At 34.3% G+C, this 57,098-nt stretch overlaps 4 protein-coding genes across 5 annotated transcripts; 3 read left to right on the top strand and 1 right to left on the bottom strand.

The window, feature by feature from the left end:
- Positions 1-5,669: 5,669 nt before the first annotated feature.
- LOC136824045 (plexin domain-containing protein 2-like) lies at positions 5,670-8,783 on the top strand. The gene has a single exon (XM_067080199.1). The coding sequence runs from the start codon at positions 5,774-5,776 to the stop codon at positions 7,094-7,096; it is 1,323 nt and encodes a 440-aa protein (XP_066936300.1). The 5' UTR covers positions 5,670-5,773; the 3' UTR covers positions 7,097-8,783.
- A 773-nt stretch (positions 8,784-9,556) lies between these two features.
- On the top strand, positions 9,557-10,666 carry LOC136824057 (RWD domain-containing protein 2B-like). Its single transcript, XM_067080210.1, has one exon. It carries the CDS (start codon positions 9,604-9,606, stop codon positions 10,495-10,497), a length of 894 nt encoding a protein of 297 aa, XP_066936311.1. The 5' UTR covers positions 9,557-9,603; the 3' UTR covers positions 10,498-10,666.
- Positions 10,667-12,753: 2,087 nt separating this feature from the next.
- On the top strand, positions 12,754-40,734 carry LOC136824063 (anoctamin-7-like). 2 transcript variants are annotated; one of them, XM_067080219.1, is made up of 26 exons: positions 12,754-13,036; positions 14,315-14,452; positions 16,082-16,229; positions 16,656-16,777; positions 18,282-18,464; positions 26,255-26,311; positions 26,507-26,573; positions 27,263-27,375; positions 27,494-27,601; positions 27,868-28,004; positions 28,552-28,664; positions 29,153-29,208; positions 29,486-29,622; positions 29,925-29,968; positions 30,326-30,422; positions 30,882-31,048; positions 32,339-32,559; positions 33,203-33,398; positions 33,867-33,978; positions 36,261-36,315; positions 36,582-36,679; positions 36,937-37,061; positions 37,797-38,002; positions 38,422-38,561; positions 38,857-38,947; positions 39,772-40,126. In XM_067080219.1, the coding sequence occupies exons 1-26, from the start codon at positions 12,884-12,886 to the stop codon at positions 39,955-39,957; spliced, it is 3,270 nt and encodes a 1,089-aa protein (XP_066936320.1). In that variant the 5' UTR covers positions 12,754-12,883; the 3' UTR covers positions 39,958-40,126. The 2 variants fall into 2 exon arrangements, with proteins under 2 accessions (XP_066936320.1, XP_066936321.1); XM_067080220.1 differs by lacking the exons at positions 12,754-13,036; positions 14,315-14,452; positions 16,082-16,229; positions 16,656-16,777; positions 18,282-18,464 and adding an exon at positions 20,625-20,905 and having other exon boundaries at positions 39,772-40,734.
- A 4,284-nt stretch (positions 40,735-45,018) lies between these two features.
- On the bottom strand, positions 45,019-46,287 carry LOC136824076 (uncharacterized). Its single transcript, XM_067080239.1, has one exon. The coding sequence runs from the start codon at positions 46,285-46,287 to the stop codon at positions 45,244-45,246; it is 1,044 nt and encodes a 347-aa protein (XP_066936340.1). The 3' UTR covers positions 45,019-45,243.
- Positions 46,288-57,098: the final 10,811 nt, after the last annotated feature.

Raw genomic sequence — 57,098 nt, 5'->3', positions numbered from 1 at the left:
TGCAAAATATCCGGTCAAATGAGAAACATTTTACCACAGGACAATATACCTTTTTTCAAAGAGGATGTCCTGTTGAATAATTATGTAGTCCATCCATAAAAACAATGATAGAGCCATGAATAATTACTGTATCATGCATATTGTAATAATTATGCATGGTTTTATCATTGTTTTTCTGCTGGACTACATAATTATTCAACAGGGTGGCCTCTTTGAAAAAAGGTCTATATTCAGTCAGGACCTCATTTCACTTTATTGATATTACGCAAACGGTAGTGTGCGCTAAATAATCTTGGTTTCGCTTTCAATTTCAAGCAAAGGTCTTAGCAACAGGGCGCGCGGACATAGCAACGGGGCTGGGTAGAAAAATCTAAACATAGAATTCAAAAAAATTACCGATCATCGTGTAGAGCACTAAAAAATACCCCCTTTCTATGTTTAGTTTGTTCTACCTTGGATTATAACTGAAAAACATCTTCAAAAAACCTTCGTCCGCTATCAGCCCGCGCGGTAATCTTTGCCCGCTTCAATTCTTAGATAATGAATAAGAGAGGTGCCCTTAGCTAAGCCGTGCTCGCGGGCGATAAATTTATGTTTACTGATCTTGTATATTTTAGTGGTATTTATCCAATAAAAAGGATGTTGACAAAATATGCACAGCGCTGACAAAATATGCACCGCATTGATTATGACATCATTAAATATGTCAATGTCGATTCAACGCCCGTTAAAATAATTCATAGATAGTTCTTTTTATCTTGAATTTTAAAAATACGATCTACTTTTAAAAATACTATCTAGATTATATTAGCGTTAGAGAATCGGTAATAATTCCTTAGATAGTTCTTTTTATCTTGAATTTTAAAAATACGATCTACTTTTAAAAATACTATCTAGATTATATTAGCGTTAGAGAATCGGTAAATATTCACAAAAAATATTTTGCGAAGGCGGTACGCCCAATCGCGTCCACGGGAAAGTTCCAATTTTTAATTATCGGGAAATCGGGGAAACCGGTTCACCACGTGGATAAAAAACGTACAAAATGAAACCTGACAGAAGGTTTTCAACCAGATTTATTCAGATAAAGCTATAAGAGGTTCATTACTTGTGGATTTTAAAACCTACATAAGCAAAAACAAAAGTTGTTGGGAAGGAAAGAGTAAACGCAAGACAGAAGGTTTGGTTGTGTTGATCAGGTATGTTTTTATTCTATCCGAACTAATGTTAAAAAAGACCAAAGAGGTCCTGACTGATATTTGTTTACAGTAAGAGAAAATGGCAATTATACTTGTTTCTAATAATGACTTTTTAGCTAGATTATAAGGGTTTGAATATTTTCTTGCACTTGATTTGCATGTTTTGAAAGTTTGGTGTATGCACTCCCTCTTCGTTGAATTCTTAAATTCTTTAGATCTTAATTTTTAGAACTGAGAATGCTACCGTGAGATCAGGTAACTTGCATCAGTGGAGGCTAACATGAAGATTCTTCTAACCTAATCCAAGGAATCATTTGTTTCACCTTGATTCTTTGTTCAAGATTCTGGTCTTTTTTGCGTTCCTTTGACATGAGCAAAAGTACAATGGGTGTTGAAGCATGTACCGATTTTAATTGAAGAGGAGCACATTCTTGGGTGGAATTCGGAGCATTTAGTTCCAGTATTACAGTACTCCCTGGCCCTTGTTTCCATATTTCATGAAGTTTGGTGCAAGTTTTTGGGTGGTTGTACCTGATAGTTTTTTCCTCAAATACTGTGCTTGCGTTTACTTTTAACATAAAATCAGCAGGTTTGAGATGTTTTCAGTGTCTGGTTTGGATCTTTAGATTTGTCAGAGGCTTGAGGGGCTGCAGATTCTGATGTGAGCTTTGTACTGTTCTCAAGCTCTCTAAGAAACCTTTTCTTCATGAAATCTGTTTTTCCTGGATGAAGATCATTGAGTTTTCTGCTTGATTTTGGGTTGTTGTTGAGAATAACATTTGGTGTAAGTGGGATTCGTGACATTGAGCAGTCCCTTGGCATTTTAGGGAGGAACCTTGATTGTCGCCGTTGAGAGGGTATTGAAGTGGCTGATGAGAGGTCAGTACTGTAATACTTTTGGTAGGTAAAGCGTACGGTGTTTATTTAGGAGATAATAACAATTGTGGTGTCAGCTGTTGTGATTGTTTGTTCAGATGTTTTGGAGCTACTTTTGACATAATTGACGCTGGTATTTGAAGCTTTGGTTCTTTTGTGTGGAAAGTGGATTGTATTTTCCTGACACTGTTGACAAAGGAAACCCAGGACAGGCCAAACAAAAGTTAATGAAAAGGAGCTTTACAAAGATCTAAAACATCTAAAGATTTATTACCATACCTTTTAACCCGATTTGGTGTTTGGATTGTAAGATGATTCATTTTAATGGGGGATGAATATACTGAAAAACTGCTGACTGAGAAATATCGATAATTTTAAATATTTGAATCAAAGTATCTTGAAATCTAGACACCGAAACTCAACAAACAATATTACTTTTGGATACTACTGATAAGTAAGGGCTATCCAGTTATGAGGTTGATTTTTTTTAATGTTCCCAAAAAAATGCTGAAGTCATCATCATCAGAACACACCATTTCTTGCTGTTTTTTGGTGGTTGAAATTCAACAAATAATCCCACTTTCTTTATCTAGATTTTACACTCAATCCATTGGTTGTATCAAATATTTGATCTTCAAACTTGAAATAAAATTGTGTTAATAAAGTCCCCTTTAACTAACTTACTAATATTAACTGAAAAACAATTCACTCAAAAATTGCAGAAAATTTGAGAAGCAAAATATTTTGTCAATTCTTCACCCTATAATGGGAGCATAAAAATTATTAAAAAAACAAACGCTAGGTCCTCCTTAATGTTTTTTATTATTTGTATTTCATGCTAGAGGGGAAAATTCTATATTTTACTAAGGGAACAAGTATTGAAATGGTAACACTTGATTATAATGCCATTTTTTTCCAAGTTGCTCAAGGTTTGATACTGTCTGATCACACCCAAGAATTTATCATTCAAAAAGATCAAAGCTGCTTTTTGATTATAAACATAGCTAAGCACTCTTCCTAAATGACAGTGAAGTTTGAGTAAACAAAATCTCTTGTTAGGTATTAAGTATACTGAGAAAATATATTTTTATTAGATATACTGAATCTTGTTATGTTTGGAAGTTAGAAAATATTTTCCAAAAAGATTTTCGAAAGCTTCCAACAGTATTTGATTTTGTTTTTTAATTTATATAAGAGTTGTGTCTGTTTCCTTTGCTGGTCACTCACATCGAAAGCCTTTCTTTTATTCTTCGTCATTTATTGGCCCAGCCGCGCAGCGCAAGTGGGCCTTTAAAAAGCAACTGAACGAAAAGATTTTGGCTTTGTCGGAGCCTGTGTGCGCAATAGATTAACAAGTCCAGTAGTCCAGGCTAAACCAGCGGCTGATTTAGAATTTTTGCCTCGCCTACCCGCACGATGTTTGACCTACTCTTATATTGGATTGAATTGGTAGTAAAGTCAAATTTCATTCTCTTTATGGCAAAGTATTTTTTAGGTCAGGGAGCAAGTGGGAGCATTTGGATGTTGGAGTTTTATATTTCAAGCTTGACAGAGACTTTTTTCAAGTAAACTTATGTTGTAATTCGTTAAATTATAATAAAATGCAGCTCATGTGTAAATTTGAATAAGTTTGGAATGTTTTTCATGATGCTACCCGTGAAGATGGTCAGTTTGGATTTTATCGCTCTAAACGGTCGGTAGCTGGATTTTTTAAACCTGACAGAGAATCTTTCAAGTAAATTTATGCTGTAACTCATTAAAGGATACTAAAATGCAGCTAAAGTGTAAATTTGAATAAGTTTGGAATGTTTTTCATGATGCTACGGGTTAAATCGATATTTCTGAACTTTGACGGTCAACATTTGACATTTGAAGTTTGTGAATTTATTTAAACCGATTTTTTCTTTCATACCAGTAACAAAAACATAACGCAAATCTATTATATACATATATTGCGTATCATTTATCATTGCTGATCTTCCCCTGACCTTCCAGCGCAGCTGGTTTCTTTCTTTTCATTTTTCACTTTTTTAACTTTTTGAATGTTCAATGTTCCGTATTTCAATCTCTGCCGAAAATGTGCATTAGGATTCTAAGACTCGATGTTTCCTTTAAACCCTAAAATTGCAAAAATACGATTCCGCAAACATTGATTCTCTCAAGGTACCCGTTACAAACGACATTTGGTTATTGCCACGTCAGCTGGGCCTTCACGCCGCCTTCGGCTTCTTGACCATTTTAACTTTATTAAGGGTAATTTAAGTTTATTTAAACTCGATTTGAAGGTGTTCTTTTGATCTCAATTGAAATGGCATGAGTAAGCCAAATAAAATCAAAATTTTGAAAAGATTTTCGCCTTATAAGTTCTAAAGGTTAAGATTTTGTCAATCATTTCTTTACCTTTTCTCTCCTATCATTAATTCTTTAGCTCCAATGATTTCAAACATTGTGAAATACTTACCGATTATTGTGTAGAAGAAACCCTACTCTTATCTCTTTCTTAATAAGAACAATTTTACTTATCAAGGTATTTTCATTTAGTGGAAACTTTTGGCATTAGGATAATAAACAGAGTTGAAGAATAAAATATGTAGGTCGAAAGAGGAAAGAGTATTGAGGCTTTTGAAAAACTATAAATAACGTTAGGATATAAATCCAAAATAAAAAAAAGTAACTATCTTTTTTAAGGAGTCACGACTCACGAACCCACGACACGCACGTAACCCACGTAATTTAGCAGACTCTCTTTTGAGAGTACAAGTTCGGATTTGAGTTTTGATCATCTTCTTGTAATAATGTCTCAAATGATGAAACGATTAGATTTCATTTTACAAAGTCTGATATCCTAGATTGTTATCTTTTAAGTAAGGATTATGCATTCTGATATTCTATTCATTTAGTCCTGATTACGACAGGAATATGGTAAATATAAAGTGATTTGTTTATGTTGATTTTACTACTTATATTACTTATTTTAAAGTTTCAAATGTCGCATTGGTCATTTAGTCTAGATTAGTACAAAATTAGTTTCATATGCTCGATATTACATTAGAAAGGTTCCAATAATTTCAATTTCATTGATCTGGGAAATATGGTTTTTCTTATCGAAAATCTCTTTCGCAAACCCACTTAAGAAGAGAGATCATAATCTTTACACTCAGTAAAGATCTACTTTGCTTTTCTTTCTCTTTGCTTTATCAGTTAGTCATTGACAGTTTGTTTTGTTGGATTGGATTTTTATTCATCTCCTGCATGTTATTGAGAAAATTTCAATTTCAAAATAATTATCTTTAACAAGACATTTTGACGTCAATCTACTTTATGTTTCACTGAAGTGTTAACCTTTATGTTTTGAAAACTAACTTTAAAAATAGTATTTCGAAAGAAAAGTTTAGCTTTTTCGGTTTTAGGTTTAGTGGCTGTTGCACTGCTTTTTGGACTATTTCTTGTGTTGTTTTTGTTCTTTAGACTCTTTTCCCCTTTCCTATTGGATCTTACATTACAGGGAGAGAGAAAAGTTCATATACTATCTTTCATTAGATCTTTTCTCTTGAAAGGTTGAAATCAGAAATTATATTTTAAGAGAGAGAGAGAGACAACCTTTTAACTAAACAGAACTTTTAAGAAGCTAATTCTTTTTCTAGAAATAAATTAAAATACGAAAAAGTGAAAGAAATAGCGTACGGTGCCAGCAGAAAATGCATACTCTTGAGACTTTGTTCTCAGTATTATGTTTATTGACTGCTGTTGCTTATGTCCAGGGCCATGGGAACTCAAATCTTTATGAACTTTTGACAGATGATAAAACGACTTTTTTATCCAAGGATTTCAAACATCGCGTGAGACGTACAACTATTGTTGAAAAAGGAGGAGAAAAAATCAACACAACATTCGCTGAATCGGAGGAAAACGATCAAAATACAAACACTACCATCAATACAATCGATGATCACCGATATTATACATCGAAATTCACCACTCGTGGTCAATCGTATTTTATCGATTTAACAAATGGAACTGAATCATTACCATACGAGGGCTTGGAAATTGAAAAACATGAGATATTATCAAAAGCTTATCTCAAAGCTGCTTTTGTAGCTCTTAAATTCCCATTCTATTTTTACGGCAACAAAGTTCAGCGCGTTGTAGTGACCACTGGTGGATTCCTCAGTGTTGGTCCGTTGTTTCACGCTTACGCCCATGTTGTGCATTATATTGCACCGTTAATGGCTAATTTCAATCCATCAATCGATAATTCGACTGAGATTCTGGTCGGATCTGGTAAAGATATTTTCATAGTACAATGGAAAAATATGCAGATGAATAATACAGTTGATGGCAGTCCGAAATATGACTTCCAAACAATTTTACATGAAAATGGTACCATTGTTTTTGCTTATAAGGATGTACCAGTGTCTCCAGTAAAGCTACCTAATGATACCCATAATGTCACCATCGGGATCGCTGACGGACTTGTGCTATCCTTTGTATATGATAAAGGCGGTAAAATACACTTCCATAATTACATTTATTCATATCATCGCATTTCTTTACCCTTACGAAATCCAATCTCTGGTTCGGCGTTTATTTTGGATCTTGAACCAACGTGTATTCGACAGACCACATGTGGTGCTTGCCTTAATAAAAACAATACGAGGTTTAATTGTAAATGGTGTCCCTCGTTGCAGCGTTGTTCGAATGGTTTGGATTGGCATCGGCAATCTTGGATGTCAAGATGTGCTAAAACAGCTTACGATGACCCTGAGAAATGCTCAGCTCAAATACCAGGCAAAGACACTAATACAATGACTAAGAAAAAGCAAAGCTCAAATAACGGTGCGCTTATTGGAGGGATAGTTGGGTTCCTCGTAATAATGGTGCTCCTCATAATACTAGTCATGTTTTATTACGCGTACACACACCCGCAGAGTTCATCCGGGATGTGGTTGATTGAGCATAGACCGGCTGTTTTGTTCAGTAAAGCTCGCTTCAACAAAGTCCCCGATGATCAGTTGCTGTAAGAAAGTGGCAGGTTTTATGATCTGCTTTGTATCGAAAAGAAAACCGTTTTTCTTTCCTGATTTTTCATGGCAAGTTAAATGAGTTCTTTGGCGACCTTGCTTTTGCTCTGCTTTCATTCATTCAGAGTCTCGGTGTTCAGATGTTATTGACTGTATCGCTTTATTTTGCATCATTGATGACGTCAAAGAGAGTTTAAAATTGCTGCCATAAGGTTGTTGATATTTATGATATTATGGATTTTGGCGACCATAGTCTTGGTGCATGGGTCGGATACTTACGAGCTTGATGCTGAAGTTTGCAATTTTTTTTGAAACATGTTTTGTTTTTTAAGTTCTTTGGATCTTCTCTTAAAATTTGTCATTTGTTATCAAACTTGTTGAATCTAATTTCTAGGCTAGCGTGAAAGTTATACTCTAGGGCCTAAAAGCCTGCAGTTGTCTATAGTGTAAAATATGAAATTTCGGTTAAGTCAGAAAAACTAATTTCAACTTCTTTTTTATTATTTTTGGTCAAGAAATGAAATGAAAGTTATTTCAATAATCTTCTCTCGTTCCAACATCCATAGCTTGAAACAACAATTTGCTAGCTGGGAAACTTATGAAAGTTTTCTACGTCCATTTGTTACGAATAGTATTTATTATGTTTTATTTCTGTATTTTTGTAATATTTTCAGATTATTGTCTATTTAATTAATTTGTCTCAGTCTTTTTTACAATTATCGTTACTGTACGTTCCAAATTAATCTTATTATCAGTTTTAACACTTTCTGGTTAGGAATATTTTGTTCAACGTCTCTCGCACGCACCAAGCAATTTTCTGAGGCGATCAAAATGAAGCTTGCTTTCTTTCTTGCTCCATGAATTTAGTCGCTGAGCTTATTCTCAATCGAGCATCACGTTTTTTATATAAGAACAAACTGTATAAAAACATAAGACTTCATCGATGGTCAAAATATTAAGAATAAGTTAAGAAAATTTTTAGGCTTGAAACTCGTAAAGTTAAGAATTTCGGAAAGCTTCGATAGTTCTGGATCTTTTTTTTATAAAAAATCGTGTCTTGGGGAGACGTACCTTTTGAGATATGACGACTGGATCGTGCGTTTCAAAAGGGTAAACGATAGCAATACAATAACGAATTTCCATAGATAAGGAAGTTTTTAAAACATTTAAGGCGAAAAACTGGAAGACATGCTCTCAATTCCTCGAAATAGAATCATATACACTTGACACTCTATAATTCGGTGTTCTACTATTCAATATGCTCCGATATTTGATAATATTGAAAGCCACCGTCATGGAGAAACTCTCATAAATGACGCTCCACTATTCGATACGATTCCCCTTGAAAATCGAATTAGAGAGAGTCAACTGTATTATCATATAATTCGAACAGAATATCCTTTGGCTGGAATATAATAATGATTGGTATAGGTAACATAACTTTTTTGTTTATTTTCTCTTTTGTTAAAATGTTTATTTACCTTTTCTGATTTTGTATTCTTTTGACCTCAAACAGGTAATTAATTAACAGGCAATTGTTATCGTAGAGTAATATATTTTTTGTTTAATGTTTTTGTTACTTACTGTTCAGTTTTTTAATTATATTTGATTATTTTGTTCATTCAATTTGTTTTTTTATTCAAAATATTTATAAAAAGATACCCGAAGCTTTGGGAAATGATTGAAATTATGCAGTTCTGGTTACTCTGGGATTTTAATTTAGATTTGTTCCTGTTTGAAATATTTTACCCTTTATGCTCTTGGGGTCAATATGAGTCTATATACTCATATTTTATCGTATTTTTCATGCTTTGATGCCTTTAACATGGTTCATTCGCTAGAATCGATGGTCTTAAAGATTAACCTCATAAAAACATTTTCATTATATAATTACTTTATTAACGGATTTGCAAAGATATTGCGAGCTTCACGATTTAAATTTTTTGTTCATTCTTTTTTAATCGTATATGCTCTAACTTGAATTTTGAGCTATCATTCATTAGGCTTGAAAAAGTAGTTCGAAAATTATTGCAAAAAAACTGACTTGTTTTCAAAGAATCATCAAAAACGGCGAGCAAACTTCTCTCTTGAAACTTACCTTCTTTACAAATAAAAATACCAAAAAATGCAACTGTGTTCTTCAAAACTCGTTAAGGAAATTTAAAAATATTGTAAAACAAGCTATTCCCATTTGTATTTCTGGAAAAACTGAAAAAGAATTTCAAATTTAATGTATGATAGCTCAAAATTTAAGTTTGAGCATATCTTTTCTATACGATAAAAAAAGAAAATGAACAAAAAATTTAAATCCTGAAGCTCACTTTATCTCGGCAAACCTGTATACTTTTTTTTGGTGCACCCGGCAAAATGTTGTCTACTTTATCAAGTCTCGCAAGTCCATGAAGTAACACTTATCCTTCAACATATATTTGATTAAGTTTATAACTTTCATTTAGATCGTAATAAAAAAAACAACAAAACTCAATCCAACAAGTTCTAATCCAACCATGAGTAATAACTACACTCTCACCAAAGATGAGTTGGTTCGAACCATAACAGATCAATTACAAGAGGTCGAGATTCTAACAGCAATGTTTCCCGAGGAAGGTGGATTGGTTTGGACAGATCCATCCATTCTTATTGATGCTGAGGAATATCGAGATTCGGAAGGTTGTTCACCAAACTGTATTCAATGCCTTGCATTCGAGTTGAATCTGAATACTGAGGTTAATAACCAGACCAATCTGGTCTTCAAATTATCCATCAAGCTACCTAAAGACTATCCACTTTCTCGACCAGAGCTGTCAGTCATTTCAGATCAAATGAGTCGTGAAGAACTGATTAATATTAAAAAAGCTTTGAATGAGTTTGTATTAACCTTACCAAATGATGAGCATATTCTTCTGGAGATAATCTTATGGTTGAAGGATAACATAGGTTCGTATTATAATGGAGATAAAACGTCACAACAAGCTGAATCGTCTAAAGCTAACACTGAGGGGAATACAGATATATTGACATCAATGTGGTTGTATATGCATCATATATATTCTAAGCACAAACGGAAAGACATTCTGAATTGGAGTCATGATTTCGGGTTAACCGGATTCTCTCTACCGGGAAAACCGGGTTTAGTTTACATCGAAGGACAATCAAAAAATGTAGAAGAGTTTTTCGATCGTTTGAAATCGCTACCTTGGAAGAGTATACAGTGTCGATCTAAAGAAGATATTGAAAAACGAATTTTTACGGATTTCAAAGAAATGAGTTTTGATCCTCATGGGTCACGTGACTACCACATGGATTTTGGTTTGTTTTATAAATTTTTAGTTGATCATGGGCTGGGTCACATGTTTAAGGAAATTTTTGGTATCGAAGGTCAAATTAAAGATGAGAAATGAGATGTTTTAAGAAAAACAAATGCCTGAAAATTCTTGTTTTTGCATGGCCTTCTAACGTTGTCTAGATGTTATTTCCCGGCTTGAAGTGACGGAGACTTAGCGTAAATCAATGTCGGCCTAAAGGCAGGCCAATTAATTTAGAGGGCTCAAAGTGTTTTTTATGGTCACACTGTTCTGGAATTGTTTTAATTGAAATAGAAAGGTCTTTTACTTTAATTACATTAAGGACTAGTTTCAGCTGATATTTTATGAAACCTACCGATGTGTCTAAATGCAAATTGTCAAAAAATCAGGACAAAGTCGCCAGATTTAGCTTAGACATTTTCATTTGGACTTTGAAATTAACGCCTATTATCATCGCTCCTTTTACTATGATATGGTTAAAATATTTCAAACATTTTTATTTGATTTAAAGGTGAGAAAGAAAAAAAAAACAGGCTGTACCTTTAATTAGGAAAAAGGTTATCCATCAAATCGATTACCGCCCACCACGCCCTGTCATCCACCACATCTTGTGATCATGTGTTGCTTTATCAATGGAAACTTACATGCAAATCACAGGAAAAAGGTTTTAATGAACGGTTAAAAAATTGGATTGGATTTTAGAAAGAGTAATCTAACAAGCCAACAATGCATCATTTAACAAGAAAGGGTACATGAATGGAAACAAGAACATTAAGGAATGGTAAGATTTAAGAAATTCATCTTCAAAATCATTCGTCTTGAAAGGAGAAAATAATTCGAAAGCCAGAAGGCCGGCGGAGAGATTTTTTAGAAATATGTGTTCTTATCTTTTAGGAGAGCAAATGTTATGACCTTTTAATCTTTTATACAAATGATGTGTTCTGATTTTTAGGAAACCTTTATCGCACTATTTGTCTCCCTAAACTTATCACTACTTTATGGTTTAATGTGTTCTAAAATCTAGGAAAAACCGTTTGCCAAGATAAACTTGTAAGATATTTGTTTTTCTCCACGATGACATTGATTATACCCCTGTCTCATCAGAACACATCATCATTTCTAGCTGATTAATTTTCGAAGATCTGATCAGAACAGATCAAAATTTCTAGCTGAAACATGCTCTCAGAATACATCAGAAAAAAAGGTCGCCTCGCCGACTGCTTTCGGAAAGCCTTATGAAAACATTGAGAGATCGTTATAGTGGTGCCGAGGGCTGATAAAATTGGATGATTGAATTTAGAATCGTCTTATTGGACCAGGATTAGATTTAGTCCATTTTCCTGTATTCGGATAAGAGCTAACTGTCATGGAATTCTATTTATCCTTAACAGGACCTATAAAAACAACAAAACACTTCTTTTCACGTCTTTACAAGATCCTTAAAATGTTAGAAGTGTTTATGTTGTTAAGAAGGTCCACAACGTTTATTACAGCTTCTTAAAAATAAGTAAATCAGTGTAATAAAATGTTGTGGCTGCTATTAAGTGAATTGAACTGTAGGTTTTATATAACATTTTGATCTGGCGTTTGGGTATCAATTTGAATTGGACCTGTCTATTTGTATATATGAATCATAATAGTAGGACTTAGAGCTTTTTTGCGTGGTGGCAAGCCGCAGATTTTAGGGACGCTTTTCGTTTCTATTTTTTGTAAGACGCATACACCATCACTACAAAGGACGCTACTATCAAATTGTGTTTTGTCTGCCCAGTTTGCCCAGGCTTAGAGAGATTGTTTAATGGAACCTTCATTTGTGTGCCGGGAAAAACGTTTATAATTGAAAAACAATTCTAAATGTACACGCATTTTTGCAATCTAGACAGTTGAGCAAATTAGAAAAAAAATGCAAAACCAATGTCACATAATTTCATGTAAAACTCTTTTTTTCCTCTGTTTCTACAATTTTCCGCAAGTTGACAACGTTTATCAAATCCTATACAAACTGTACTCACTAGCACTGTTAAGATCTATTGTTTTTAGTCACACAATATTTTATACAAACATAATATCGAAATAAATCGATCGTTAGTTTTGCTTTTTATGAAAAACTTGGACTGGATGATTATTGATTTTGGGGCTTGTGTTTGTATGGCCATGATCAAAGATAACCTAACGTTGGGTGCTACCGGCGTTCATCAATGAGCATTAAAACAGAGTTGCGCGCCAGCTGGGAAGGATTCTTTCGGCTCATTTTACTTTTGGAAAGATTTGTCCATCCACAAGTATTACAGTAGTTTACAGCTATAAAAATACAAAATATCGAACACAATACTCTTAAATCTTATGTTTTAGGTGTCGGCCCCTCCCCAGGAGGAGGCTATCAAAGAGAGACAAAGAATGTATAAGAGATGAAGCTTCTTCTTGAAAGACCTTAGAATAAGACCAACTCAGTTTTATTTTGAAAAACACCCCTACAATCATTATGAAGAAATACAAGACATTTCTTTCACAACCAACAATAGACAGCCATCACCACCATAAGCACGACGACCGCCCACGTTCAGATAGTGCTTTGGACGAAACAAGATCGTTGCTGTCACCTTCCAAAAGACACAGTAATTCTTTTGTTTTAACGGTATGCTTTATTGATAGATTTTCGTATTAATATCGTCAGTCGACTACACGTCTTTTTTTATTAGAACATCTAAAAATTTTGAAACCTTCGGATGTTCTTAACTTTTTGAGTTTTAAGCCTAAAAATGTTCTTAACATGTTCTTATTTTGACCATTTTGTGAATGTTTTTGACCATTTTCCTAAGAAATAGGGTTATTTTGAGTCTACAAAGCCTTAAAATTTTCCTAACTTGTTCTTAACATTTTGGCCAGCGAAGCCTTATGTTCTTATATAGTTTGTTCTTATAAAAAAACGCATAGCGCATACTAATTGTGGAGTAAAATTATCAAACAATTGGATTAAAAGTGAACTTGGATTTTTCGCGATCACGCAAAATTTATGAATAAGTTTCGTGAGCATAAAACTTATAAATCAAATTGAATTAAAATTAAATAATTACAATTACTCTGAAGTATGTTGGACAAGTTGGAAAATACTTTTGTTTTCATTTGATACCTCCAAAGTGCTAACTCAGAAAAAATGAATGATCGAAATCCCAATGTTCTAGCTGTTAACTCGCGATTTTTATTCGATATTTTCATGTCAAATTAATGCGAAATTGAATTTCTTAAAAGATTTTCACACTTGCCTGATAAAATCTTCAAAATCATAATTTGAATAAGTTGAAGAATATTTCTTCTCTTCGTTCTTCAGATTGTTTTGTTTTTGGTCTTTTGATGAGTTCAATTTTTCGTTAATTTTTGACATTTTACATGGGAAGTGAAATTTTGGCGTCTTTACTTTGATCACGTAATGAATTGAAAGATTAATTTCATTTCATCTCAATTTGTTTGACAATTTCTTACTGGAAAAAAACATGAAACGATTTTCTCTAAAGCGTAAACCAACGCCTGACGAAAATGAAAAGAAGGTAATATGATTTGGTCTAAAGGTTTTTTTCTACTGAGCTCCATTTTCTTGGTTGGACCAGACGTGAATCGAGCGCTAAAGCCTAAAGCCACCTCCTCTTTAATTAGTAGTAATTAATATGAAGAGTGTACTAAAGAAGAAAAATCACGAGAAGTTCTCTAATTTTTTACTTTCTCGATTCACCACAGGGTTCCAAATTTACCAGATATTCATATCTGACAGGGTCCAACTCTAGCGACACGTCCCCGTCAGCCGTTAAGGTCAGTGCCCCTCCTGGGTAAAATCCCCTTTTCTTTGATTAGTAGTAATTAATATGAAGAGTGTACTAACGAGATTTCTCCAATTTTTTACTTCCTCGATTCCCCTCAGGAAGAAGATGAGAAGAGAGATGGATTACTGTCGGCAATCGATGAGCAACTTGATCCACATTCTGCCACACCATCACCAACAAATAAATCTTCACGCAGATTCAAACCAAGAGGTTTCACTAAGAAGAGTCGATACAAGGTATTTTTCTTTAGATTTAAACTGGCAACATCAAACCTTGTTCCTTATAATAGAATGGCAAGTAGAGTTTTCCGGAATACTCCAATCGTAACAAACATAACCAGTTTCCCGTTTTTATTTCCATATTGTTCAAATCTACATTTTATAAGACACAAAACAGCATTATATTCCCGATGACATACTTTAAAACTATATCGAAGCAACTTCAAGCTCAAAATACTGTTAAAATTGCAATTCAATCTCAAAAATACTTTAGGAAAATCACCGAAATTTCAAAATCACATTTTAGGGGCCATTGAAAAAGTGTGAACTAAATTTATTGGAAAGAGCAGGAAAATTTGGGAGGTATGCGTCCCCCAAGAGGTGACAATTTTTTATGGTCGTTTTAGGTTACTAATTTGTTATATTTTCAGGAATGGGAAGGTGAATGGGCTGAACCACAGATATCTTATATAAAACACTAGATAGAGCTACCCCGCCCCTATTTAAATCAAAATAATCTGCCATCTTTGATAAGTAGACTATAGTTCGGTGACGGCAATTTGATCGATTAAGCCTATGTTTTCGCTTCTTCGCTTCGCGCCATTCAGGTTTTTTTTGCTTGTTTGAACGAATTGCCTGTACCGAACTGTGAGCTACTTTCAGCAAAGATAGTGCATTATTTTGCTTCACCTGCCGTTGCTTGGGAAATACAGAGTACTCCTGTCTCCCGAATAGACGTCCCCCCGCTTATTGTTAAGAGAAAAAAAAATCCACCCCCCCCCGCTCTTATTAAGACCCCCTGCTAATTAAATTCGAATAATACAATATTTTATTACAGTGTAGATGGACCTCAAACTTGTTAAAATTTTCCTTTTTGTTACTTTAATCGTAGAAATTTTAGCGTATATTAGCGAGTCGTGAAAATCTTGATTTTTTTTGGATTTATTTTAGCGAATCACGATTTCAAAAAAATTTATTTTAGCGAAAATAGGGAAAACTCGCTAAAACGCTAAAATTAGTCTCGCTAAAATTTATACGATTAAAGTAGTATTGATTCTTATTTTACGTGTTTATTTGTTAAAGTTTATTTTTTGTTTTTAAAATGGATATCAGTTTTAAAAAATTCTGTCTTCAAATTACCCCCCTCTTATTCCACCCCCCCGCTTAGAATTTAGAAAATTTTCCTACCCCCTGTTTATTCGGACTCCCGATCCCCCCCGTCTATTCGGGAGACAAGCGTAGCTCTATCTAGTGTTTTATATAAGATATCTATGGGCTGAACAGATCCGTATCTAAAATGGGCGTCAATACGAGGATGTCTTTTCTGAAAATGCAAATATATTAGCAATCCAAAACCACTATCAAATAATCTTTCACCTCTTGGGGGACGCATACCTCCCCTAATTGACCTAATTGATTAAAACCCATAAATGAAGTCAAAGCTTTCGTTAAAAGGCAATTTTTAGAAGAGAAATAGATTCAAGGAAGTTTTAGCCATTCATTTACTGTACTGCTTCGAGAATAATGAATTGAATAACGAATTACTTATAGTTCTGGTGCTAGGATCTATGGCAGTTACCTCAAAGATGTCGGGAATTTTCTTTATATCAAGTCCCATTTCTTTTTTTATGAACTCTATATTTCTAGGCTTTTTCATCGGAAAGTTTGAATAACCTCAATGAAGACATACCACTGGCAGACCGAAAGAACAGGTCACAAACTATGCCAAATTCGCCAAGGATGAACTCACCGCGAGAACCTTTCATCGTTGAACTCAAAATGAAACATCACCGAGGTCAGCTTGTTCTCATTATCTCTACTTGGCTTAATTGAACCCCCTTCTCACAGATCCGCTGGACCCCTCCCACTAGAAACATTGGCCAAAATATTGTCCCCACTGGAAAATTATGCTCCAAGTCTTGTCCCCACTGAAAATAGTCAAACCAAATATTGTGCTAATTTTTACATCCACGTTGAATTTTCCAGCTTAAAAACATGTCCATGGCGTTCACGATAAGAACATAAACATGGTTATTGACTCGAATGAGTTTTCTGGTCCCTTCAGTTAACAATGACTTATAATCCTGTCTCTGAAACTCGAAGTTTCTCTTACTCTAACAAATTTTAGGGTAGGGTACTTCATATCTTCCTTCGTTTCAAGCATAAATCTTCTTTTTTTGTATTTTGCGCCCGTGTGTATCCGAGTTAATCTTTTTTATAGACATTGGTGTAATACTTGGCGGTGGTGCGGAGAAAAATTCATTGATCACAATCACTGGTTTTAAGAATCATAGTGCAGCTTGCCTCACCAAGAAAATCAACATTGGGGACAAAATTCTCAAGGTATGGTAACAACGATATAGAGTTATAAGTATTCATAACTCGGACACACTCACGGGAACTAATTTTTGTGCGATAGATATGGAAAATTCGAGTTAGAACCATTCGAGATATAGAGGTTCGAGTTATGTAGACTTACCATATTGATTGAGCATAAGTGACATACGAAAGTTTTCAAAGAACACAACCGTAAGAGAGGCTTGATTAACAAAATGATGGTCAATATTTTAAACATGGCCTACCTTATGGCCCACTTTAGAACTCTAAAAAATGATTCGATTGTTATCATTCTGAAAATGTTAAAAAACAAATTCTAAGGCTGGACTAAAATAAACAAACAAAAAAAATAAGTTTTGAGTATTTATACTCCTGACATAGATTTCGCGCGCTTTGATTGAAAGTTATTTGATTGACTCAAGGAAAAGAGAAACATACTACGGTGAAAGCACCTAATTGCGTCAGGTGATAAGCATCGTCTGGCCAGGTTGGTGCTTGGATAGGAGACCACCTGGGTGATTCCGGTTTCGTGGAGCGCAGTGAGAAATTTTCTGTCAAGAACCACTGTAACCTCTGTTAGGACACACTTTGTTCAAGTCCCCAGAATACTCTAAAGAGTCCCTTTCTAGCTCGGTGGTAAGCCATGGACACCCCTGAAAAAAAAAATTCCAAGCGCTTCACCAGAAGTCAGTTAGTTGCCTAAGGCTCCACGCACTATGAGGCCAAGAGTTCGAGTCCGTTCCGGGTCAAAAAATTTTCACCAAGGCGAAAGTAAAAAAATGTAGTGTTTCTGGAATGCGGGTGAAGGAAAAAAGCTCTCATGCGGCCGGCCGGAAAAAAAATTCTTTTTGCTACTTTTGATAACTTAAGATCATTGAAATAACTTTATCAAAGATACAAAACTTGATTTACAAGCGGGAATATCTAACCAAACGACGTTTGATAGCTCGAACGGTCAACTTGATTTACTTTATGATGAACTATATAGATGAACCCATAGTCTGCGGCCGGATCACAAATTTTTTTTTCACCCGGCCGGTTTCCGGAAACACTACATTTTCTTTATTTTCGCCCAAGTTTCGATATTTTATGTTTTTTAGGTGTAGAATCCAAAAAAAGTGGTCCAAAGGTCTAAGGTCGTCTAAATTGATTTTTTTGGTGGGCCATAAGGTAGGCCATATGATCGTGCCACAGAGGTAGGTCAGGTTTTCGACTGACCCAAAAGGATATTATAAATGTATTTATTAAATTTTGGTGGTTTTGTGATAATGATCAAAGGTATTTGTAATATTTGTCATAACATCTTTTCTGAGGATATCAAAAATAAGTCTGAAAATTGCGAATAACATTCTAATACAGACTCTGTTTAATTCAAGCATCAACGATACTTCGGTCCACCTTATAAACCACAAAGATCGTTTGAGTCATAATAGAGAGCTTCAACTACGACAGGTCGACTCTCAACTGTACATATTAAAATTTTTGAAATTTATGGTTTTTTTTTTTCTAGGTCAATTCAATCGACTTCACAAACGTTTACAGAGCTACTGCAAGATCCATACTCGACTCAATCGAGAAAAGTTCAAAACAAGAAGTAAATCCTCCACCTATTAAGTTGTTGATTAAAAGACCATCGCAAGGAATGTTAACCGCCCAACAGAATTATGAAGATTCTACAAAACTTGACGTCTATGTAAGATTTTCTTTATTACTTCTTCCCCACTGTTCTATAATTTTCACATGGGCCCGTCAACGCCCCCTCCCACTTTTTTGCAGCCCATGCCATATTGAAATTTATGTACATTAGAACAACTTTTAACAGACCAAATCAAACCATAAAAACTATTATTCTCCCCAATTAGATAACGTTTTGAGGTGTTTTGAGGGTGTAAAAAGTGAAACATTTTCTTCGTCGCCCCACCATGGTAGGCAACATTCTTTCCATAATATTGCCTCATTGATTCATAAATTTTTCATCAGGCAACGCATTCTTGGCTTGGAAACCCAGTGGGACTTTCCTTCCTACTTAAGGGCACACGCCATGATCCGGAAAGTGGAAGGGACCAAAAATATAGTGGCTAAGGAGGAGCAACCATGGTCTTTTCCTCTAATATGTCTTGAAATGACGATATTTCAGACTGACTTTGCCCAGAAACGAAGCTATTGAAAGTATAAACCGGGATGTTTTAGAATATTGTTTTATTTGAAAAAAGTGAGGCGTGGGCCCTGTACTGGAAAATGGGCCAACGAATCATCTCCAGTGAGAAATGTGAAATTTCGTCCCCATTGATGAAACTAATTTGAACTCATTGGGAAATGTAGTTGAATAAGTTTGAGAATCACCATTTTATTTTGATCTGTTTTAAAGACTGATCATTTTCGCTCCTTTTGCGTGTAAAAAAAGAGCTCGGGTAAGTTATGGCATGTCTTAAAATTACCATAATTTTTAGATCGCATTAGTCGACAGAAAATGACCAAATAAATGACTGGGACGGTTTTGAGGTTAAAACGGAAAAAAATGCCCGTGCGCAATTGGCGGCAAAATGATAGATTTAAAGGTTTAAAAAATCATAAATTCGATTCAGCATTTTTTTGTCGTTTTCTGCGTGTGCATCTAAAAATTATGGTAATTTTCAGTTTTTGAGACATGCCAAAATTACCCGAGAGAGAATAATTGACATCACAACCATCAGATCAAATAAACGATCTAAGTTGAATAACTACGGGTCCTGATCTGAATACGACTCTTTCAAACGGATTTGAAAGTAAACTCAATCATGATACTATCATGTAGAACTTTTCAGTATTTTAGAGATATGCAAATATAGACAACTGGCTTTTATAAACTGAACGATGTAGTCGTCCTAAGAATTTGGACTAATAAACTACGTATGAACAAGAATAACACCAAGGTGAAACATGGGCCTAAACCGACTTCCCATCTCAAATTCGATTTGAAATTTTTAAGTCTTTTTATCGGTAAAGCCTGGTTCCGAAATTGGTTGTTAAGGTTCAGTACCGTCCTTACGGTTTTCTTTCCGAAAGTTCACTCAACATCCAATTTATCTGGCTTGTCAGATCTCAAAATTATGATGTCAATTCGTGTTCAAATGATGGGCAATCTTTTGGAAAGATAGCCGTAAGTACGTCCGTGTCGAGTAGATAGAAAATGAGTTCCGGGTTTAAGTAAGTGTTGCGGTCCTGTCCATATAAAACAAAACAAATTAATCGAATTTAATAACAGAATGGGAAAAAGTTTGTCATGGACGATTAACCTTAATTACGATCAATGCATTCCGTATTACTTTTTTAACTACCTTGACAATTAGATAAACTACTTAATCTTGAAAAACAATCGAACTCTGTTTATGAAAATGTGAATTATCTTTCTGTGATGTCTGTGTGATGTGATTTGGAAGGAAAGCTGTAAGCATGCGGATCTCGTCAGGATAAAGTGTAGCAGTGATATTCTAACTTAATATGTTTCTTAAATTGGAATGACTGTCTTTTTTTATACTTTTTTAAATTCAATTTAATGAAAGTAAGATGTAGTAGATGTATAGGTATTATCTGAGGTTTCACATAACAGAAGGGAGATAAGTTAAGAGACGAAGAGATGGTTGAGAGTTACAAAAATGTAGGATAGATAAAACCATATATACTGTATTTTACAAAATATTATGACAATTTTGTCAATACAGTTTTACTTTAAAACAAAAGGCAAAGATAGAGGATAGCAGAGTACGTATTGTTGAATTTGGCTATGACTTACTTTTGTTTGAAAACTTTAGTTGGTGTGAAATGATTTTGAGCTCTGCATTTTGCTGAGTTTTGTTCATATTATTTTGGTTGTGAAATTATTTTTAAAACAACGCGAAAAAGAGTTTCGTGTTCACTTCTCTCAAAAGATATTCCCTCTCTCAACTCTTTCAAAACTTAATGTTGAGATCAGCACGCGAAGAAGGGATGAAGCTGAAAATCCCCGGTGGGAGTGCTAAGAAAAAGAATGCAAGCAGTGGGAACCCTGATGGGGATAAAAATGCCACAAAGTATACAGAACTGCAACATCAAGATATGGAAGAAGCCGTAGAGGAAACGGGCATTGGTCCAAAATCTCCGGAAAAGAACGATATTGTAAGATTTTTAAATCATTTTTGGGTTTCCTGTATGACATCACATTGAATACATAACCTAGCAATATTTCTAAACTTCAATTTAGGGACTTGTGACTAGCAACCTTTAAAGTATCGACTTCGTTTTTGTACATGCTTTTTTTATAAGAATGGTGTAAATCCATATTCTTAACTTTTTTGGGAAAATCATCCTAAAATATTTCTTACAGCATTTCTTAGGTTATGATCCTAATTCAGACTAGATTTAACATTTAGTACATATGTCTCAAGCATAAAATGGCATTTTTGTGAAAGGAATGAGCCTTGAGGGTAATTGGCAATTTATAATTAAGAATGCTCTAAAAATGGCATTCTTAGTATGAGTGGCCAAATTCCATGATGGTGATATTCTTAGCATATTCTTAATTTTTTGACCATTTTCATTATGGACATTCTTATAAAGTTCATTCTTACAAAAAAACGTGTATTTCTGTTTGCTCACACATTGAATTATGGGTCGTTTAGATTTTAAAAATGACTGATTTAAAAAAATTGATTGTATTTTTATATAAAAATAATGAATTGTATTTTTGGGGGGCATTTTGGAGAAACTTAAAAAAAGTTGAATCTGGCTAGAATTTTGCACGTTTTTTTTTTTTTCGTCTCAGTGACTTTTTTATAAGATCGTTTAGAAATTTCCGAAGTCTCCAGCATGTTTTTATTATTAGCACTTAATGGGTATTTATCTGTAGATTTCCTAAAAAGAAATTTTCAAGAAATTTTTTTCGCATCCTTCATAAAGCTATTGTTGAAAATATATTTTCGAGGAGAATGTATAAAAGATTATAAATCTATGGAAAATGAAAAAGAAAACGTAAATAATCAAATCGTGATATGATACGTTTTAGAAAATTTGAATCTCGGATGAGCCCTTCAAATCTCGGATGAGAATAAAAGTTAAAGTCAGACTTAACTAAGGCCAAATATTTTTTGTAATTTTTACAGTTTACTTTATTTTTCATCTTACTTTTCGTTCAATCTTTTTTTTTTTTTACTTATATGCTGGGCTTCAACAAGTAGTGAATCAAAGGTTATCTAACGACAGGCCTAATTTGTCCTGATTTATACTTATATTTGTATTCTATTTTCATTCTATCTTCTTTTGAATTATAACGTTTCAAGGTTTTTCCAGGCTTGACTTCTCAGTGACTTCTCTTTTGATTTGAAATTCTCGTCAGGACTTAAATGTTATCTGTACTGTCGATATTAAAAGTATTTCAAAGTCGAAAATTCTAACTGCTATTTACAGTCGTTATCTTTACCGCAACTATTTTCCCCCTTTTTCTATGACTAGAGAAAGCCAAATAAGTAATACAGTAGACATTCTCTTATCTGATAACGTGGGGACAGCCAGGTCATACGTACACGACCTTGTTTCAATCATGTAATTTATGTTATGAGAGTATCGGTTCCAAATCTTTTGTTGAAACTCCTTTTGTCGTTTGACGCGTTATTGAGTATTCCTGAAAATCGGTCAACAAAAATCAGCGCAAAAATCGCTGAAATTCTTATTTTTCCATGTCCAGTTTGAGTTTGACAACGAAACATCATCAACACCTTTTCTTCGAACACCTTATAACCAGAGTTTAAAGCCCCTCTAGAGAGGACCCTTCAACCTTTGTCAAGAAAGAAAAAGTGTAGTTACTAAGATTTACGCCACATTTAGAATGCGTGAATTACGGATTAAATCTAGCCTTTTTATCTGTTTCTAAATGGCATATTTTTCGAACTAAAATTTGGCCCGACTAAAAATTTGGGCCAAATTAAAGGTTTATAATTAAGTTTTCCTTAACCAACTGTTTTGAATACCACATCATTACGTCCGCTACAATTCATTATTTCGTCCGCTATTATTCATTATATATAAGTCGGCTCTTAGTGACTAAATTTGGACGAGCTGACTAAAATTAGGACTGACTAATAATTAAGGCCGACTAATAATTAAGGCCGACAGTGTACAAGAAAAAACAAAATTTGAATTATAGAACTACAAGTTTCATCTTTTACGGGCCCCTTTACGAATCGTCAGCTATCAAATGAAAAATGACAAATGCTATGATTTTTATGTTGAAAAATTGATTGTAAGAAAAAAAATGTTTAATTGAAATGAATCCCTAGGAACATAAAATATACAAATACAAATTCTCTACAGACGTTCTATATGCGTGAAGGTCAATCTTTAGACTTATAATTTGCTAATAAAAATTTATTTTGATGACGGCATTTAGAAACCAGTTCAGTTCTTTTGTTTAGGAGTTCTTTTTGACGAGGGTAATTCAAAATTTCGTATTTTTCATAAAGACATACATTGCAAGGTTTGGACACGTTGTTGTATGATTTTATCTCGTTAACGATCGACCATTCAAAATTGGGATTTTTTCCAGCGGACTTTCAACTTATGTATGGGACCTAAAATCCGCTGGAAAAACTCCCAATTTTAAATGGCTTCATTTATCATCCAAGTATCCAAGGGTCTCAAATCTATCTTCTTCGGGGCTTTGAAATCGATTCGTAACACCGACAAAAGGCCACAAAAGAACGGTTAATATCGTAACCCCGTACGCCCCACCCCATATAATTAGAGAAATTACTGAAATTACTGACACACCACAAAACAGACTGCCACTACTCCTGAACACTTCCGCTTACGCGCATGGGCAAACTAGCCCAAATCCTGGAATCAAAGGGAAAAGTTTTAAAATGAACTGAATGATTTTTGACCTGGAAGTTAAGAAAGAAAACTTTTTTCTAAAGCTTACTGGTTCTTTATATCTGGCCTAAAATAACATATACCCTACAATTTTTGGTTTATGAAGCCTTTTATTGGATTTAATGCTTATGAATTTTTTAAACAATTTTTTCCCTTGAGCGTCTTTCTTCTCTTCAACAAAATATTAGGAGAGAAAAATGAAAATAAGAGTGAGAGAGATTGAAAGAAAGATGAAAAAGAAAAAATGAAACCGAAATGTTTTGCACAATACCAAAAACATCTGTCCTTCTTCTTCGCGATAAAAAATATCGATTGTTTCTTACTTCTATTCGGGCCGTTCTGCGTTTTATCAAAACAAGACAAAACCGAAATATTGTGGGGATTAGAGTTGAAAACGAAAGTGGAATTCCCGGAAAAACATGTAAACAATAAAGAACCGAACGAATCCCTTTGGAAAATGATGACCCAAAAAAATATTGATTAAAATTTCGAAGGAAAAACTTATGAAAATGCTATAAAATTTGGTCCAAGAACAAGGAATTTTGGTGTAAATTCCAGGGACCAATTTGAAATATTAGAGAAGTTGTAGCCATGTAGTGAATATCTATTTTTGTTTGGTTTTCGTGGAGAGCGTTTGTTGAAAAAATTCTTTTTTGAAGTGAGAAGAGGGTCCAACCAAAAAGTAAACAAATATGTCTGTTGACAAAATTCCACTTGGGAACTCAGATTACCTGGTAAGATTCCATTTATTATCAAACTATTCATGCCAAAAGTCTAAGTTATTTGAAAGTTTATAATACCCAGAAAAGAGTTTGGTCTTTGAGGGCACCCATCCAAACCTTTTTAAGTTTGGAAAGATAAACAATTTGTAAGCTTGTCCTCTATTACACAATGTTTCTAATTAGATAATGATACACTGCACCCGAAAGAAAAAAAATAGATAAAAGATAGAGATTAACCTTTGAACCTAGACATAAAGCCTAGATTTATAACTGTTTCAATTCAAAATCATGTTTTCTTATTGAATTTCTGAATTATGTGTAGTAATAATGTTTTATGCATGCAAAAACCTGATTGCTCAATTCAATTTTGAATGAATTCTATCAAAGTGCACAGTTCATACCTCAACCATATTGCTTTTTCAAACTGATTATTTGTGAAATTTGAGTTATATTTTATACTAAAATCTTCACACATGTGTAAAATTGGAATCTTTTACTCAAACATTTATAGTTGTGTTTTTGTTTGAGAGTTTATTGTTACTAAGACATAATTCTTTTAAAATAATTCACGTTTGGTTCTCCATATTGCAGTAAATAAAACGTACACAGACAAAATGATAAAAAATAATAATAGACCTAAAAAGCATCGTAAACCATTAATTATGAAGGTAATGTTTTTCCCTATTGTTTATTTTATATTAATCATCTGCAAAAAAATGAGGTCAAGTCTGGTTTCCAGTGTGTTTTGATTGTGTATAACTGCACTGTTTATAAAATCAAAACATTTGCAGCAAATCAAACAAACCAATTTTAAAGGCACTATTTTTCTGCATGATTTAAAAAGCTGCTGTTAAAATACTAAAGAGAACTAATCTCAAAACAAAGATGGTATCACATGAAATTAAATTTAGTTTCTAGTAAAAATGGTGACCTAGAACATAATTTCAAAATTTATCGTACAATAATGGGAAAAGTAGTGAAAATTACAAAAGAATGTTTGTTAGAGTAGGGTTTTTAGTCCTCTTGATTTGTAATGTACCATGGATTATGGGAAATAATGCACAGCCTGCTACAAATTCAAATAATGTTTCTAATGAAAATGTTGAAAATGGCTCGCAGTCCATCGAGGGAGAGGTATTTTCGTAATCAAATTATCTACAGTATAATGTTTAGTGTCAGTTTGGGCTTGAATGCTTAAATATGACAATTATCATTAATAAATTGAAAGAAAGATAAGATGAAAATGTGACACAACATTTGGTTCCGACACTAAAAAAACTCTTTCGTTTTCCAGAAATGTTGTTCGGTCAATTTCATCATACATGTTTGAGTAAAATATCAATAAGAAATCAGATTAGATCTCTTTCCTCAAGGAGGTCAGAGTAAAATGAAATTTCAATTTGTTAGGTCTTTTGAGAAAGTTTTTGTCTTGCTCCCAAGTGAAATAAAAAATGAAGATGTTCTGAAAATCAAAGATAAAGTTTAATTATATACCAAAGCTTAATAATCCTTACTAAGAATTACCTAACTTATCTTTAACAATGCTTACATTTGGCAAGCTTTTCATCCACATCTTTCATAGCTTTGGAAGTACCTTTTCTTCAAAAATCAAAAATTGATTTTCTAGCTCGTTTTAGCTCCAAATTCTTTTTTTGCGTTCATTAATGTCACTGGCATCAAAATACTGTCATATTTGAAAATGGTTCTAGATTTAAAAAGACTGCCAAATAATAAAAATCTAAAGTGTGACAAAAAATTCTTACTTAGGGGGTGTGCCTGCCAATTTGAAATCAAATGAATTTGAAGATTTGAAATGATTGGTTCATGATTGGTTAAATGATTTCTTACAATTTCACATCTTTTCATATTCTTTTTTCAGGAGATGTCCAATCGTGGATACAACACGTTTGGAGAGGGTGGACCAGGAGATTATAAAGTATGCGAATTTTTTTCTCTTTTCCTTGAAAGTCTCCATTTCTATTGTTGCAACCAGAATGATAGATGAGCATGAAATCATTAATTTTGATTACAGTATAGAATTTAGTTACCTACTTCAAAAAACACTTTCTCTGTGTCCTAAATTTTTAAACTAAAACTAAAGTAGAATATAATATTAATTTTTATCATTTAGAATGTCGAGGATGAAGATATGAGCGGTATAAGAGGCACCTATTTTAGGGATGGTAGAAGAAAAATAGGTAAAGCTTTATTTTGGTTTCCTTCACAAAATAAGACAAATAAATTGATGGGGCACATTTTGCAATAGTTTTTTTAGCACATGTATGTTTACCTACTAGGTAGCTTTTTAACACAAACACATTGTACTTTTTTGTTTGATTTGTTTAACTTTGTTTGATAATTATACGTGCTTCTTCATTCACTTGGTGGCTGGGTGCCCACTCCCTGCTAACCGAGTCTACTTTACCCTTATCCCTCTGTTCATGTCAACATTTAAAATGATTAAGTTTACTGTTCTACAGGTTAACATAGTGCGGAAAGGGGTCTGATCCCCCTTCTTGGCATCCCCCTAACCTTTAAAATGCCTATCCCCCAAGGATTTTGGACAAAAATAGCTAACAAATTATATGTTGAAATATCTTAGAGAGAAAGCGAAATAATAAATTTCTTTTTTCTTTTTGACTCAGACTACTCTAACAGAAAACTTCCTTTCAGGAAGACCAAATTTCATAACCTGTGCTTGAAAATAATCTACATTATATATGTAAGCCCCCCTTCTTAAACTATCCCCCCTTCCCCCCTTTTTCATGAAAATTTCTAATCCCCCCACCCCCTTCTTCAACTTTTTGGAAGGTGTCACCCCCCTCCCCTTAAGAAAGGAGGGGAACGAACTATGGGATATATATGTTTTATATTCTGTTTACTTTAGATTATGTGCTAGTTTATACAGAAGAAGAAGGAAAACAAGTCGATCCAAAGCATTTGAGTTTTCGTGAACGTTTTTTGGGGAATCTCAAGAAATCTAAAATTGAAACAGAAGAGGTGATTTTTTTTCCACAACTTAAAAAAGTCAAATAATAATAATTGTTATATACTTAATTCATGAAGAATGGTAGTTTTGGTGTCAGAAATTTTAATTTTTACCTTGTTATTTTTATAGGAAACCTCTGATGACAAAGGAACGAAAGTAACATTTGTGAAATGTCATTGTCCTTTTCCTGTTTTGAAATATTATGCTGAAGAATTATCATTTAAAGCTCCTTTAGAGGTATTTTTTAAGTTTCTTTTCTTGCTATGAGTATAATTTAAGTATCTGGTATTGAATTTGTATATAATTTGAGTATCTGAAGTTGTTGTTGTGTTTAATTTCTTGAAGTAAATATGAAAAAAATCCAAAAAAATGGATAGCCTGAGATAAGACTTCCCCTTAGATCTATGATTTGAGACGAAAAATGACAGATGATAAATTGAAACATTTACATGCCTTGTAATCCTGTATCCATATATCACTTTATTTGTTTGTCTTTCTTTCAGCGTCGGAAAACAGATAAAGTGAATTGGTCAGAGAGGATGTTGGCAAAATTTCATCTACCTAATCCATTCTTTGAAGGTGTACCTAATCCACCACCTGATTATTTCACATGTACTTTTCAAGCAGATAAATTCCATCTGTAAGAAATATAGCCAGTTTTTTACAATTAATTGAGATGATTATAGTGAGATAGTATCTTGCGTACAGTCCTTTTGCTTTAAGTATTCACTAATTCTTTTTTGCCTTTTATTAACCAAAATACTTGAATAGTAACAAATTTTATACCGTTGAAAAGATGGTATTAAGACCATTATAATTTTTGTCAAAAATGACTTCAAAAATTTTTGAAAAAGAAGATATTTGCCAAAAATTAAGTTTTTAGCATCAAGGATAAATAAAGTTCATGTTGTTCTTCTTCATTTTTATCTTGAATTTTCTCAAAAATCATAGTGCTCTGAATCAACGACATATAAGTAAAATTGAAGCATTGTTTCAAAACATGACAAGCAAAACAAGAATTTAGACTACTTATTGTTATGAGTATAATTCTATTTTCAAGGGAGCTAAGTTTGGTACGTCTCTCCAACATTCATCTTCCTTGTCACTAATTTTTATTAAATAAATGGAAGATTAATTCACCTGAACATAAATATTAATTTATAATTACATTTTTTCTTTACATGTAGATTTATTGGAAGTGAAAAACCAGAAACATACTTTACAGATACAGAAAGGACTAGAGTTTGTTATGAGATTCTTGAAACAGCTCCTTATGGTAAACGTCAAAAGGGTGAAATTGGTAAGCATTTACTATTGATATAAGAGAAAATAAGCTTTATATTTCAGACTGATTTAAAAAAGGCATGCATAGTGTACCCAGAAAGTGAAAAATTGAAAAAATCTCATTATTTTTTAACTAAAGGTGCTATTAATTCAAATGACTCCTCGATGAAAAAAGCATTTGGCAAGCTCTTAAAGATTAAACCAAAAATTTTGAAGTTTTTGAAAATTCGGGGGTCTGGGATTTCGATTTTCAATTTCTGTAGGGGGTTTCCAGCAACTTTCACTTACAGGTTTTTTCCACTGTCTGGAAAAAAGTGCTATGATTTCCTAGGGAAATTATGTGGGCTGGGAGAGTAAACCTAGCTATGTTTTTTTTGACGAATCAGGAAATAATGTCCTAAAATATTGATTTCGAACTTCAAACTTTCCCATTAAATTTTTTATTATCAAAATTGAAGCCGTCAAAATTAATCCTTCCTTTCTATGTTAAAAATTATTTTTCAGGTATCGAGCGTTTGTGTGCGGAAGGTGTTTTTGTTGCTAGCTACCCACTTCATGTTGTAAGTTCTGAGCTTTAATTCATCAACATTTATTTTAAGTATAGAAAAACTTAACTTTTTTTATTTTCATTGAAATTTTTCATTAGCCAAAAGTTTTTTCTTATCAATAAATGATGTCATCATTTCGTATTTTTGTAAAAAATGAAAGAGTTCGGATACATGCTCATGACTTACTTGTCTGTTTTCCTTCAAATCTGGCATCTCTCTTATCTCGAGTAATCCATCATGATATCTATTAATATCATTGGGAGAGAATATTTTATTAAATAAATTTTAGGGACCTCATAAAAGACCAAAAGAAGAAGGGCCAGATAGCCCTGGCGATGAACCACAACTCAATCAACGACAAGTTCTCAAAGCATACTGGGGGAGATGGGGGAAATGGCTCAAATATCAACCATTAGATCACATTAGGTACGAGTGTTTTTCTGAGTTTTTTAAATGGATTAAGAAATTCCATCTTTTATTGTTCTAATGATTATAATATTTCTTTATAAGATGTTTTGTTGTCTTTTTAATCTTTGTGTTAACTTGCACCTACTTCAAATTAAAGATTGATTGTTTTTCTTTAACACAATAAAATCTGTCTACCTACTATTTCAAAACAGTCACCCTTTTGGTATCCTAATTCCCGTCGACATAAACTATAATATAATGACTACTAATTTTGAGAATATAGAACAAATATGATACCTTAATTAATTTCTATATTATAGGGCATATTTTGGAGAAAAGATTGGTTTATACTTTGCTTGGTTAGGTAAGAAGGATAATGTCGCACTTTTTCATTTCCTAAGTCAGTATTCAAAAATATATCTTTCAAACAAAAACTTGTTGATAAGACTAGAAAGACCCACTAGTCTAAAACATGTTATGTAAAATGAAGATTAAAACTTTAACTTTACTATGAAGAATCTAAATACTGAGACTTCATCCATATATTGTTAATGTCTTTTCTATACCGATCTTCTAATATGAATTCTTCTCAGAATCGGAGACCTTTAAGTTACTTCTTCATGTACTATATTCATCATTGGGATGGTCTTCCTCGATCTCGCTATTCTCATTCCTGCTTGCTAAAGATTTTGCACTTAACTTTATATCATATCACATTTAGGTCAATATACAGCATGGTTGTTGTTACCCTCCTTCGTTGGATTGCTAGTGTTTCTTTACGGTATTGCGACCATCAAATCCCCCGATAACAGAGATGCGTACGTATAGAATTTATGATAATATTATTTTAATGAGAAGAAGGCGATATTCATGATATGCACCATTGCAATCTCTTCCATGGACCCAACAGCTGATTGGTTGCAAGTGACGTATTGACAGGTTTTACGTCACTTACAACCAATCAGCTTTTGGATCCGTGATGTAATGTCAGAAGACATTGCAATGATGCATATCATGAATAGGTGAAAGTGGATCATTGATCTGTTTTGGACAGGCTATCTTTCTAACCTCCACCAGACCCAGCTTGGTTTGTAAAAAGCGCAAATTTGAAAAGTCAGCTCCAAAGGGTGCCTTTGGTAAAGACCTGGATAGATTACTAGATGATTAAATAGAGTCTAACGTTGGTTCCATTACATTATAACCTCGGTGGCACACCCCGTCGATCGGCCTAGTAGAGTTCTAAAACGTTAAATCTATCATGTTTTTTTCCTCTACAGTTTGGATATTTGTGCGAATGGAAAGAATTTTACGATGTGTCCGAGATGTGATGAAAAGATTGGATGTAAAACGTGGACGCTGGATGACAGTTGTGGGCAAGCCATGATATCGTACTTGTTTGATAATGCTGCAACCGTCTTCTTTGCTGTTTTCGTATCGTTCTGGGGTAAGATTTTTCTTTTCTCATCGTTTTTTGTCGTGCAGTAGGTAGGCACCAAAAACCAAAGAAAGGCACATACTATTAAGAAAGTTTACATTCTCGAGCTGGCTAATTTGTATTTTGTCACTTGCACTTATCTCGCCTGCTGTGTTGATAAAAAAAGGATAATTTTGTGCACTCATCTTTCGTAAAGGTATTTATTTCAGGCTCTGTAATTCTCAACTTCAGTTGAGCTATAATCTGAGAATGTCTGTATGTATGTCTGTATGTCCGTCCGTCCGAAAACTTTAGGGCAGGCTGGACACTTCAAAAAAGGTCGGATTTGGCTGAAATTTGGCACACTTGTTCCTTGGGTGAATATCTGGGGGTGTTTTTTTCATTTTTTGAAAATTTTGATTTTTGGGGCCTGGGGACGAGTTTTTCGCCAAAACGAGGCTAAAACTTTGGGGCAGCCTGGACACTTCAAAAAAAGGTCGGATTTGACTGAAATTTTGCACACTTGTTCTTGGGGTGAATATCTGGGGGTTTTTTTTCATTTTTTGAAAATTTTGATTTTTGGGGCCTGGGGACGAGTTTTTCACCAAAACGAGGCTGGCAGCCTGGACACTTCAAAAAAGGTCGGATTTGGCTGAAATTTGGCACACTTGTTCCTTGGGTGAATATCTGGGGGTGTTTTTTTCATTTTTTGAAAATTTTGATTTTTGGGGCCTGGGGACGAGTTTTTCACAAAACGAGGCTGGCAGCCTGGACACTTCAAAAAGGTCGGATTTGGCTGAAATTTGGCACACTTGTCCTTGGGTGATATCTGGGGGAGTTTTTTTCATTTTTTGAAAATTTTGATTTTTGGGGCCTGGGGACGAGTTTTTCACCAAAACGAGGCTGGCAGCTTGGAGACTTTAAAAACGGTCCGATTTGGCTGAAATTTGGCACACTTGTTCCTTGGGTGAATATCTGGGGGTGTTTTTTTCATTTTTTGAAAATTTTGATTTTTGGGGCCTGGGGCCTGAAATGTTACAATTGGGCCTTCTAATAACGGGAAAATCTGAAGTTGAGCCCAGTGCGGTGCGCACGTTCGACTATAATTGAGAATACTTTTTATGTATTTGCCCTTTGGCAAAAACAATTTCTTACAACAGAGTCCTTATGCAGGTTATCGAGTCTAGATTGAAACCTGAACCGCATTACAACTCTACTTTGGACACAATACAGGAAAAAGTAACGCCACGTTGACTACGTTGAAATATTGTAAATCGAAAATTCGTGTTTGATTTCATAATTTTTTCTCATCTTCCATAGCTGTATTCTTTTTGGAGTTTTGGAAACGTAAAGAAATCACGTTGGCATACCAATGGGATTGCCTCGATTACGAGAGTGAAGTAGAAAGACCTCGGCCAACCTTCGCAGCCCTGGCACCTACAGTTGAACGGAACCCGGTCACCGGGATACCCGAACCACATTTCCCGGACAAAGATCGAGCACCTCGGATCTATTCGGGCATCTTCATTATCATTACTATGGTACGGGTTGACATTTCTATACTTAAAATTTTGTGTCATCTGAAAAATTTGATTCTCTTTTCATTGCAACACCTTCAGACTAATAGGGTGTTTCATGGTTGCAATGAATCATGAGGAATCAGAACCTTAGCACTCCTATAACGGCTTCCCGTTGGCCAGCCACGAAAATTCTTGAACCAATCAAAATTGATATTTTCGTGGAGTTTTGATTACCTTTAGTGTGTTGCGGGGACTTTGAAATGTTCTTTTTAAGAAAGATTTCAATTTGTTGTAACTAACTAAGTTTCTTCTGTTGTTTTCATATTTTGAATAACGGGTGTGCAAGAACTCTTTAGTTGACTTCTCTTTTGACCTTGTCCCTTGCAAAAACCGAGCTAGACTACAGTTGAGTCTTCATAAATCGAAAACGCACGGGGAAAAAATTTGTTCGAGTTAAGGAAATTTCGAGTTATGGAGATTGGTTTCTAAGGCATGATTAACTGAAGGGACCCCTTAAGGAGACATCCGAGTTATGGAGGTTCGAGTTCTGGAGACTCAAGTGCAATTAATTGATATTGGATTAGCCTCGAGCTAAGTACAATTTGTACGTTACTTTACATCGACTTTAAAGAAAAGAAATATAAACATAAACTTGCTCTTATAGGTATCACTGGTATTAATCTTCATGTTGGGAGTTATCGTGTACAAACTACTAGTCTATCGACCGTTAGCAGCCAACCCGTTATTTTCAAAACGTGCTTTACAAATTGCCAATACTTCGGGTGCTGTTTGCAATTTGATGTGTATCATGATCCTGTCACGTGTTTATGAGAAAGTTGCTCAATCATTGACTCATTGGGGTAAGGTCCATTTATTTTGCTCGCATATATCACAAATATCCACACTGTGGATATTTATGATAGATATACTAATTAATCTTTCCGAAGTTTGAAGACCATAGCACGGGTAGAAAAAGCTTAGTCACAATTTCAATTTTAGGTCAATTCCTTTTTTTTTAACACCCGAGTCTATATCTTCTTCAAACATGATTGACTAGTATTCGCTCTTTTGTTTTTCTGTTTTACATTTTGTATTCCAAGTCTCCTTTTAATCTTCAGTTAAAAACGCGTCTACTATTATCTGCTTAGACAACATCATCAAACAAAAATAAAGAAAGACGTGGTCTCCCAAACCGTGCTGTTATGCGCCTACGTTGAATATCATAAAAACATTGTCTTTAATATAAAATATACAATTGTTTACAAGCATGTAAAATCGTAAATGAGCCATAAATGTACAAATTTTAATTTTTAACTATCCCTTTTTAGAAATGCATCGTACACAAACTGAATATGAAGATAATTTGACGTTCAAAGTTTTCGTCTTTCAATTCGTCAATTTTTACGCATCCATCTTTTACATTGCTTTCTTCAAGGGCAAGTAAGTCGTTTACTCTTCTGTTCTAACTCTAATTTTGAATACCGTATTTTGAATATATTTATCATCCGTCTCATACAGATTTACGTCTTAGAGAAGTAAAGACTTTTCTGTCTTAAAATTCTGCATAACTCAAAATTTTGCACTGACTTTAATCGGATTAACTTTCGCGAGATTAAATTTCGCGATTTCGCGAATTTTTGCCACTTTCGCGAAATTAAAACTCGCGAAAACGTGTGAGATTCCTGACTCGCGAAATTAAATCCACATAGAAATTTTTAAATCGCATTTTCGGTGGAGAAACCAATCTAAAGTCTCAATTTTTGGCAAAAAATGGCTATTTTTCAGCTGTTTTCAGGCTTATTTGCGAAATTAAAGTCTGTCTCAAAATAATTTGCAGCTGGAGAAAAAAATGGCTGTAACTTTTGATAGAATTCGAATCAAGTTGCGATTTTGTGCTCGTTAAAAAGATATTCGTGAGTGGAATATTATCAAGTAAAAAATTTGAGAAAAAAAAAGGAAAATGAAAATGAAAAATGAAGAAGAAAAAAATCAACTTTTTGTCGAAATGTGGTATAATTACCATTTTCACAGGAGTGACTCTTCAATCTTAGATCATCATCACTGTGAAAAAAGTTTTCAAAAATATTCATTAAATCGAAAGATATCAAACAAAGTTTATTGCTGGTTGACTCTGTAAAGTAGTAAAAAACGTTAATAAACGACAAAAAAACAGCCTTTTGTCGACCAACCTGCAATAAACTTTGTTTGATATCTTTTGATTGAATGAATATTTTTGAAAAATTTTTTTACAGTGATGATGATCTAAGATTGAAGAGTCACTCCTGTGAAAATGGTAATTATACCACATTTCGACAAAAAGTTGATTTTTTTCTTCTTCATTTTTCATTTTCATTTTCCTTTTTTTTTCTCAAATTTTTTACTTGATAATATTCCACTCACGAATATCTTTTTAACGAGCACAAAATCGCAACTTGATTCGAATTCTATCAAAAGTTACAGTCATTTTTGTCTCCAGCTGCAAATTATTTTGAGACAGACTTTAAATCCACGCGAAATTTTTCAATACCCTGACTCGCAAAATTAAATCCAGAAAATTTCGCGATTTTTTTCGCTCTCGAAATTTAATCTCGCGAAATTTAATCCGATTAAAGTATTTGCTGTATAAAATCCGTTTTCCTTATCAGACTAAAAACCTTGCTTTGAACACTAAGTATAAAGATCTGTCATGTCTGTTGAATTTCACGGCTTTTTGGAACGTTTTCCTTGCTGAAACAAAACAATCGTGTTCACGACGAGAATTCAGAAGAATTAGCCCTATTTTTATCAGGGGGGGGTGTTTTCCACCAGGCTGGCACTCTTTTACTAATAGCTCATTGAAAATTTTTTTTAACACTCTGAAAGTTGTTGACTTTTAATATAATCCTAGTAGCAGCATGTATACCAAATTTTACAATTATACACCGACCAGATCAGGTTTTATGACTTTTTTGTGCAGGCATATCATAAAATCCAGCTAAAACCCTGTAAAATCCCAAAATCTTAAATTTAGCATAACTTTTGATCTAGGTATCCAATTGACTTCAAATTTTGACAGGTTTTAGGTATCAATAATAAATTTTCAAAAATATTTTAAAATTTTTCAAAAACTGCTGACGTCATCATAAATGACGTCATTGTTTTTTGAAAAAAATTACTCATTTTCTGCATGGATTTTAAGCCTTGATTTTATTAGTATATTAAAAACCGGCAAATATGTTAAAGGTATTCCTTTTGGCTTTTAGAAATTCAAAACAGAATTGAAAAATCTCCATTCGTTCAACTTTAATTGCTATTTTATTGAATAGTACTTTTTCATTGGTCAGCGATAATTGTGAAACTTTGTGATGACGTCATCACCTTTATGATGACGCCATCAACCCAAATTTTTTTCTATGAACTCCTTTTAAGGTAGAGAACATTTGTGCCAATTTTCAAGTCCATACCTTTTCTAGATGAAAAGTTATGCAAGGCTGGTGGAAAACACCCCCCCTTGAGAATACAAAATCCGAAAAAGCCTGATAATAATAGGGTTAGACCTATTCTCTTTTGTTTTCAGTTAAAATGGTCTCGAATTAGTCTATCGAATTCGTGTTTTTGATGGTGAACCTTTGTAATCTTCGGCAAGATAATTTTGTGATAACCGAGGGGCTTCTCTCTTTGCGAGCTGTCCTTGTCTCTTGCTCAGCCGATTTCATCTCATTAATCCACCGTTTCTTTCTAAGGTTTATTGGATACCCAGGAAATTATACCAAACTGTTTGGCTTGAGAATGGAAGAGGTAAAACTTGAATTTTTTTAGTTATCGCTCCGTTTCTGTTTTGAATTGCAAACAGAAGACTGTATTCATTTAAAAAGTGCGCTCCAACAGGCTTGATTTTGCTAGTTTTGGTGTAAACTACTTCTATAATCGTTGAGGTCATTCTAAAAGAGCCCAAATTATAGGATGTTCAAAGTTGGATCTATTTCAGATTACTTGATGAAAGCAGTAAGTATACGTCTTGTTATCCCGAATTGAGTAGAATACTTTTCTTGTACGCCTTTTAGTGTGGGCCTGGTGGATGTTTGATCGAATTAGCACAACAATTGGTCATTATCATGGTCGGTAAACAAATCATTGGAAACGTCAAAGAAGTCATGATACCGTAAGACTTTACGGTTTTGAATTGTTTTCAAGTTTTTTTTTCTAAAATTCTAGAGGTGGCATAAAAGCTTTTCTACGATCATGGACGGAAATGCTTGATAAAACACTGGAAGTTACTTAAGAAAAAAGAGCTCTACTCCAAGCAATTCTGCTTGAAAATCGCAAAAGCACTTGTCGAGGCTCGGACAATATTTACTGGTTCTTGTAAAAAAAGAGTATCACTTGAAAATTGAAATTTTTAACTTTTCAATCCTTCAGGTTGATAAAACAGAAGATGAAAAAACGTAAGCGTGGTAAGAAAGCCGTAGATTTGAAACCACGATGGGAGGATGATTACGAACTGGTGGAAAATGAAGGGTTGTTTGACGAATACCTTGAAATGGGTAAGCATTCGATTTCGCTCATGTTTTGTACTGCCCCTGTAAGGGTTTAAAAACTAGAAAATTAATTTTCAGTCCTATTAAGCGTCGATGAAATAGGAATATTTCATTTTTTTGTTTTTTTGCCCCTGAAAAGAACGGAATTTGGTCAAATTAGTCCCAAAAAGGATCGTAAAATTCAAACCTTAATAATTTTTCCTCGTTACTAGTCTCGCTAAGGGTCTGCGGGTTGAAAGTCGGGTGGCACATACCCGTCAGCTCGAAACTCTAGTTACCCGGGTTCATGCAACTCCCCCGGGGAGGAGTACTACCCTTGTCGATCAACGGGGACTGTGCCACTGAACTTCGAAAAAATGGCACTTACATGGGACTACAAAATTTGCAAAAAAATGAACCTAAATTAGACATAAGTCCCAAAGTTTTCTATATATTTTGTTTTCCTATAAGAAACCTCCTCGATTTCGGGTTCAGGCCTGAAATTGCTCAGCATTTCAGCTTAATTTTTGAGAAATGTGCTATAACCATCCCTAATATTGTACAATGTCCATGCTAATAGGTGCGAATCTAAAAACAGACATTGATTTTTCTTTTTGATCGAAATTCTATCGTTCTATCGTTTGCCATATTTAGATTGTAAAAAGTATTTGGCTGATTATAGGGCTCGAGTCTCAGCCACTTGGTCGCTTATAAAGAAAATTAACCTAACTAATAACCCACTTCACATTTTGTCTCTTTTAGTTATTCAATTTGGTTTCATCACCATTTTCGTGGCAGCATTCCCTCTTGCACCATTCTTTGCTCTTGCTAACAATATTTTTGAAATCCGTATCGATTCAAATAAGTTGATCTGTGAGTCGAGGCGGCCGATCGCCGACCGTGCACAAGACTTAGGAATTTGGTATAATATTCTGGATGCAGTCGCCAAGATAGCTGTCATCTCCAATGTAAGTATAATATTTTCAGCATTTTTCCGGTTTTATAGTTTTCGATTTTTATGTACTACCTTAACTATTACCTAGCTAGTCCGATACGAGGGTTTTATTTCGTGAATTTTGCATTTTTGACATTTATTTTTTCGCCGAAATTCTTTCATTTTTCAAAGTGTACCTTTAAGTTTATTTTTTGTAAGCTGAGGGAAACCAGCTTATTCATTCTGATTTCACGTTTTTTATAAGAACATCCAAAATTTTTTGAAACTCCTAAAAATGTTCTTAAAATGTTCTTCACTATTTAATGAGTATTCTTTTCCATTTTCCCAAGAAATTGAGTGTTTAGAGTCCGAAAGCATTAAAATGTTCTTACTTCTAAACTTGTTCTCTAGTTTGTTCTTATACAAAAATTTCTTCTATTTTCTTTTTTACAGGCTTTTCTAATAGCTTTCACGTCGAACTTTTTACCGAAGCTACTCTACCGTTCGACAGTCTCTCCTAATGGATCACTGGATGGTTATCTTGATTTCTCATTGGCTCACGCACCTCCAAATACCACTGGTGAACCTTGCAGGTAGACGTCACATCTTTATTCTCTATGATTTGAAAGAGAAAATTTCCTACCTCGGGTTAAAATTGTATTCTTTGCGCGAACAATGAGTTTGATATTGCCGAGAAGGATCCAATTTCGTTAAAATCTCAGATTAAAGTGTCCTTTTTCATAGTCTTTATACAGACTACCCTTATCCCTTTCATTATTTTTGCACTGTGTCTGAACTAGTCGTCTAGCATGCACGAATTCATCATTCAAAAAGTCCTTTGATCTTCTTTGCTTCTTTCAACTCTTCTTATTTTATTTCTCTCATAAGGTATCGAGATTTCCGAGATGAAGATGGATCTCTATCGAAGTTTTATTGGCATTTGTTGGCGCTGAAGCTCGGCTTTGTCATTGTTTTTGAGGTAAAATTATCCTTCAAGTGATTCGTTATCTTTAGATTTTGTTTTCAAAAAGTTTTGTACAACCCTAACAACTTGCGCAGTTAAGTGACCTTCATTGTATATTTTGACTTTTCCGGAACAGAAATCTGTCATAATGTTTGAAAAACTGTACGAATTTATAATTCTAAAAGTGTTTACTCACAAACTTTCCTGGAATTCGAAGAGGCAGTTGAAACCGAAAGAGATGAGGAGTTTACGTTACATGATTAGACTTTCTTGACAGTGATGTACGTCTTCTTACTGAAACAAAGACAAAATTCAAAAGATTCGATTCTTTGAAATAGTTTAAAAGATTTGATTATTTTGCAGTGGCGTACACGCGTTTTTATAAGAACCAGTATATTTATATTATATATAGGTTATTAATATATTGAGATTTTCAGCCTTCTCGTAATATTTTTCCGAGCCTTCATAAATAAAAATTGGGGGAAGATTACAATGACTATAAACCCCTTAGTTTATCTCTCTATATTGTTGATTCGGTCCTGGTTTTATTTAGTTTGTTCTAAAATATTCTCTAGAGCTGAATATCAGATTTTTCTTAACTTGTTCTTAGATTTTGGCCAGTTTTCAGCCTCACGTTCTCATAAAATTATTCTCATAAAAAAAGCGTTTAACTTCTCTTATATGAAGCGTTTCGAATTTTTCAATGTATTTCATTCGTCAATATTATAAATTAGTATTTTAAATTGAAATTTGCTCTGCTTACTTGTTGGTATAGAGCACTTTTCTGAGAAGTTGTTTTAAATTCTTCATTTCTTTCATCAATGTTATTCTTTTTTTAGCATTTCATCTTTGCCACGCATCATTTCATTGATTTCTTGGTACCAGACATCCCTGAAGAATTGGATGTTGCAATTAAACGAGAAGCTTACCGAGCGAAGAAAGCATTGTCAGATAACCCGACACTCAATGAAAACTCAGAAGACGAACTTGATGAGAAAAATATTGATATTAGAACTGTTCACTAATCGCCTGTTACTATGACTACATAGAAAATTTTTTCGTGTTTGCCACGACAAATGGGGATCAACAATGATCGGGTGTAATGTACAGAAATTTTTAGTTTCACCGGAAACAAATTTGGTTCCAGAGAATTTTTGTTGTCGAAAGAGTTTAGATGTCCATCGGCCTATTGGATATTTCTTGTTTTCCATATTTGGTTTTGTGTTTTTCGAGTTGTTGCCTGGATGTCGAACCATAATGTCGGTGTTTTTATAATGTCCGTTTTCAATAATATCGATATCTCAATAATGTTAAAAATCATATCAAGAAGGTGGTGGGAGACAAATCCAACTATCCCTTTTCATCAACTTGAGTCACAAGCAGCTGTACAACCTTATCTAACATGATTATGATTTTTACACAAGAAATAATTTGATCTCTTTGCTTTGGTTCCTTCAACGCATGAGATACTGCAAGCCTTACATTGTGAATACAAAACATTGCTCGAGACTCTGATTGAATGGGAACTCCCAAAAGGACGTTCTGCTTTACATAATAGTGCCAACCTTAAGCACGGAGCTATCAAAGAATACGGTACATTTTAAATTCAAACGGATCTACCGGGACCTTGATATGTTCATGTCCACTGGCGAACGTTCGCTGACTTCGAAAACAAACCAAGCAAGCAAAATTTTTCGTCATTATCATCTCCGTGAAGACTTTTTAGATACTAAGTGTTGTAAAGGTCTGGTTTCAGTTTTTTCTCTTTATCAAAGAATGCTAAGAATCTTTTTTTTACAGATTGGGTTACCTTTTATTTATTTTTTTATATTTTTCGAAAATTTCCTGGCTTGGCTATGGAAATAATTATTAAAGATCATTTTTTTAATTAGTAGGGGGATTTTAGTACATTACACAGGGGTAACATTTTACACACACTTTTTCTTTAGATACTCTTAGTCAATTTTTGTTTATCGTTCCACAAATGGCCATTCGACTAAAACAGTGGGTGATAAATTTAGGCTCAGGCAAATTCAAGCTAGAATTCTTCTTGTCTTTACGATGGCTCATTTCTATCATGAAATGTCTCAGTTGAAATTAATCTACTTTAAGCAAAGATATTTATTTAGTTTTGTGTATTCATAATTTGGTTAAAACCCCTCTTTTCATATGGGAATATTCATGTACCTTCTCTGAGGATTAGTGCCCAATATAGAGCTTTGTGTTCAACAACTCACTCAATTTAATTGGTAAATGCTACTAATTGTTTTGAAGCTCTGACGTACACTGTTTTTTATAAGAATTATATAAATCGAAGCGACTCTCGTGACTCTCCAAATTTTTTAGCTTTGTGTCTTAAAATTAAAAAAAAAAAAAAAAATTGAAATCTAAGAAATTCCCATATTGAAGAAAGAAATATATCCAAAAAACTCTTATACAAAACTGTGTATCCTCTAAGAGTTTTAAGATTTGGTTACTTGTACTTTACTTGTGGTTATTCTATGTCATGTATCTCATTATCTTGTCAACGTACTATAAATATTGAATATATATTTATTTAGAAAATAAACGAAATCGGAATTGTAAATAATTAAACCTTAGAAGAGAAAACAAAACAATAAAGAAAGAAAGATTAATCGGAGTAAATAATGATGTATATTTCTTGTTCACTGTTCCACTTGAGATAATTTTTCCAACGTGTTAAAAAAAAATTGGAAATAAAAAGACCTAAAAACTAAAGGGACACTTCTCTGAATACCTTTTCTTCTATAAGACTTTTTATAACATTCAAAATGTTTGAAGCCTTTGGATGTTCTTATTTCATTTTTATCCTAGCTGAAAAAAATTTATCAAAAAACTCGAAAAAAAGGCACGAAAAAAACGAGTTAAAATTTATCAAATAACTCGAAAAGTTAATGGCACCAAAAAAACTCAAGCTATCATTTTTGTGTTGAAGTCATAAACTGAATATGACGTCACCACAAAAGTAATAACTCGAGTTTTTTTTACCTTTTAACTTTTCGAGTTATTTGGCATTTTTCAACTCGGTTTTTTTTTCGTGCCTTTAACCTTTTCGAGTTATTTGTTGATATATTTAACCCACTACAGTATATGGCCCCCAAAACGGAGACGGCCCCCAAAACGGAGGTTTTCATTAAAATGAAGATTCTGACTTGTAGATTTATCAGAATTAAACGATTTTTGTTTATTTTGAAAGAATGATGGTTATACTTAAAAATGAGCATGTTTTTGCTGGTTTGAGACAGATTCAAAATAACATATTTGCGTCTAATTTTTTTTATTTTCTATTTTTTTTATTTTCCGATTTATTTAATGTTGGTCTGACATAGTTATAATAAAATACTAATTAATACCAACTGTAGAGAAATACGCAATACTATAATAAAGAATATATAAGATAAAAAAATTTTTTTATATACATATTTTACAAAGACAAACATTTGTAAGGTTTATTTCTTTCAGCGAGGATTTGAAAGAATCGATTGATGGTTTGAGCTTAATTTTTTCTGGGATTTGATTCCAGATCAGGCTTCCTCGGAATAAAAAGGATTGAGTTCCAAAACGTTGAGACTTAGCCTTAGGTATTGTCATCAAAACTTTGTTTCGGAAGTTAAATTTATTTCCTTCGTTATATAGATTTGTTGCATGAACTTTGGATTTAATTTATTTTCAGATTTGTAAACTCACAAAGTAGAAAGCAAAGCTGAATTTCATGAACCGTTTTACATTTGGCGTTTTGCAATAAACCTCATAGTCATTTATGAAATCACAAAGTAATGTTCTCAATGCCCGTTTATGGACTTTGGTGATTTCTTCATATGTAGTTTTATTACAAAACATCCAAATTATTGGTGCATAGTTAAATGTTGACATGATGTAAGCGTTAAATATCAACTTTCGTTGATCAAAATTTAAATAATTGCGAATTCTGTTCAGACTCCAGACTCTCGACCTAGCTTTAGAGCAAAGATCATTGATATGTAATTCGAAAGTGAGATTGTTATCAATGGTAATACCGAGAAGCTCAACAGAATTCGTAGATTTTATAGTTACATTTCTGACAGTGATTTCTATAGGAATATTCTGATTTCCTAAAACTAGCATTTGAAATTTACCAGGATTTGCAGCAAGGTAGTTGTTTAAAAACCAGTCTAAGATTATTTCTAGGTCAAACTCTAGATTCGAGATGACTTCTGCAAGAGTTTCAGCACACGAGTGTAAGGTATTATCATCGGCAAAATTGCAAATGCTAGCTTTACAATAAAAAGAAATAAATCATTTATGAAAATATTAAATAAAAGAGGCCCGAGAATCGAGCCTTGTGGAACACCTAGAGTGATCTCTTGCCATTCGCTGTATTCAGAGCCGATTTTTGTTCTCTGATAGCGATTACTCAGATAACTTTGCAATAGTTCAAGACTCTTTGTATCAATTGCGTAGGCTTTGAGCTTTGCAACCAGAAGTTTGTGATCAATGCAATCGAAAGCCTTCGACAGGTCCATCAAAACTGCCCCCACCTTTCCGGACCCATCAAGACTTTGATGCCATTGACCAATCATTTGTATTAATGCATGCTGAGTGCTGTGTTTAGCTCTAAACCCGCAGAGTCTTGAATCGAAAATGTCATCGAAGTAGGAAGAGAGTTGGTTATGAATTATTCTCTCATAAATTTTAGAAAAAGCTGGTAAAATACTAATTGGTCGATAATTTTTCTTCAGAAACTTATCTTCCTTTTTATAAACAGGAGTAACCCTTGCCTTCTTAAGACTTTGGGGGAATTTGCATGAATTGAAAGCAAGGTTTATGAGTTTTGATAATGGTTCTGACAGTATATCAGAAACCATTTTTATTAATTTCACTGAGAAAGGACCGCTGACAGATTTATCTTGATTTAGCTTGAGTATGACACGATGTGTGTCTTCAGGCTTTACATCACTGAAGGAAAAAGATTTGTTTTTAGACATGGATTCAGTGATACGTATAATACTTGGATGGTTCGACAGCGAATCAATCTCAAGGTCTGTGGGAAGATTGGAATCTGAAGTTTTTAGACCAAGATTTGACGCGATATTTACAAAAAAGTTGTTAAAATTTTAGCGATGGTGGCTTCATCGTCTATCAGTTTTGAATTTTCAAGCAAAAAGATTTTTTCATGATTTTGGATCTTTTCAGAAAATAGGGCTTCGCTGATTTCCAAAGCTTTGCGATGTCCCTAGATCATGAAAGTACTTTCTTTTTGCTTTCCTATTTAAATTTACAACAAGATTTCTTTGTTTGCGATATAAAATTTTATAATGTGTGTTTCCGGTCGCTTTTGCTTTGTTTTTGTAGAAGGTGCGAACCATAATTGCCTTTCGAACAGCTTTTGTAATATGGGGTTTTTGATTTCCCCGGATGGTTCGCTTTTTCATTGGTGCATGGGTATCAAGAATATTTTCAAAGGTGTTGCTAAAAGTTTCGAAATCTGAAAAGTCGCAATCAAAGTTTCGACAAAGATCCGACCGGAAACTTTTCATCAAAATTTTTAAAAGATCTATATTCTATAACTTTAGGCGGGGCCTTTTTAAAACTAGCTTTGAACATGCTATATATCAAATGATGGTAATCACTGAGATCTGTATCGAAGGAACCACTTTTTTTGAAGCAAAGGGGCCGATTTGTAAGGATCAAATCAATGCATCTACCGTTCTCTGATTTAAAGCATGTCGGTTTTTTTATTAGAGATTTTAGGAAAAAGAATCTAAAAATTTTAACATATTTTTATCTGATCTCCTCGTTAAAATCGCCAAAGATTAAAATGTTTTCATACGAGGCACCGTAGTGATCGAGAACTTTAGTCAACTCCTCAAGAAAAGGCTTAAGTTTTTGAAGGCTTGGATTTCGATAAATCGAAAGAATAAGCCATTTTGATTTTCTCAAATTTAGTTCAAGCGTCAAGCATTCGATTCCCTGCGAGAGTAGGTTATCGTTTAGCTGTCGAAGTGGCAGATCTTTTTTGCATAAAGCAAAAGACCTCCACTCTTTTTGGAAAAGTCAAGTCGTATTGGTTTTTTGAAGTTCTTGACAAAAAACTGAGATTTGGTGAAAGAGGAGTCGAGCTTTGTCTCGGCGACACACAGGATATCTACAAAAGGAAGGATTTTATCTTTGACGTTTTCAATTTTGTTCCTCAAGGAGTTAATGTTAAGATAAGTAAAAAGGATACCACTTTCATTTTTAAGATTTTCGAGAGGATTCACAGACTTTGTCTTACCATCGAGGCTAGGTCCATTTAGTTCATGCTGGTCATGTCAACAATCAATGTAATATTGTAGATTTTTCTGTAGCTCGTTGGTTCCATGTACATTTAAATGCAATTTGCTGTTGTTTAAGTGTCTTTCAGGGTCGATATTTTCATTGTCAATAAAGCCAACATTGCATTCATTACACTTTTTCTGCAGAATTTCATTAACCTTCTTAACATTTCGATTTAAATCATCACCTCTTGGGATAATGCCAGATACCAAAATACAAGTTTCTTTACTTTCTTCGCTCACCATTTTCGTCAATCCTATGATGTTCTCTGCTATGTCTTCAGGCTCTTTTAGCTTCAGATCATTTGTCCCACAGTGTATGATAACAGCATCCGGCTTTTTATCTAGTGTTGGTTTAATGTAGTGTTTCATACAATCCACCTTAGCCCCAGGAAAAGTTTTCACAACAACTTTGTTCGACTTATTTGATAGTTTGAAACCTTTGATGTATTTGATCATTGAATCACCAACAACCGCAACAGTCTTTCTGTTATCATTATTATTGTTAACAGAGTTTCTCTTTTTGTTATTATTATTGCGAGACTTACGCCTTGTAACATTATCATTTTGTTCCGAAGCAATTAAATTCTCATTATCATTTTCTTGAATGAAAAGTGCATCATATCGATTATCAAGTGTTATTTTTCCAAGTTGAGCGTTGTTAATAGGCTTAATAGGATTTTTCGGTAAAAGAAATTCGTCATTTTGTGTGTCTTTTTTAATGTTTTGATTTACAGAGGACTTTTCTTGTAGAAGCGTGTAGATGATATCATCCCGATTTTCAAGCTGCCTCCTTAAAAATTCTACCTCCCTTTTCAAGTGGTCAATAAATTTTTCTTCAGTATGGTAACTTTGTTCATGTCTTGAAGAATTTTCATGATTCAACGGTTTCAGAAACTCAAGTTCATCTTTTATTTTTCTTGATACGAATGTCTTTATTTCATCAAGAACTTCAATTTTCAGAGCGTCTGTGAACTGTTTGTCGATGAAAGCTTCAGTCTGTCTGATTTCTTTTTCAAAACTAGTCTCATTTTCATCCATTCTTTTGCATACAATGATCCAAGAAGATATGTGTCGAGATAAACAGGAAACAAAGGAAATATTTTAACACCAAAATTAGATAAAAATTGCATATAACTCTAGCTCCTTGGATATTGAAAATAAGTTATGAAAACGGGGTATAGGAAACTTTCTACACCTAATGCCTTTCAGAAAATGCAAATACATCTGTGACTTTAGAGGCTGGGTAAAAGATATAGCATCTTGAAGGTCAACCAGTATTTTGGAGCCCTAGAATCAGCATTGACAAAACCGAAAATTCTAAATATGAGAAAAAGCAAAAAATCTTGGAATTCTATTCCTATCACCTTGAGTTAATAGTTTATAACAAAAAATTAACATTATATATAAAATTTTTCGCTGAATCAGCAAAAACGGCAAATTCTGTCATTTTTTTGCAAAATATAGGAGAAAAATATCTTTAAAGCTTAATATTTTCAGTTTCAGTTAAGCTTTTTTTCTAAAATTTTCACAGCTTATTCCATACATGAATGGAACTATTTTCAAAAGAGATTTGTTTTCAAAAACTTGAGTAAGACGTTGTTAAATCAAAATTGTCATTTTGAAAATTTCTAAAATTTCAGTTTGGACTTTGCAATATCGAAAATCTTGAAATATTTCATAAAAAGTCATAAATTTTACATCCATCGGGTCGTAAATTTAAGGGAAAACACAAATATGTTCATAGTTTTCCCCCTATTACCACTGGGCTTAATAGTTTGATTTTAACTACACCTCCGTTTTGGGGGCCCCAAACCTGCATTTTGACAACCAGGGGTATACTGTAAAAATTTTATTAAACAAATTTATTCCCAAAACCCTCTAAATCACATTTCAAAACTATGGTCAAAATTTTGTATTCATATCTTAAAGATATCTCGAGAAATCGCTAAAATTTCAAACCTCCGTTTTGGGGGCCATTAGAAAAAAGCTACCTATCTTTAAGCGATTGAAAAATATAGTTGAAATTGAAAATTTTGAAAAAGAACTTCCAGGAAATAAAGTAGAGATGTTAAAGGTTTTCATGCAGCAAAAATTTTTGTAAAATCTCTTTTCCTCTAGATTTGAGAGAAATTTCAAATTTGATCGCCGTTTTGGGGGCCACATACTGTAAAGGAAACAAACCCATATCAAAAAGTCGAATTTTCCATAAATCGAATAATATCTACTGTAAAAACATGAAAGTAAATAACTCGAAAACTTAGGCGAAAATAAAAGAATGTAGTGTTTCCGAAATGTGGGAGAAGGAAAAAAAGCTCTCATTAACGAACAAAACTTGATTTACAAGCGGGAATATCAAACCAAACGACGTTGGTTAGCTTGAACGGTCAACTTGATTTTCTTTATAATGAACCATAGATGAACCCATAGCATGAATTCCCTGTCCATAGTTTCCGGCCGGGTCAGCCGGCCGTGGTTTCCGGAAACACCAACCTCGTTCCCTGCGCATTATCAGCTTTTTTATGCTTTGACTTTAACATGACGAGATAATATTATCTGGCGTCCATTAGTAGTGTAAATAAAGCCTGGGATACACACACGGGCACGAGGTTGCAGAAACACTACACTTATTTTTGCCTTAGTTAAAATCTATCAAACAGCTCGAAAAGTTAGAGGCACGAAAGAAAAACCCGCGTTAAAAAACACCAAATAACTCAAAAAGTTAATAAAGGCTAAAAAAAAACTCGAGTTATTATGACGTCACATGAAAAATAACTCGGAAAAAAATAACTCGGGAATTCCAGGCCCCATATCAAGATGGTAGACCCTTGCAGTGACAGCGGCACAGAATGAAAAAAAAAGAAGACGGTGGAGATTTTATCCACAGTTTGATTTCATTGTTCATTGGAATATATTCAAGGTAAAAGGTAGACCAGAGGTTCCTTGTGGCTGAACTTTGCATTTTATAGTTGTTGTTAACCCTATGTCCAATGAAGTAGACTAGGAGCACTTTTAACTTACCGTGAGATTGGGTAACTTGCTTTTTGATTGCTGCATCAAATGACTGACCAATCTAAGCAGCAAAATTTCAAAACAAATGAACTACGCTTGCAACTCTACTCTACCATTTTTGTTTTGATTTAATTTTGTATTTTAATGACCAGCCAGGTCATTCATTTTAGGGCTATGCATGTTACCAGGCGTACCCAATCGATAACATCGATTGTCGATTTAATCGATGTCAATCGATAAAAGTCGTTTGTAATTGATGATCGATCGATTACTAATCGATGGCCAATCGATAGGAACGTAAAATTTTATTATCGATTGGTATCGATTTTCATCGATTAAATTCGATTATTATCGATTAGCCATCGATTGAATTTGATTGTTATCGATTAAGTCTTAAGATCGATTGCGATCGATTGTGCTAATTTTCTGTATGTATGATCGCTACTCTGTGTACCAGAGTGTATCTCTTAATTTCGCGGTCCAAGAGAATTTTGTCTTGATTATCGCATTTTTTTGTAAAAAAGACTCTACTTTTAGGGGTTTTTTTCAGTTGACCCAAAAAATCACATTTCCCCCGGCATTTTAATTTCACGGTTGAGCTCCAAAATCGTATTTCGCAGCATTTTAATTTCGCGGTTTTCTAAACTCACCACGAAACCGTGAAATTTTCATGCAATAAAGTATTTCGACGTCCGGATGACTATTCTGACGACCAATTTTCCACCGGTCGGTGAACGACTATCCACCGACCGAATAACTATCTCGATGGCCGAATTTCCTGCAATTCTAACCCTCTTGGCGACCAGGGCTTGGGTAGAATCACACAAACAAATCACTGTATTAATCGGATTAATGCACAGGGGAATAGGAATGGCCAAATACCTCAAATAAATGACCTGGCTGGTCATTAAAATACAAAGTTAAATCAAAACAAAAATGGTAGAGTAGAGCTGCAAGCGGAGCTGCGTAGTTGTATTTTAATGACCAGCCAGGTCATTCATTTGAGGGCTATGCATGTTAGCCTCCACTGATGCAAGTTACCCGATCTCACGGTAATATATATTACACAAGCCTTTAACGCGTACTTAAAACACTTGAATATCGTAATTAATTGTTCTCTAGTTTTTCACGCGTAGCGTCGAAAATAATTATTTATTGCCAAGCGTTAAATTAGAAAAACCACGGTAGGGTTGCGTTTTGAGCGAACATAAAGAAATCGATATTAATCGATAACAATCGAAAGCAATCAGCGATTAATCAGTAGCAATCGATAACAATCGAATCCAATCGATAAGAACGTAAAGTCTTAGTATCGATTGGCTATCGATTGTTTATCGACTAGTTATCAATCACTATCGATTATTATCGATTAAAATCGATTAATATCGATTGATTTCCCATATCGATTTCATCGATTGGGTACGCCTGGATGTTAGCCTCCACTGATGCAAGTTACCCGATCTCACTGTACTTATGCTGCTAGCTATGGTGATGATGGTAGGTAGCCATTTCAGGGTCAAATTGAAACTATTCTGGTGGCAATCAAACCTAGTTCATCTTGAAGAGCTTCAAAAAAGAAAAAAAATGAGGGTTCATACAACTCCTAATGTAGGGTGGTCAGGCCAAAATTTTCCCCTCAAATTTTGAAAACCAAACTAATTTTATTTGAAAGTCCTTACCTTTGTGAGAAAAATGAGGGGTCATTTGTTAAAATTGGTTAAGTAGTTCCAAAGTTATTCCATTTTCAAACCACAAAAAAAACACCTTTTCAAGCAAGGAATCGTCTCCCTACCACGCGCAACCAAGAAATGACCTTTGGACAGCACCGAAAAGCATTAAAGATGACGGGTGAATTCTAGCCTTCCGCGTGGCAGTGCGTGAGGAGTTTTGCTGGCGCGGTCTGAAAATCGGCCAGATGACTGTTAAACTTTAGCCTATCGCTAATGAGCTGGAAATGATAGCTAAAAACAAATTTTACCAATCAAAAGCTGAAACCCTTAGCTTTCCAACGATATATGGTAGTCCTGATAAAAATTTCAGGAAAGTGCCGAAAAATCGAAATTTCTTCTTTTTTCTCGATTTAAAGGCGGCCCGTAGATTATCGAAAAGGCTACCACGTGACAAACTAAAGTACTATCTTTATAACTAATCCAGCTCAATAGCGATAGCCATTTGAAAAATGGTGGTCAAGGTCGACGATGGTGCCACGAATTCCGAGTCGCCATTTTTTCACCTTGATGTCTAATAAATGGTATATCTTTTTATTGAAGGTAGGTAATGGGATGGGGTTTTTTTCTTTGTTTTCTCTGATAAATTCTGAATATTTAAAAAAAAGAATGAACAAGTTTGGAGTTGTTAAGGATAAGTTATGATGGATGGAATGTTCTAATTTTGATTTTCGTCTTGTTCCACGCAAAAAATCCTGACGAGTGCGCACCCTACCTAATGATAAACGGTTCCGGAGATATTGAGATTTTGGTTCCGCTAAAATAGCACCTTTTTATTTTAGACATTTGAGGTTGACAATTTAGCCCAGAAATGGCATATATATAAAATGGCACCGAAATATGCTGCGAAATTGAAATTCAAGCTTTTGCATTATGAGTCAAGATATTCCAGATATCTTCATTTTGACTGCAGACTTTTATCAAATTCTTTTTGTAATGGCTTGCTAACACTTCAAGGAAGAAATGAAAAGACATTTTTTTGAAAAAGAAGACATTGCATTGCAAAAAAACATAAAAACGTTATAAAGCGGAAGTTAAAATTGCTGAACCTACCTATCTTTGTAATCAAAGCGCTGCAGAGGAAAAATTCCCCATGGCATATAAATAACTGTTTTAGGCTAAAAAAGGGTTAAATTTTTCAGTGGTATCACTCTCTATAATTCTAGTCCTCATTTTCAGGCTGAAAATGCTTGTCAAAGTATGAAAAGTAAAAAATAATAACTTTAATGAAAGAATTAATTTCAGAGAGTAGCACCATTGGATTTCTCAGGTATTTTCTGATAAATATGGAAAGTTTCACTGTCTGAGCATTTTTTCCTCCGCAGCGCTTGGGTTGGTCTAAAAAGCAGGGTAGCCAATGGGTAGCCAATTGGGCTAGGTTAAGGGGTACCTCTTTTTGCCTAAACTTTTGAAATCTGAAACCTGTTTTCATGTGGAAATAACTATTACAACATCTTGTTAATGATTCCATGTAATAAGATTTAAGATTCCTTTCGAACTTCAGCCACAATAGCCTTTTTTCCAAAGGTACTGAACTTTGTTACTTCTCAAGAGAACTGGCGCCATTTTGTCTTCCTTCTTGGCTTCGTTTGAAAATTTACAGACCCGAATAAAAAATATATACAAAACAGTTTTTAATATTTTAGATTTAGATTTTATTTATGTTTTTAATTGTTATTTCCGTGAAGATGTAATTCAATGATAATAGCTTTGGAATCGCCTTTGGGCCATATGATCTCTAATCTTGTCATATCTTAACAATCCTTTGTTATTGAATCTATTGTTTAATTTAAATCATGTTTAGATGTTTCAAACAATTAATTCCTTTCAAAATTTTTAATTATGGCAGCTTATAATAGGTACAAAAAGTCTTTTGAAATAGCTCTATTATAATGAAGCTCTATTTCTTACTCCTCGTACATGAACACGTGGTAATTTATATCTTTGTTTATCTTTGGAATCATACATGATCAATATTAGTATCAATCAGATTCACGCTCCCTGGTCAGTAAAATGTGATTCTATGCATTCATTTTCGGTATTTCTATTCTGGTCTGTAAAATATTTAGGTACCCCACAACCTAGCCCAATTAGCTACCCTGCTTTTTAGACCAACCCGCAGCGCTTTGAAATCAAAGATGAGTTGTGAAATTTTTTGTGTCCCGCAGATCTAATACTTCTAAAAATGGCCTTAGTTGAAACGAATTTTTAGACAAAAGTGTAGAATATTACACCTGCATATTATGGTTGGAAAGCTAAAAGAAAGCTCTAAATTACTCAAAAATAATTAATTTCATAGCTCAACTACACAAAGAAGAATTGCTTGTCAAAGTTTGACCTAAAATTGAAGATTTTCATGAGCGTCAAATAAAAAAAAAAGCAAACCCGGAATGGCTATGGTAGGTAGGGTATGTAGGTAGGGTAGGTAGGTAGGTAGGTAGCCAGTCTGGAAGTAATGACATGTACGCCGGCTATCTCTGCCAATAGACTTTGAATTTCATTGTCATTTGTACTGCTGGCGTGCGTCTTGGAGAAAAAGCCAATGTTGGCGGGGCTATTGGGCTATTCCAGAAAATTTTTGTTCCCCCGGACGATGGGCATTTTTTATGTTTTTCTAGCCTCGGAAATGATTATTCTTTTCCAGTGGTGGTCGGAAATTCCGATAAAAATCCATGTATTTTTGCAAAATGCATCGGAAATTCCACTCTTTTTTATTTAATTATAATATAAATTCATACATTTTCTTCTCTTGCCTTGGAAATTTGGAATTTTGGTGAAAACTTTTGCCCTCGGAAATCCTGTGTCGACCGCCCCCCTGTTACAGAAAAATTCTGGAATGGCCCATTGTTCTAATAATTAAAACAAGTTGGCATCAGGTACTCAATTATTTGTTCTAATTCCAAGACGATCTCAATCGAACAGAATGGACGAAAGAACCAGTCGAACCAAATCGAACGCAATCGACCGATTGAATTTCGATTGTCGAATGCAATCGAATCTCAATAGAATATTACCGCAATTTTCAGATTCGATTGATATTCGATTGCGTTCGATTGATGTTCGATTGCGTTCGATTGATGTTCGATTGCGTTCGATTGCGTTTGATCGTCGATTCATTGACCCCCGGATTGTTCATCGCATAATTTCTATGGGAAATCGAAAGTAATTTAATTCGGCTTGTGATGTTTGAGAGCTTGGATGTTGGGAAGCTGCAAGAATAAAGCCAGACGATCTCAATCGAACGGAATCGACGATCGAACCAGTCGAACAGCAATCGAACCAATCGAATATTACCCAGAATTTTGACGTTCAATTGAGATTCGATTGCGTTCGACAATCGAATTTCGGTTGTTTGCATTCGATTTGGTTCGACTGGTTCGATCGTCGATTTCGTTCCATTGAGATCGTCTGGTAATTCCATCTAACTAGTAATAACACCAGACGGTGTAATTACAATCGCACCAATCAAACGTATATAATTGAACGCAATCGAATAATTGTGATTCGATTGTCAAACGTAATCGAATCTCAATCGAATGGCCGATTCCTGTGTACCGTCACTGCTCTAACTTGGGACTATCTGACAAAAAATGGGACGGCAATTCGGCCACCATTTCCACCGAACCTTCAAAGTCATTTGATTTGAGTTAATGAATGAGGTATTAAAAAATACACAATTTCTTTTTCGCACCGAGTAGGCTTTTAAATCGAAATATAAAGAAAATCCGTAGTGGAACACACGCGAGTGTCTGAGCACTCTAAGAGGAACAAAGAAGTATGATTGATAAACTTGGTGGAGTTATTAAAACAAATTTGTTTTCAAAGAGATTTAACAGTAGTGAAACTACAGACCAGATATTAACCAATCCCATGTTTCGACCAATCGTCCCAAGTTAGAGCAGTTGACGGTAATATTTGATTGCGTTCGAGTAAGGACAAGGTTAGATTGGTTCGATTGATAGTTGACTATATTCGATTGATTGTCAATTACATTTGATTATTATCCATATAGCAATAATTAAGTAAGCCATTAAAGATTTAATTGGCAGGCGATATTAAAAGGTTTTGTGGCGACTCAAATTGTCATACCCGTGCTGAGGAAATTAAAGCGCCAGGATTCAGAGGGCTGAAATATCATTAACTGCCCGGCAACCACCCAGGCTATAGGGCAATAACGTCATTTGCAGCCCGCTCGAAATTGGATTGAAGTCATTGCATTTAAGCGAAGAGACTAAACTAAAGTCAGAAAAAAACACTTTTGGTCATTTGCGGCCTGTTCGCAAGGTGCTAAAAACTTGGTGAAGGCATTGCATTGAAGCGAAAAGACTTGGCTAATGCTAGAAAAAAAACATTGTTTGAATGTCGGAAATGGATAATAATAGTAATAGCGTAAAGTTTACTTTTGTTGTTGTCATTAATTCTGCCCTTGCAGTTTGATGAAACTATTGTTCCTGATCATGATTCAAGATATTGATAACAACATCCTTCATTCTATTTTGGCATTCTTTGCTGACGACACCCGTTTGATGAAAGCAATATCCAAACTGGAGGATGTTTATCATCTACAAAATGATCCAGACACTGTCTATAAGTGGACAGAAGACAACGACATGCAGCTGAATGGTCTTAAATTTGAGCACCTTGCCTACAGGAAAAACGGCGCTCTGAAGCAAAGTTCTCGATATTTTTCTGACACAGCAACGTTGATCGAAAATAAAGACGAAGTTAAAGACCTTGGAGTCACCCTAGACACTCAGTTGACTTATGAGAAACATATCCAAGAACAAATTAAAAAAGTAAAAAATATAAGTGCATGGATATACCGCACATTCAAATCAAGGAAAATTGAAACCATGTTAACTTTATGGAAAGCACTAGCCACATGGGATCATCCCCCCCCAGGAAGATGGGGGGGGAATCAGATTTTGGTGCCAGGGGGGAAGTGAAAATTTCAAGCTTGATGGGGGGAGAAAGGCGAATAGGGGGGATATTCAGTCCTCTACCTAGTGGGGGGAGTAATAGGATAAATACAGACCTTCCTGGTGTGTTTGGGCATTGAGGCTTATGAGCCTGTCTTTCTTGGGATTTTGAGAGTCTTTTTTTTGCTATAGTAGCTTGCGAATTGAGGCGAGTCTGGATCATCACTTCGCAACCCTTATACAATACGGCTAGGGGAATTTTCCAATAGGGGGGGAGCACGAATTTTAAAGACAGGTGGGGGGAAATGCCAGATGGGGGATTTTAGCTCATATTAGGGGGGACCAAAAAGCTGGAGGACGCCATGAGCCATCCCTCATTTGGACTAATGTTCTCAACTCTGGTCTCCCTGGAAGCGTGGTCTTGTCCAGCAACTGGAAGAAGTTCAGAAATCATTTTTACATGGAATTCCATCCCGCAGACATCTTAATTATTGGGAAAAACTCAAATCATTAAAACTGTATAGCCTTGAAAGATGAAGAGAACGGTATCAAATAATTTATACCTGGAACGTCATTGAAGGCAACGTCCTGAATTTTGATTATGACGAAAGCAAAAAGGAGGCATTTCCTGCCATATAAATCAGAGATTGGGAGAATTTGCAAGGGGAAGTCTTTCCCAAGAAGGCCCTCGATTATTCAACACCCTTCCCAGACCAATAAGAGATTTGACAAACTGCCCCAAAGAAGTATTCAAAAAACACTTAGACACCTTCCTCACAACTGTTCCGGATGAACCTCTGCTTGCCCACTATTTTAACCTTAGGCAAGCTGACTCCAACAGCCTCAAGGAAATGTCGAAGCATCGGACTCAACGAGTTGGATGAGCTGTTAAAGCAAAAGTCAAAAAGAGGTACAAAGAGGTAGGTAAGTATTAGCCCCCTAGTGCCATTTGCGCAAATGACACTATCGGGCGAATAATCAAACTGTGCGGGCAGAAAATAACAACAACAACCTCAAAGTTAACGCTATTGTTATAAATCTTCGATTTCGCTCGATTACTATTATATATGTTTGATAAAAAGTTTGATTGCGATAAAATTAAATTGGGTCACTCTGTTAGAGCTTTTTATGGTGGGCGTCCGAGCGCATAAGTACCATACAGAAGCGAATAAAATCTAATACAGTTAAATCATCAATCGTACGTAATGGAACATAATCGAATACAATTGAACGTAATCAAAGCAATCGAACAGCAAATCCTGGGTAATATTCGATTGCGATTTGATTGCGTTCAACAATCGAATTGCAATTATTCAATTGTTAGCGACTTCAGAAGTCACGCAACTTTTGTTGACGTCAAACCAAATGTTTCATTTTTCCGTGAACTTCGAACCCTTCTAACTTTTTTTCTATGTATGCTAAAGTGTTCCGGGTTTTACTAAAAGAAAGCCAGTGATCTTAGCTTTCCAGCGGTATATAACTCTGTGGACACAGGCTAGACAGCAAATTGGTAAAGTGCCGAACGTTTTTGCAACATTTCAAAATCTGTCTGCTACGGAGAAGAAAAAAGTTGCAATTATTGATGAACAAATGTTTCTGGAAATGGAGGAAAACACAGTTGAAGGCTGAAACTTATTTTTTTATCAAAAAAGGGTGAGGAATTCAAAAATCACATTCGCTAATTTTTAGTTCTATCATTTTCATGTAGTTTTTTTCACTTTTTTGCTTCTTTAGCATGGGAATGTCCCAAAAAAAGTTTTTATTTCTGCCAAAATGGATTTTCTTTTCATCTGGGGTTTCTCCTTTCAGAAAAATTTATTCTGTACTTGTAACTTTTTGTTCCTCCATTTCCAGAGACCCCTTGAAAATGGGTCCTATCCTATCACCTTTTTGACCCATTTCAACCATTTCCAAGCTATTTTCTTCAAAAACAAAAATAAAACAATGCAGTGTCTTTATTTTTCAAAAAAAGATATATCTTTCGTTATTTTGATAAATATACTAAATATTTTACAAATATTTTTATACAGTATAATAATATTCTAACACCATCAAAGAATTCTCCCTCCAAATTTCAGGTCTCTAGCTACAGTAGATATGCAAAATTAAAGAAGTATGACTGGAATGTTTCTAAGTTGGACTTTGTCAATTTTGGAGTTTAACTTTGACATTTTGAAATTTGCCAAAGTTGAGT

Source organism: Clytia hemisphaerica, unplaced genomic scaffold (genome assembly GCF_902728285.1).
Source record: "Clytia hemisphaerica strain Z4C2 unplaced genomic scaffold, Clytia hemisphaerica genome assembly, whole genome shotgun sequence".
Classification (NCBI taxonomy): Eukaryota; Metazoa; Cnidaria; class Hydrozoa; order Leptothecata; family Clytiidae; genus Clytia; species Clytia hemisphaerica.
This window is presented reverse-complemented; position numbering and strand designations above follow the sequence as displayed.

Bases quoted from the DNA above. Each gene is read 5' to 3' on its own strand.
- LOC136824076 (XM_067080239.1), bottom strand. From the start codon at position 46,287: ATGGATGAAAATGAGACTAGTTTTGAAAAAGAAATCAGACAGACTGAA.
- LOC136824063 (XM_067080219.1), top strand. From the start codon at position 12,884: ATGAAGAAATACAAGACATTTCTTTCACAACCAACAATAGACAGCCAT. The intron at 29,623-29,924 runs GTACGAGTGTTT...TCTATATTATAG, and splicing joins CAACCATTAGATCACATTAG to GGCATATTTTGGAGAAAAGA. The intron at 38,562-38,856 runs GTAGACGTCACA...TTCTCTCATAAG, and splicing joins ACCACTGGTGAACCTTGCAG to GTATCGAGATTTCCGAGATG.
- LOC136824057 (XM_067080210.1), top strand. From the start codon at position 9,604: ATGAGTAATAACTACACTCTCACCAAAGATGAGTTGGTTCGAACCATA.
- LOC136824045 (XM_067080199.1), top strand. From the start codon at position 5,774: ATGCATACTCTTGAGACTTTGTTCTCAGTATTATGTTTATTGACTGCT.